Source organism: Liolophura sinensis, chromosome 12, assembly GCF_032854445.1.
Source record: "Liolophura sinensis isolate JHLJ2023 chromosome 12, CUHK_Ljap_v2, whole genome shotgun sequence".
Lineage (NCBI taxonomy): Eukaryota > Metazoa > Mollusca > Polyplacophora > Chitonida > Chitonidae > Liolophura > Liolophura sinensis.
In genome coordinates, this window is record NC_088306.1 from 24,864,518 (window position 1) to 24,915,406 (window position 50,889).

Below are 50,889 nucleotides of genomic sequence, written 5' to 3' on the forward strand. Positions count from 1 at the left end.
GATTTTGTGGCGAACTGTCGAGACGCATCCGATGAAGATCGCTGTGACTGGGGTGTGGACAGTTGCAAAGGTTTCGCATGCCCCGATGCGACGTGTTTGCCTCTAAGCAGAGTGACGGATTTAGTAGCAGACTGTCCGGACGGCAGCGAAGCCGACGAATACTCAGGTGACCATCTTCGCTTGACTTTTCCTGAACATAGCGAGGAAAGTGGGATTGACCATATAAACAATAAGGCATGGTGCCCCGGGACCATGCTGTACAGAAGATGCCACCGTGATCGCGTCACCTGCTTTCATCGAGCAAACGTCTGTGTGTATGACCAAAATGAACATGGGGACATATTACATTGCCGTGACGGAATTCACTTGGAAAACTGTGAAGACTACAAGTGTCCAAATCACTTCAAATGTCCTAAATCATACTGTATTCCTTGGCACAAAGTCTGCGATGGGCAAGTGGATTGTATCGATGGAGCAGACGAAAGCAAATGCCATCTCACCTCCTGCCCCGGTCGACTGCGATGCAAAGACTCGCATCAATGCATAACCAGGGAGCAAATGTGTGATGGTAGATTCCACTGTAGAGGATCATGGACCGATGAACGGTTCTGTGACCTGCTTCGGTGGACGTGTCCACAAGGATGTCGTTGCCAGGGATACGGAGTCGACTGTAACCAAGGTGGTGTCACGAGCATCCCTGACAATCTTCTCGCCAATACAAGAGTCCTGCAACTCGACAGAAATGACGTACAGTTGACGATTTCTTCCTTTAACAAGACGCCTTATCTTCTTGTTCTGCGTCTCGCGAGGAACAACATTTCTTACGTTCCGATGGGATCATTTTCCAGTCTTCTAAATTTGCGAATCCTGGATCTGAGATTCAATGTCATCAAGTCGTTGTACGCAGACATGTTTCATGGTCTTATCAGCTTGAGGTCTCTACTACTCCAGGGTAATCCGTTGCGTATTCTACCGCCTCGGTCTTTTGTGGGCCTGAACACAGTAAATTTGCTGAACCTCAGCGGGCTTGGTATTAACAGAATCGACAGAGGCGCATTCGTTGGCCTTCAAAGTTTAGAACACCTTGATATATCTAACAATGATTTAGCTGTTTTAGAACCTGGATTTGTTCCGCATTCTATAAACCTGATTTCAATAAGCTTAACAGGGAATGGTTTGGACGATACGCCTGCCGAAACGTTCGCCAAGATTGTAGCAAAGAAAGTGTGGACGGACTCCTTCAAGTTTTGTTGTCTTGTCAATCCGAACTCTGTCGATGAATGCGTCCCAAACGCTGACGTTGTTTCGTCCTGTAAAGACCTCCTCTCTACCGTAATACTCAGGAGTTTTGTTTGGTTCTTGGGCGTGGCATGCACAGTTGGCAACATTATTGTGTTTATTTGGCGAATCCGCTCTGGATGTGACAGCAGATCGTCCGTGTACGTCATACACCTTGCCACCTCTGACGCCTTAATGGGTCTGTATTTAATCATTTTGGCCTCCACTGACACTTTTTATAGAGGGAACTACATCTTGCACGACACAGAATGGCGCCGTGGAGCCGGCTGCCAATTTCTGGGCGTACTCACGACAGTTTCATGTCAAATGTCAATGTTCACTTTGTTTGCCTTGGCTTGGGATCGCTATTTCGCCGTAATGTCTCCACTTTCCTACCAGTTGCGTTCGACGCGTCACGTTTGGATGATATCCGGAGGACTTTGGTGTGTCTCTTTCCTCATAGCTCTCGTACCTGTCGTCGTACCAAGCCTCAAAGAATTCTATGGAAAGAATGCGTTGTGCATGCCTTTCATTTTCACGGATTCTAAAAGTGCAGGATGGGAATACGCGACAGCCATCTTTGTTGGATTAAACGGCCTTTGCATTGTTATTATGATAGCTCTTTACGGCGCCATATACTGCCGCGTCCGAGAGTCGCAAATGGACATGGGAAGAAATGACAGATCAGATCTCGTCGTTGCTAAGCGACTGTCTTTGGTCCTCCTTACAAATATCATCTCGTGGATCCCGCTCATCATGGCCAACGTCATCAGCCTAGCAACCGTTCCGCTCACGCGAGACATGGCAACCATGCTGACGGGGGTGTTACTCCCATTGAATCCTGCCATCAACCCGTACCTGTACACGTTCAGCTCTTGCGTAAGGCGGAACTCTGGGAATTTCAAAACAACTTAGAACACGAAAAAAAGCCGACTGAGGTGAATGTAGCCAAAATCGCCTGTCAGAAAAACAACAACATGAACGATAATTTCCACACCACAGGTGAAATAGTATTAAAACAGCGAAAAGTTTTAGCGCATGCCAATAATATACAACGGCAGACAATGGCATCCAGTGTCTGGGACGCGGGATATTTTAGGCCTTTGGTGAGTGTTTCCATACATATAACCCTATTCATGCTTGCTCATTCAATGTCCGATTGGCATCTGGTGCCTGGGATGTGGTGAAATTTACGTCGTACTCAGCTCCTTAGAAGGTCAATACAAAAGCGCAAAGGTCAAAGGTCAAAGAGAATGTTAACTTACATTGGGACGTATTAAGAGGGTTAATTTTATGTTTCGTGGAACTTACAAACATTTCTAATAATCTCTCAAAAAATATAATTTACATTTACAGATGTGTGAGCAAACACTCCAAAAGGCCATCAGTTATGCATTGACATAATATTGTATTTTTTGTTGACCCCATTGTATGTTGTGTTGGCCCTATTGTATGTGGCAGAATGGATTGCTATGAACTATTGTAGTCTATATAAACAGATTTTGTAACATAAACCTGTGTCGCAGTAAAGGAATCTATTAAAGCATAACTGATAAAACAGAATACTATCCACAAAGAACTTAATCAAGTAAGGCGGATACACCGCCATATTGACGTAAAACGCTTTAGGAGAGACCAAATCACTGTTCACTCCAAAAATATACTTGCAAAGCCACTGTTTCACATCAAAATCAATAAAAATGAAAGGCATGCACAACGCATTACACATTGCATGTGTATTATCACTAAAACACATGGGTTCCAATAATTCTGTCGTTTTGCATTAACCAAAGGATCACACACTTCACAACCAGTCACATTTTACATTCTTTTGAAACGGGTGAACATCAATGGCATGTGTGCAAAAATCGCCAGCGAATACCAGGGGGTGCTAAATTAACTTCTTTGTGTATATGTTAAATTTAACAAATAATTCGATGGTAGAGTTTTAACAATTAAAAGTTTTCGGTTTTAAAACAAATATGTTGCTGATTTTATTAAATTACTATTGTGTGCAATTTTACATGGCGTCATTTTTTGGCTTTATTCGCAAAGACACCGTGCTTTAACCTTTCTGCATTTGTCTTTTATATGTTTAACGCCCTACTTCTGATTGATTCACATACATGACAATTTGCGGTCAGCTTGGCGGCTTGAGAAAACCAGGAAATGCTTGAAGAAAATCTCCGCATCTAGCCAATTTTCATGTTTCCCGTTCGATCAGACTTGGGAGTTAAACCAAGAATCTAAAGGAAATGCTCAGCACCCACTTGAATATTTATTCATCTGATTAGAGCTTCATGCCGTGTTCAAGACATTTCACTTATCGACGGAGGCCAGCATTATGGTAGGAGGAAACCTGACCAAGGCAGAGTGAAACCCATGACTATCCGCATATGAAGAATTGTTTAAGGCCAGCTGGAATTTTGCGTACATGTACTAAACGTGTAAATATCGACCACCTCCTCCCATATGTATAACATTACATGAATGACTTTGATTGCTGTCTTCTTGACGTCTTACTCAAGAACATTTCACTTATACGATGATATGGGGGGGGGGGGGGGGGGCTCCGTGGCTCAGTTGGTTAGCGCGCTAGCATAGCGTAATGACCCAGGAGTCTCACAAATGCGGTCGCTGTGAGTTCAAGTCCAGCTCATGCTGGCTTCCTCTCCGGTCGTATGTGGGAAGGTCTGGCAGCAACCTGCGGATGGTCGTGGGTTTCCCCCGGGCTCTGCCCGGTTTCCACCCACAATAATGCTGGCCGCCGTCGTATAAGTGAAATATTTTTGAGTACGGCGTAAACACCAATCAAATAAATAAATAACTTATACGATGACGGCCAGTATTGTAATCTTCCTTGTGGAAAAAAAAACACATTGCAAAAATAGTTTTGTAATGCCGTTTCTTTTATGGGTAGACACACGTAGATAGACTTGCTTCGTGATAAATACCGAATCAGACTCCATTCCACACTCGCAAAGTAACAACTAAATTCTGCCACTCTTGGAAAGGTCGGTGATTTCCAATCCGATAAACTGATCTTTTAGGCGAAAAGTATTACACATTGTGTGATATACCTAACAAAAATATAATTCTGCCTTCAGTGTAATATGTATAATGACATAGCTTTTCTTGGTATCTTGGTATCACTTTCAGGTAAGAGTTCGGTACTCAAGACAGGTTACCAGAATAGATTTGTTTATTTATTTGATTGGTGTTTTATGCCGTGCTCATGAATATTTCATTTAAACGACGGCAGCCAGCATTATGGTGGGAAGAAACCGGACAGAGACTGGGGGAAACACACGACCATCCGCAGGTTGCCGACGACCTTCCCACAGTGAGGTAACCAGCGTGACCTGGACTTGAACTCACGGCGACCGCATTGGTGAGAGGCTCCGGGGTCATTACTATGCGCCCGCGAGCTAACCTAATGAGCCACGGAGGCCCCCAACGAGAATAGAACCCATGATAACATGTGCAAAGTTTTACTGTAGCAACGTTGTATAACGCGCTATTACCATGGTAACGCCTGTCTTCACTATATGCTGGCATGGACTTTTAAACGCCATGCTCATGTAACAAGCGCATGGTAAAAAAACGTTGTCCCCGATCTTCTGAGAATGGTCCTAAAACTTTTGTACTAAACGCCGGGTCAATGCAAACAGACTTGGATATCTACCTGGACTGCTATTGATTCCGAAGTCGTTTAGTTTTCCTCTGAGAATGACATTTAGGGGCCTCCGTGGCTCAGTCGGTTAGCGCGCTAGCGCAGCGTAATGACCCAGGAGTCTCGCACCAATGCGGTCGCTGTGAGTTCAAGTCCAGCTCATGCTGGCTTCCTATCCGGCCGTGCATGGGAAGGTATTCCAGCAACCTGCGGATGGTCGTGGGTTTCCCCAGGGCTCTGCCAGGTTTCCACCCACCAAAATGCTGGCCGTCGGCGTATAGGTGAAATATTTTTGAGTACGGCGTAAAACACCAATCAAATAAATAAAATCGGGTTGTCCCATATGTACCTCTCCTTCACATGCTTAACAAGATGACTTTGTGGTTTTTTAAATGCTGCATTATAAATATCACCACTAAAACAGCCTCATACTTCATTTACCGAGGTCCTCTGTGGAAATGTTCAAGTTTACCTAAGAGCTTTTTTAGCCAGTTTACTTTGATTTTTGTTATTTGAAATCATGCATATTATTTATCATTCCACAAAAAAATAGAACAAACAACATGATCTAAGATTTCTCTTTTATAAATTTAACAAAACATGAAAAAAAAATCATACATATGGAACCATTCAAACATAAACATGGCCTATCTGTACCAAACGTCAACAAACTGAAAGAATCCGTTAACACGTGCCAACCTTCCACTCCACCAGTGAAACCTTTGGCGGCTGACAAATTCTACATTTCCATTTACTCTTGTGTTTACTCTTCACAGAACACTTTTCACAAAACAATTAACAAAGCTAAGTGAATACACATTGCGTATAACAGAAGAGCTTTTCCTGGCCCATAAACAATGCTAAAGTGAATACAATTTAGTATCCCTGATACAAGAAAAAACAGTTTTTATTACCAAGTCCACAATGCTAAGTGAATACACTTTATCGACAATAAAACACTTTTTACAAGCCAGCCAACACTGATCTTTAAGCTCATGCATTATTACGAACCTTTCACTTATCCCTTTCACCGCATTCATTAACAAATCTGCCATCTCTCCATTCCAATGATCAGAGAATATAATTCCAGCTTCCATCAACCCACAAAAGCTTGCAATTCCACGTATCAATGCCGGACCTTTCACAATAGTATAAACACTATTAAAAATGAACCCAACGTTTTTTTTGATTATTATTTTCAATAATGTATATCAACAGCAATGATATAAAAATGTAAAACGATGCTTTAAAGCTGTAACCCGTTTATATAAAAATTTCAAACACAAAAAGGTTCAACAAAACCAGTATAAAATCATCTCGTTAAACCACTCAAAAAAGTTAGAGAACAAAACGAAAGACAAAAATCTTCACCCATGATGATTATTATAAATCTTTGAGAGCTTAAAAGACATCAAGGCACAAGTCTCCTTCAAAGGTTTCATAGCGAAAATACTAAACACATTAAAGTTACCATGAACACGTGAAACGTGGTTTTAAACCGTAACAGAAAACAGAAAAACGATACCTGACCTAAAATATCGTAAATAAAGATGTAGGAGGACATCCTACTTGCAAATCTTTAAAATACACATTTCTGGACTAATCTCTCATAGTAGATACAGAATATATTAAACTGTGTAAATGACTTGACGGGGACTATTCTTCATGATGAAGAGCACGTTACATGCTCTTGACTAGCTGCACATTTTTATCACACTAATAGCTTTATTCCTTCAGTTTGAAGAACTCTCTCAAGGGAGACAACATATGAGTTAACAACGGAACACTAGCAGCTTTTTCCAGCAAAGCAATTCTCTTGGACCGCGAGAGTTGTGGAACTTTGGTGTAGCCTTTTGGAAATCCCAGTTGTCTGCAAGGAGAAAAAAAAATAACTTACTAAAGTGTGCTTGAAGTTTGCCTTGGGGTTCAGTTTTGCTTCCAACATCTGGTTTGATTATATTGTTATGTCGAAGACACCAAACGCCACACTTTCTCAAGGCTATATTAAGTTTCAAACCAAAAATATACACCAACCGCAAGTGTCTCCCATACTGTAATTCTTCAACGTTTATGCATGTCTGCAAGCCGAGGTGTTTATTCAAGCCTATTCTGAAGGCATATCCTGTGTTGGCTGATAGAATTATATTTTTTGTGAAGCCCTGAAACTGGCCAATCCAACCAATGTAGTTTTGTCTCCAAAATTAAATTAAAAATGTGCATAAACTGCACTGAAAGTTGCTCTTTAACATACAAAAATGTTGAGGAATCAGGGTACACCATAACCTAGGTATTTCACGATTATCCTTTTACAGCTTTTCATGATACATGCAAATTACAAAATAAAACAAAAATATTCCAAAATAAAACACTAATCCGTCATTTACATTGGTTCACACTGTGAAAAAGGTTTGAAGAGGATGATGTTTAAATATAATGATAAGGGATCTATCGGGCATGAGAAGGTTCCCCAAAAATTTGGGTAATTTCAAGTTGTCATGCTCAAATCAATTATTGTATGCCTATTCGCCAGAAAAGTTTCAAAAGATTTCGCCGCAAACAGATTATTCATCGTTAAATGTGGTACAGCGATTTCTTTTTTCACCTGAAAACACCCTGGATACGCCAAGCACCCATTAATGCCTAAGTTATGCTATTCCCTCTTTACAGTATACTGTAATTCTTCAACTATTCACATGTTTGCAGGGTGTATATTGAAGCATATCCTGATGGCAATATTCTGTGTAGGCTCAAACTTTTTGTGAAGCTCTGGAATTGGCCAATCAAACCAATGTAGTTTTGTCTCCAAAATCAAATTACAAATGCGCACTAGTTGCACTGAAAGTCGCTCTTTCATTTCCAAAAAGGTTGAGGAATTGGGGTATCTGGTCAAGTGCCCCTGCCAGTAGTCCCATAGATGAGAAACCCACTTAGGCCCTATATTACAACCAAACAGCTAAGAATATCCCACCTTTCCAGATTCTCCACGTCGTCCACATATTTAACTGTCTGTCTTGTCACCCCATCAGGCCCAGAATCTCTGCTTGACAACTGCTGAACACGTGTCAATATTTTGTCAATTATTTGGATGGTTTCACCAATACACAAGAATATTTCACTGATCAATGTTCACATGGGCAGGAATACAGGCAAGGAAAACAGCAGACAAGGGGAGATGAAACAACACCCTGAGGGCACATACTGGGTACCTGACGGCACATATTGGGTACCTGATGGCACATATTGGGTACCTGACAGCACCTATTGGGTACCTGACGGAGGGTTGAAACTTGAGCCACCATAATCAAACTGACAGCTTTGATGTGTAAAGTTTATTATTTAACTAATAGCGGTCACTGATTACAAGTATTACAAATCATATCAGAAACCAGTCTTACCGTTTCCAGCAAACCCAAGGGGTGTCATACCAAAGACTTTAAAAATGGTACTTGCTGCTGCCTCGCTTTGTGCTAAGCAGTGAAAGGTTACAGCACACAAACAAGACTGGTTGGCCTAGTGCCAGTGCAATGTGACTGGGTGGGGTGTCATGTCTGGTGCCTTCAGCATGATGCTTCAGTGGCAGCATGATGCTTCAGTGGCAGCATGAGACTTCAGTGGTGGCATGAACTCGCCCTGCCACAAAAAGACACAGTATATGTACACACACCTAATCAATGACCCCTCATCGTCATATGACTGGAAAATTGTTAAGTATGACGTCCAACCACAAGCATGTATACAGACATGTACATACATACCATTTCAGGCAGGGTAAAGGAATCTGTCCGTGCAGCTCTCCAGGTACTGAACACTTTACTGGTGTTGGGACTGTGAAAAAAAAACAAAACAATTTATTGTTTATTTTATTGGTGTTTTACGCCGTATTCAAGAATATTTCATTTTTACTATGGCCGCCAGCATTACGAGAAAGTTCCTGGGGGAAACACACGACCATCTGCAGGATGCTGACAGACCTTCCCATGTATGGCCGGAGAGGAAGACACCCTGAGCTGGACATAAACTCACCTGAAAATGAATAAATTATTACGGCTTCAAGTCACTTTGGTAGTGTTTAAACCAGATCATCATGACATGCTCGTTGTAAAAACATGTAGTGGTAATACAAGTAAATGTAGTAGTTGTGCACGAATTCAGATCCAGTTCTCGACGGTGTAAGTAGCTTAAGGTAAGTAAGTTTCTGATAATAATTTGTATTTACTATAGTCTGCTTGTCAAGTATAGTCCATACAATACCAGAGTTTCCACTTCCTTTCTTGCTAAAGATAAAAATAGTCCAACTGTGTCATTAAAAATGTTCGGCAGGATCACATTTACTGTAACACAAGGTGTCTGAAAAAATGTTCACAAATAGTCATTTAGCATACACAAAAGATGGACAAAACCAAAGAGTTGAACGTTTGGGAACTTCAGAAGTTTCTGTAGGGCAGAGGCGTCGTTCGTGCCTCTGGAGCACGGCGAAACAAGTGATCGATAAATCAATGTCATCAAAGGTGGCCTAACATGTTTCATGAACTGGAACTCGAAACTCCCCTTAGCTTTCCTGATTACAACATGGAGGCATAATTTCAAAGCACATGCATATCTTGAACTTTGGAATCATGCAAACTGAAAGCATGTTACCCTTCTATCAGATAATTCACCACCATACACATGCAGAGTTACCTCCTCTTTTCAAACTCACCGGTTGCGGCCTGGAATGTTTCCCCAAAAGTACTTCACACGATCAGGATAAGAAAACCATGAAGCGTTCATCAGTGATGGCGACACCTGGTGAAATAATAATTATGGTCAGAATTGACCTGTTTCCTGCCACCATTAGGCTTCTTGCCGGTGTTTAAGTGAAGTAATTTCTTGAGTTTGGCCCAAATATCCAATCAGATAAATAAATGATTGACTGCTGGGTAATGCTGTACTGATGAATACATCAGCTGACCACTTCAATGGTACACTCGAGTGCCCCATTAAACCACCTACCACTGGCTAGTTTAACTTTAATGATAAGCAGCTCTCGGAAATCTCGGAAATTTCCCATCCCCACGTTAGGATTTCATGCAGCTTTCATGTCCAAGTGATTTCAAAACAAGCTTTAATAACCACTTGGCCACAAAACACCACGAGCAAGGTTATGTGAATAATTCATTTATTTGATTGGTGTTGAACATTTCACTTATATGACAGTTGCCATCATTATGGTGGAAGAAAATGGGGCAAAGCTTGTGGGAACTCTTGGCCATTCGCAGGTTGGTGGCGAATGCATGCATGACCTGACAGGAGGCCAGCATTCGTTGCACTTGATCTCACAGCAACCGCCTTGGTAAGAGGTGGCTGTGCTGGCATGCTAACCACCTCTGCTCTTTTATTTGAAGTTGGTCCATTTTATTCATTAGATACTTGTACGCACCAACAGAAACTTAGTGCTGTTGGTTCGTTACCTTATATATAATACAGATTTTGATAACAGAAATCCATCCACTAAACCCCCTTGTGGTGGAAAGGTTCTAATTTTCATTTGCCTTTAGCAGGAACTACATTCAGCCTACGTACCTCCAGGAAGGTAGAGATGTGTTCTCTGGCCATGTTGACCATGGATGCATCGCTCTCGCACAGCCAAAACACATGCGTGGGAAGATTCTGTGTCAGACTCAGGTAGATACGTGCAAACTCCATCACACCTTCACCATCCTCCGCTAAAAACATTCAACTTTAAGCTACTTCAGAAAACTTAAAACCTAAGCTTAATATGAAAAAAGATATTTTGTGGAGCAGGATAGTTTTCAAACTGGCCACATTAAATAAATACGACCCCAAAATCTGACAAATTTAAACCAGTTATATGACGGAAATTAAATATATTAACCAAGCCTAATTGAAGAAATTGTAGAATATTCAAAACTTAAGCACGGAAACAAAATTTCTTGAAGTTTTATCAAAATAGGGATATGTTTAGAGCAGTTATTACACTGAAACAAATGTTCAATGAGATATAACTGACAGAAAACATTCAATATGCACAGTTTTTGAACAATCCTAATCAATCTCATACAACATAAACCTCCTGACAAAATTTTATCCAAACCAGCATCCGTTAATAATCAACATTATATGTGTCAGGGTTATTTGAGTGCAATAGCCAACTATAAACACACACTACATATTTAAACTTGTGCTCACACGGGGTGAGTACACAAGTATGTGGGTTGGGTCATCATTACATTATGGGTCATCATTAAATTATAGGACATCATTAAATTATAGGACATCATTAAATTATGGGTCATGGGCATAACCATCTCTAAGGCCTCAAAAACAAAGGTAATTTGTTGATAATGTGACCGTAATTAAAACCGTTCTTCACCTGGCCAGCCACAAAAGAGAAACGTTGTCCCTTTAAATGTATTACAGAAATTTGCCGTCTCACCTTGTAATATATTTTTTGGACCCTTGTGGTACAACGCCATGCTAAACAAAACTATTTAAGTGATAGCCACCAATTTTATGAGAGGAAGCCATGCATGGCGCTGGAGATAACCACTGACTTTTGGTAAGTTACCTTCACTTCCCTCGTGCACAAGAATCAAGACTTCAGGACATAAACTCAAACAGAAATTTGTACATCTACTCACCATACCATGCCTCCGTGTTGGGTGCGTCTCCGCAGAAGCACTGTGAGGGGGGACAGCCCAGCACAAGATCTATACGCTTCAGGGAGCGCAGCTGTGAACGGAATACAAGGTCCATACACCTTTTTAAAAAATATTTTCAGGCCCAATTAAATTACACTTTTTCTGGGCATTTATTGGAATGAATAATATACAATTCAAAACTGACCATATACCATCTGAGCTTTCAAACACTGATTATGCACACACAAACTGTATCAATTTCAAACACACTGGAAACAAATTTTTGCAGAGCTGGTCAGTATACTATGTCCAGTAGCATTGTAGGCTGCTTCTGTGGTCTGTTTTAAAACCAACTCAATGTACATGCGCCAAGTTGGTTCTCGATTTCAAGAACTGTTTACATGTTCTAGGCCCAACGTCTAAAATCCCTTACATAACCTCAGGCTTTTTATGGCCTGGAACTGTTACTTTAAAGGATACATGAAAAAGGTAGAGTATAAAATGAATAGTGGGGTTTTAAGGAACATGAAGAAAAGTATGAAAAAAAAAAAGAGATTTTTTTTGGATGGTGGGCGGGGGTGGGTGGCGATGTTTGAGACATATTTTATATTTTCTAATTAACCCATCTAATGGCAGGGAATACTCCGAAATGACTTCATCCGTGAATAAACTGGGAATGCCAGACTAACTTAGTGCCCCCAATTCAGCCCCCCCCCCCCCGCCCCCGAAACAAAGTTGTTTTGGCAGTTAGCTGCACTGTTGACGTCAACATAGACTGCGTAATTCCAGTCTGACCGATACGGCTTTACAATTGCAAAAAAAAAAAAACAGGGGGGAACCCATGATTGAAGCCTGCTGACAGTCCTTCCCACCTACACAGAAGTCAAATCTACAAGTACTTAATGAATATACCTGCTAAAGCTAAAACCATATCAATAAACCATACAGTAAATTCTGTCAAAAGGCCTGACAAACCTACCTTGTCAGTATGCAAGTCTTGCATGTCACCAAGCTGGGTGAGGCTGTCGCCATAGTTCCTTGCTCCAATAGCCATGGACGCAGGATCAATCTCGCAGGCAAAATACTCCTCAACTTCAAATCCCAACTTGTCTAAGACCAGCATCCCTGAAATCATATGGTTATGAAATGGATCAGTTAAGGTCGGTGAAACACTATTTTTTTAGCAAACCACTGAAAATATTAACTCGTAGCTTTACTAGGTGTTGACAAAACCATTTATTATATTTATTTATTTGATTGGTGTTTATATGCTGTACTCAGGGAGGAAACCGGGCAGAGCCTCAGGGAAATCCACACCTATCCGCAGGTTGATGACAGACCTTCCAACTTACAATCTGAGAAGAAACCTGACATTAGCTGGGCTTGAATTCAAAGCCATTGCACTGGTGAAAGGCTCTCGGGTCATGGTGCGGGTAGAACTGTTCAGAGTAACACGCAAATTCAAGTTGTTCGGGTTCTCACGCGGGTAGACAGGTAAAATGCAGGACACCTCAGGACCCAAAAAACAATGTAACTTATTATTCCATTCCCACTATTCAGTGTACCTGGGCTGGACATTTTTATGACATAACAAAGCCATACGCAGCTTTGGTTCTGAGGGCATCAGTAAACGCAGCCACTGTGCCATCTCATACACCAGCCCTGCTTGAATAATTTTACTGGATTTTATAAAACTACAAGCTTTGTCTGTCCAATAGAAAAATTAGCAAATTTAACATTCTTTCCTTGGAATATTATGAGAGAATGAAATTCAACATTAATGTCTAACATACTTTGTTACAATTAAATGTAACAAATCCTTTCATAGACACATGAATACCCTAAATGACCTAAAAATTCAACCACAAAGGAGCATTTTTGGAGGCAAATAAATGTAATGAGATATTACTTCCAGGGGGCTAAAACATACATTTTCCCAGTACGATATCATCCTACCATTCAAATACTCTCAAAACACCTTTCTAAAATTAATAGAACTCCCAGAATCTGTAAAAATGAGCAACTTACTCATGAACATAATTTTAGGTCATTTACGGACTTGGCATGACATGTACATAATTTGTTTGACATATACGTACAGGAGGTGGCTTACCTGTTGCGATCCGGTCACACAATGATAACACCCGTAGGGGCTTCCTCATTACGTTCAATGGCTTCTATAAATATTAAAAACATCCAACACATAAAGCAATGAAATCTTGCAGTTTATGGATTTTTCAATTTAATATCCTCGTTTTCACCTTGTTCTCGCCACGATATGGCTGAAATATTGCCGATGTGGCGTTAAGCCATAATCATTCATTCATTCATTCATTCATTCATTCAATATCCAGTGGTGCACAATCTAACAGGTGGAGGTAACTCGAGTGTCCAGGGTAAATGACTGGCCTGGGACAGGCTGCTATTGAACTTCCCAGGGTTTCCGCGAGAAAATTAAGTTTGAGTCTGTTTGAGGCAGAGGGTTGGTGGTAGAGAAGTTATATGAGGGTGAAAAGGTGGTACACATGTACCCGCTTCAGTTTTGAGTTTTTTGATAATTATCGATATTCTTAGTAAAACTCCTCTGTTGTATCACTACCTTCCGATGAGCAAGTCACGAAATTAAACGAAAATAGTGCCAAGACTTGAGCGTGGTAGGCAAAAGCCAGGTGAATTACATTCGCTGATGGCTTTGTGGTCTTGTGGACAATTTATATCTTACTCCATGGCCTATACGAGGGGCAATTCCTAGCCAAGAAACCAGCTTTGAACTTTTAAAGATGGGTAAGGTCTACATCACAGCCGAGAAGTTATCCATAGTTAAAAATGTATATGGGAGCAGAGCCTTCCACCGACTTGCTCGGAGAACAAAAACACAAGAAAACACTAATGTGTCATCGGCAAAAGTCAATTGAATTACATTCTCCCACGGCTATACGTTGTCTTCTGGACATTTTTTATCCCATTGCGTGGCATATATGAGGGGTAATTCCATATTATATCTCTCTTTTCGAGTCTTTCTTACAAATCTTACGTCTTCATTCAACATGTGCAGCTACATGTATGTTTTCCCGCGGAGTGCATGCACATTTGTGGTTGACGTTTTGGTGTTAAAAACAAACTTGCAGTCATAGCGTCAATTTCTTGTCATTTTAAAAGAATCTGGCACTTCATACTTCCACTTCATTCTACAATGAGCTTTCAAAACAATGCCGTTGTCCATTTTTGTATGCTGAGCTGTTCAATAGATTGAAATACATAAATAACCTTGTGATATACCAGATGTCAAATTCTCAATACCAGACGTCAACGTGATTGACATACATATTTAGGTTGATCGGGCAAAAGACGTCACGCGTTGAGTAGATCAAAACAGACCCTATTTTCCAGTACAAATACAGATACAATGTCATGATTGGGCACACACGTCATCCAGGGTAAGGATGGCAGCTGTCTCAGTGTATCAGTAAATATACACTGTAAGACTGGATCCTTAGACTGGATTTCGGGCTAGGCCATTCCATGAATCTCGCATTGACATGTTACATGTGGAGCGATTGTTTTCGTGCTATTCATGCACACCCATTATTGACCTTTCTGACCTATCAGGACACATGATCTCACACATCGAACATTGATTTCTTGTCACTTTTAGAAGCATTTTCAAAATTATTGACGTATGAAGAAGTCAGTCAAATAGACCATCCATTGGCCATATTTTCAGGCTACTATAGGCCTATGCATTCTAGCTATTATGCTGGAGCACCATTAGTGCGGCATGCACTAGATCATAGGTCCTAGACACAACACCAAAAATAAACAATTTGACGAAATGCAGGAACGGGACTCGTCAATGATGTAGCAGACACACAAGAGTTTGGGGAGTGTGCAGACTGGTTTGTTTGGGGCTTTAACTATTTATTACCATCAACACAACTATACAAGGATTCAAATATTTAGCTGGTGATTGAGAAGGCTTTATTTCACTTTTTGTACGTCTGAGGAGGGTAGCTTTTCCAGGTAAATGGGTCCGTTTACAAGACGAAAAACAGACCTAGCTGTTTTCCCACAGCTTCCTGCTTCCCCACGTGACACACAGAATTTGCTACCATACTGGTGGAAGTATTCTACCGTACTGTAATTCTTCAACCATTTCACGTCTTTGCAAGGTATTTATTCAAGCATATTTTCAATGCATTATTCTGTGCTGACTGATAAAATTAAAGTTTTTGTATAGCCCTGAAACTGGCTAATTCAGCCAGGTTTTGTCTCCAAAATCAAATTAAAAATATCCATAAAGTGATGGTTGCTCTTCCACATGCAAAAAGCTTGAAGAATTAGGGTACAAGTAAATACCTAATAAACTATGCAAATGGCCACATGAGTGAAGTCAACTGATTATACTTAGCTATACACCAAGATCTCATGAAAACTGGGAATCTAGAGATAGCTTGTCCGAGGCTGGGATTGAACCGGTGGCAAGTTGTTTACGAGGGGCACGTTACAATTTATTTATTTACTTTATTGGTGTTTTACGCTGTACTCAAGAATAGTTCAGTTATATGACAGCGGCCAGCATTATGGTGGGCGGAACCCGGGGGAAACCCATGACCATCCGCATGTTCTCATGTTACAAGACCTTGCTCCCATTACATGTAGTTGGATCAACTACACATACGTAAACAATAAAACTTACTTGCCTTCTGCCCATATAATTAAATTCATTTATTTAACGGCGGCTAGAATTAAGATGAGAGAAAACAAGGGAGAGATCAACGTGAACACATAGAACACAAAGGGACCACCTGAAGGTTGCTGAAAGACCTTCTTAAAAACGACTGTAGTGGAAGCCAGCATGAGTTGGACTTGAACTTAAAACTATCCAAGAATTCATTGCAACAGAGCCTGAATGTGATACTCCTATCATTAGTTGATTTATCATTTGAGTATAAATCTTGTGCAGTTGTCTATCGAACCGTCGAACTCTACTGACTCAAATGAAAGCAGAGCATTTATATATTCATCCATATATCGTGAGCAAACTTTTATTGTCAGAATGCAGCTTACCCTGAAGAATTCATTTTATTTCACTTCTCAAAATTGACAATCAAGTCAATACACTCATACTCTTTCCACCACCATTTTTTCATTCAAAGCAAAGCATGCAAATTATACTTTCCAACCCTGTACATTCCCCACCACCATTTTCTATATCAAGCCCTACTGTAATTCTTCTACTTTCTCACGCGTTTGCAAGGTGTTTATTCAGGCATATTTTGAAGGCATTATTTTGTGTAGACTGATAAAATTGTACTTCCTGTGAAGCCCTGAAATTGGCTAATCCAACCAATGTGGTTTTACTCCACAATCAATATTATGAATGTAAATAAACTGCACTGAAAGTTGCTCTTTCATATGTGAAAAGGTTGAGGAAATAGGATGCACATATTTTACCTCCATATATATTCTCACATGGCCATTGTAAACAGGAGAACAAAGATGGTCGACATTCTCTTCCCAGTTTCTTTTCCCCTCCAGGAGCCCATGGGTGGATCGGGAGTATGGAGCGCACATGAAGCACAACCAATCATCATTGGCATGAATCTGAAAAGATATAAATAATACCAAAAAGAGAGATTAAGTTTTATTTTGGGGGGGGAGGGGAGAGGATAATACCAATACAAATATACACAAAAGCAGTCTCTTTCATGGGTGGAGGAAACCAGAATAACTATCAACCATTGGTAAATTCCAAGGAAGAGTCAAGTGGCCTGTAAACTTCATGTAAGACAACACCAGCATATGGATGAGTGCTTATTGTCACCAAGAACCATGGATGCAGGTAATCTTGAAAACTCCTTGCATGAGAATGGGTTTGAATCCACGTCATGATTGACCTAGTGCTTGTGTGGAAGGCATTGTGGTGCCATATCCCAGTCATGAAATAGGTAAAGGATATTGCACAGGGAAGGTTGAATGTCATGAATATTTTTAGAGTGAGAGGCGAAAATAATAACCCAAGAAACGTGAAGCTTCGAGTGGGTTATCATTTCCTTTCAAAAGAATTATACTGATGATATTTAACCTTCTATTTAGTATTTTTACTTTGACAATATTGTGATTTTGTGTATTTTAACAAGTTTCAGCAATGTTTTAGGCTGTCAACCTTCACAGACTTTTGTATATAAAGTGACGTCACACGCGACGTATTGTATGACATTGTGTCTTGTTGTGTGCCGTAAGAAATGTTAAAGTTGACTGAACTTGTGTTATGACATTATTCTGCTAAGCTCGTACTGGAACGTCATAAAACAAATGTTTCTTTGTGACCTCATGGTGTCAAAGTGTGTAATAACAAGTGAATATTAAGTGATATCTAACTCTAGCCAGTGAGATATCACTTTTATCAGTGAAAGAAATCCTGACATTTCACCTTTATACAATAAAATCTTTTCAGGCTAGACATTCTTGTATACATGTACATGACATTCATAAGGTCAAAAGGGTGCGTCACTTAGCCGTGGATGTTAATTCATCACCACTTTATCTCAACACTTGTCTCTAACCACTGTAATACTCTCTTCCTGTGACTGGTCAGAAAAATTATCTGTCCGATATTCCACTCACTTTTTGTAACATTCTCTCTCCAACCAGCGTCTTGATGCAAGGCTCACAGTACACCCTGAAATAACAAACACATACTTAGACCACAACATACTCATTCACCCTAAAGTTCATACTATAACTGTACTAAACCATATGAAAGTTTTCATGGCGATTCTGATATGCAGCACATGGACATGGAACACTAACCAATTAATAATTAACACCAGATATTATAAGCGTGTACAATGTGTAAATGTATATCCAAGGGGCTTAACCCATGATATCAAAGGGCAAAAAATTCCATGGGCGCCTGTACTGGACACACAGGTATTGTCCCAGGAGGATTGTAGGAGGGGACAATTCATAGTGAATGACGTAGCCACATGTCTTTGTCGTAAGTTGTATCTTGTCTTGAGTCACTCTTTAAGAGAATACAGAACTACGGAACCTTGAGCTTTGGAGTTCTTTTATGTTTTTAGCACAATGAACACAATGTATTAATGAATGTTCATTAAAATATGTAAGACTTTGTACTGGCAATTGGAAAGCATGCAGCTTGGCTGTTAAACTGCACCCCACACCCCTTTCTACCTAACAAAGAAGCACCCACCTTGCGCATGTTGGGCTACAACACACGATAACTTGCCCTCCATCACCACAAATGCTGCAATATACCTATTTTTCAGACAAAAAAAAAGACATGTAGATTACCCCATTTTTATTTAAGTTTCATGACTGTTTAAATTAATCCTTACTAAAGAATTTCCTCTTTATGCACAAATGTAAGCGACCACACATCAAAACTAGGCATTCAGAGAATCCCACCAGCTGGACTGCTATAGCAGTCCACTAGACAATGGAATCAGAATAAAGATAAAAGTTGTTAAGTGTTGTGGTGGGCAGTTTGTGCACAAAGTTGAGGCAGTTTTTTTTTGGTATGCAAATTGTGAACTGCATGCGGCAATCCGAGAACCATTCCAATGCTGCGAATGGCTGAGCAAATGTTGAGCTACGGTAGTAAAAAAACTTCATCGTGGGGTGTTCGAATGCCAACTCTGTGGAGTGGTCTTTGAAATGCAAAACGCTTCCCATGACTGGCTATAGGTGTACTATGGGTGGCCACTGCAACCCTGTGATTGGTTGAGCAAATACTCAGCTGACAACAGACACTGTCTGGGTGGATGGTTTAAAAATTCCGTCACAGTATAGGAAGGCACATGCATCAACTTGTGTCACAGGCTCCTAGTACTAATACAGATGTGGAAAACTTTCTACAAATACTGTGTATACAAGATACATGTAAACTGGTATACACCAAGCTAAATCTGACACTCTACAAATCTGGTAAAGTAGCTAGAGAAAAAAAAAGCTTATCTAGATAAGTGATCGCGTAAGACAATGTAGCCCTACAAAAAAGGCTTGTAGAAAATCACAGAATAGAAGTCAATCTGAATGTGTGTCCACAAGACAGGAAAATGGTGACAAATCTGTTAAAATCGCCAGAGGAACCCACTACCCTTCTTGTTCACGTATATGTTGGTTGGCTTATATGTCGGAACGGTGGATCAGACAAGGTGATGTGCCGATGTAGGATCTAATCTCTACGAATGGCCGGCCGGATATGTAGGCATAACTGGCATAGGTTGCTGGCAGACCTTCCCACGTATGGCCAAAGAGGAAGTCAGCATGAGCTGGACTTGAACTCACAGCGACTGCATTGGTGAGAGACTCCTGGGTCATTACGCTGCTCTAGCGCGCTAACCAACTGAGCCACGGAGGCCCCCGTGCAGCACTTTTTAAATGTATTACTGTACTGCTTTAAATGAGACGCTAACATATGCTGAGAGCTCACAGTCACGTGTCTGTAACTGAGTGAGTGAGTGAGTGAGTGCTTGGGGTTTAACGTCATGCTCAACAATCTTTCCGTCATGTGACGACGAAGGAATCCTTAGTGTGTATGTCATGTACTTCCTTGTTGCAGGACGGATTTCCACCGCTCTTGTATCCAGTGCTGCTTCACTGAGATGACTTACTAAAGGCAAGTAAGCCGCCTCGCCCAAACCATTATACTGATACTGAACGCCAAGCGAGAAAGTAACAACTTCCTCTTTTAAAGTCTTAGGTGTGACTCGACCCAGGATTGATCCTGGATCTACAGCTCCCAAAGCTGACACTCTGTCTGTAACTGACAGCATAAAGCATTCATTGTCACATTGACCACTTATATACCTATTTCCAGTGACCTGCCCCTGAAAAAGCACATCTCTTACTGTTTGGGCGGGAATAATGCTTGATTGGCAACTCAGTCAGAATATATCAGGAAATTTTCTCACATGTTGGCGTGTACTGGGTTTGGGGAGCCAATGTGAGCTATGCTGCAATGTTATCATGTATTCAGATACAACAGATATGAATAGATAGAGGTGAGCTGGATCCTTGGACAGAGTTTTGTTTGTTCACTTTGTGTGACAAAAACAGGGTGCACATGTAGGCCTATTCACTTGTGCACGTATGGAAAGAATCACCTTTTTGAGTCTCACTGTTAGCTACTGAAGAGGACCAGACTGGGCTGATGAGACAGAATGTCTGGCTTGCCCTAAATGAGGAGGGAGCAGTCCAGCTCATCAGATGTACAACACAGCTGTTCTAAAACCTACAGCTGTCCGTTCTGACTTTGAGCTCTTCCCTAGGCATGTGCATAAAAACTGTAGCCCTACATGAAACTTTTCTTCCTTAAAAAAATCGTAAATCTGGCAAAGTCCATAAATCTCAAAACCAATAATGTCAGAAACCCTGTATACAAGAAATTGTTGCCCTGCATGGAGGCTTAATTTCTAGAGAACATGTTTACTATAGAAAACAAACTGAGGTTTTATGTAACTGGTAAATTGAAAGTCTATCAATTAAAATCATTAAAAAATATTCACAAAGCCTATAAAACTAAAACCAAAAAATCAGTTCAACCTTCCACCTTCCAGTAGGCCCTTTGCAGATGTACACAGGCGAAAAGAGATTTACAAAAAAAAAAAAAAAAAACACAAACAAAACATAACTTTTGCTGTAAGTTGCAGGGTCCACATGTTATTGCCATTAAGCAGGAGTTACAAAAAAAATGTATGATAGCCCAGTACAAAGCAGTTAAAAAAAAAAAAAGCTTAACCTTCCATCCGAGCATGCGAATTTATAAACCATACCTTAGACTAGAGAGCTGAACAAAAAACCACATCAGTCAATGATTGAGAGCCCATTATACATATACAGGAGATAAAAGAAAAAGCTTAACCTTCACCCTGTCGTCGTACTATCTCCTTCATTCTGAACGCCATGTGAGGAACTAACAACTTTCTCTTTCATGGTCTTAGGTGTGAACCGATCCAGGATTGACCTTGGATCTACTGCCTCCCAAGGCGGACAATCTACCAACTGTGCTATCAGGGCCAGTCCCTATTTTTTGAGAAATGTGCCTTATTTTGCCTCACGGGCTTATGCAGCACAGACAGAAAGATAGAACACAATTCATAACTAAGGTAATACCCTTTAGCCAATGGTGTAAAGAAAATATTTTGGAAACCTTAAAACATGCGCCCTTTGGGATCCATTCTCTACAGGTCTGTCCATGTAGGTAAATATGTGTATTAAGTTTTCATGAAATGGTTTTCAGTGCTAAATCCACTTCTTGTCAAGTGTCCAGTAACTGGACGCTGCCCTTCCCCAAACTGCTCTGTGCACAAGGACAAACAAAACAAGAAGAATATATACATGTATATGATCCAGCCCAGTCAAAATGAATAATGAATGTGAATACCTCTGGATCCCGTCTACAAGTCATCATTTACACAGGTAATCACAGATCAGTTTTCTCTCACCTGAATACCATCCTCTCCTACAGAAAACAATGTCTCCACCAGCGCATCCTGGTAACAGAAGAAGAATTAAACATCTTACTTTAACAGAACAACTAAAGCATACCACAGATACCTACACAAATATACATGAGAGACATTTTAATACAATTTACAAGTAAACGCACATAAATAAGGCACTGGACGGCATGTATATTTACATGCTAAATTGTTCTCATATACATGGCATATAAGTATGTATCAAAGTAGACAGACTTCTATGTATTTGTCATCTGGCTTTTATCATATACTAGAAGTTTTCACTTATATATATATTTATATACATTAGTTAGGTCTAAGGTTGGATGAATCCATAATAAGAAACCCGGCGACACTTCGTCAAGACTTGAAGTCATATTTGGTCCTTGGCGACAGTCAGGTTTATGGGAAGTGCTAGAAAACATCAATATAAATTGGTATCACAGAACAAATTTCAGTACACTAATTCTTCAGCCTATTTGCATATGAAAGTGGAAGTTTCAGCGCAACTTATGCACACTTATAATTCGATTTTGAAGACAAAATTACATTGGTTGGATTGGCGATTTTCAGGGCCTCATACAAAGTAAAATGTTATCAACCCACACAGAATAATGCCTTCAGAAAATTCTTGCAAACACGTTAAAAAAGAATTACAGTATAACTACATTATTTATATTTGGGATTTTCACTTTCTGGGTAAAGCAGCAACTTTTTGCTGTTGACACCGCTGGAGGTTTTGAACCGACAACTTCAGCAAAGAACTACATTTCTCCCTCAATTTTTGAGAAATATAAAGATATGTTTTACAGATATAAAGAACCATGTGAAAAAAAGAAACTAAATATTCCTGCTACAATTTCATGTATATTGGTCAAAAAGAGCAGATCAGGTGTCCCAAAAATTGGAAGAATTAGGGTACGCCAACGTCTAGACCATTCGGCCAACAGGCCTCCACCTAAAACAGGAGGTTGTCGATGGGTAGAATAAAGAAAATACCAACTGGTATGCTAAATCTAAGCTTTCAATATGCTTCACCTTACAGTTCATGCATAGTCCACCTTTAAAAGCTGGGTGTTGAATGTCCACATCGGCCGTTTCATCAAAACACACCATACAAACATCTACAAAAAAATAATCATAAATGTATCAAATATAGCTGTCGGGGACTGCAATTCCAGGGATCTACTGTGTAAAGCTATAATGAGTACGAGAAAAAAAAAAAAAGTGTCCTGGATTTGAACTCAAGACTGCCAGTTGTGACTTACAATGGGACTAGTACTATAGACCAACATAGAGATTATGTGGCTTTGATCTTCTGCTCATTTATTTATTGATTTATTTGATTGGTGTTTTACGCTTTACTCAAGAATATTTCTATTTGGACAGGAATAATTCTTTGAAATTCATAATCCTGAAGTCAAGGTGATCTAAGAAATATTACTGTTCAATGAAACTGTGGTTACAAAATTATGGTTAAGAATTGATCGTGTAAAGTTTAAGGGGTTTATCCCCGCCCCCCCAGGAGGTCTGTTCAATCCCCTGCTGGAAGTCTGATCCCCTGGTGATCTGATCCACTAAAAACATTTATCTATTTGACTGAAATTTAATGCCCAAGAATGTTTTGTGATTAGTAATGTCAAGTTGAAAATCCATCTTCATCATTTGGTCCAATCTTGTTATGATTTTCCTGTACTTCAAAGCTTTCCAGTCATGTCAACATGACTTCAGCTGGAAAAATTGCTGGGGCTATTCACATTTTCCATACATAAGATGATTTATCAAGTTTTATTTAAGAGTAAACCACTCCGTCGTTGACAACTTTATTCTGCCCGTAAAACAACAATTTAAACTTGCGTGGCCTTACATGTAAGACAATTAATTGGACAACTGTATTAATTAGCTCGTAGAGTCTGCCTCCATAAATTCTGTTCACTACCACAATCATAATACACAATGATTTGTACAAGTTCAGAACCACAAAACCTTTTTCTGTTTTCTCACCTTCAAGGCGTACTGCTCCACTTCTAACCAATGCCAACTGATCTCCTGTGACAGAACAAATAATTAAAATATATGTGTTCCATTGGCGTTAAATCTCTTTGACTGTTGTTGTATGTGGAACTTCAGAATAGTTCACCTCTACGACGACGGACAACATTATGCTGGGAGGTTATGGGGCAGAGCCCGGGGTAAATCCACGACCATCCGCAGGTTGCTGGCAAACTCACTGGTGTCAAATGCCAAACTAGAGACTGTGTCAAGAATACGGAAACCCACGACCATCCGCAGGTTGCTGCCACACTCACCGGTGTTAAATGTCAAACTAGAGACTGTGTCAAGAATACGGAAACCCACGACCATCCGCAGGTTGCTGCCACACTCACCGGTGTTAAATGTCAAACTAGAGACTGTGTCAAGAATACGGAAACCCACGACCATCCGCAGGTTGTTGCCACACTCACCGGTGTTAAATGTCAAACTAGAGACTGTGTCAAGAATACGGAAACCCACGACCATCCACAGGTTGCTGCCACACTCACCGGTGTTAAATGTCAAACTAGAGACTGTGTCAAGAATACGAAAACCCACGACCATCCGCAGGTTGCTGCCACACTCACCGGTGTTAAATGTCAAACTAGAGACTGTGTCAAGAATACAAAAACCCACGACCATCCGCATGTTGTTGCCACACTCACCGGTGTTAAATGTCAAACTAGAGACTGTGTCAAGAATACGGAAACCCACGACCATCCGCAGGTTGCTGCCACACTCACTGGTGTTAAATGCCAAACTAGAGACTGTGTCATGAATATGATCGTCTGGGTTTATGGATGGAGGGAACTGGACAGCTGTCATTCTCTTTTAGAAATCTGATTATTTAACTACTGATATTAAAACTGCTTATACTGAGCACGGGACATGTTTATGAAAAAAGCACCTACATGTACTAGCAACCAAAATTCCAGTCGAAATTTGTTGGTCTTGTCCTTTTGGTTGGGTGCATATAAAAGCAATATTCAGTTATTTTTCTGACTAGTGTTGCATATACCCTGCTCAATACTAAACAATAACTTTAGCGAAAGTGGGGTTCGAACAAAGAGTTCTTAGAGCAATAAGTACATGAATATTGTCAAGAATCATCTACTTTTAATGATTTACCCGTCTCATTCTGGTTTGAGGTCTTTCCGTGATCTCCATGGTCCTCAATCCTCTTTGCCAGATACTTGAAAACGATCTGAGGAATGCTTCCAGCTTAAAATAATGAAGTTCATTTGCCGTATTTCATGTGAAGTTGGACAACTTTATAGTGGCACATTTTGCTTCACTCTTTTTGATTTATCCATGTTTAGACCAATTAAAAGGTTTTTTTTTTGTGAAGTTTCACAAATTTTGCATCAGATATACCCAAGTGCATTAATAGTATACTTCAAGGCCTCTATGTGCTACTGAATGTCCAGTTTTACATTCTGCATACCAAACTTTAGGTCAAACGCAGTAATTTAGAGAGAATATTTTCCCTGTATATATTTATTCATTATTTATTTGATTGGTGTCTTACTCAGGAATATTTTACTTATACGACGGCAGCAGGTATTATAGTGGGAGGAAACCGGGCACAGCCTAGGGGAAACCCATGACCATCCACAGGTTGCTGTCAGACCTTCCCATGTACGGCTGGAGAGGAAGCCAGCATGAGCTGGACTTGAACTCACAGTAATTGCATTGGTGAGAGGCTTCTGGATCATTACGCTGCACTAGCGCGCTAACCAACTGAGCCACCGAGGCCTCAAACAGTTCTAAAGGGCATATAAAAGGATAAGCAGCAATGGTTTAAATGATGTATTACTGTAAATGAGACGCTAACATTTCCCGAGAGCTCACAGTAACGTGTCTGTAACTGACATGCGTGCCAGTGTGCTAACCAACTGAGCCACAGAGGCCCCGCCCTGTATTCAGGAGACTATTATGGTGGTTTGTGGGAAATGCAGAGTGCCTGGACTAAACAATAGCCCTTTGGCCCGCTATATTGATATATTTTTCCATGCGGACCTACTAGAATTTAATTCCCTTGGTGTAGAATCCCCAACAAATCCTGACAAGGCCCAGTGTAAGAACTTGTTCCCCTCTCGCTGCTCAGGCAGATCCACATCACACCGATCAGTACAAATCTGAATATATATATATACAATATATATATGACAAAATCACTGACAATCCGCTGAATTTATTTATTTGATTGGTGTTTTACGCCGTACTCAAGAATATTTCAGTTATATGATGGCAGCCAGCATTATAGTGTGAGGAAAACGGGCAGAGCCTGAGGGGAAACCCACGACCATCCGCAGGTTGCTGAGGGACCTTCCCGCGTACAGCTGGAGAGGAAGACAGAATGAAACCTGACTTGACTTGAACTCACAGCGACTGCATTGGTAGGAGGCTCCTGGGTCATTATACTGTGCTAGTGTGCCAAACAACTGAGCCACGGAGGCCCCTCTCAGTGAATTAAGCAGGGCACTTTGACATGATGTGTCAATATCCATTGGGAACAGCTGTTCTGTGCAGCTGACTTCCGCTTATATAATCTACAAACTGTAAAAGTTTACAAAGTAACAGAAAAATGTGGTACAATAGTGATCATGTATTTACATGGATAATGAGTTTCACCTCAAAAATTTTTAATTTGATCATGGGCCAATACCCTTAAATCCAGAGCCTCAGTTCCAACTTACATGTTCTGTCGGTATGTATCATGCTGCCTCACTGAAACAGTCTCCCAAAGAGAATGGACAGGACACCCTTCCTAGTGCTCATTGTGTACACCGACACCAGAACATGAGTACATATCTCATACTGAATGCCAAGCCAGAGAAGCACAAGCAATGTCAATTTTTAAAGAGACTACACAGTAATATCACCTAAACTAACTTCGCTTGGATTCCAGGACTTACCTGATCATATAAGGGTATCAATTTAGTCATCCAGCCACTAACAAGACCCTTAACTAGTGTGTATTTTATACCTTAATAGCTTCCAAAACACCATTTTGGTACATTTTTCCTTCCCTCTTCTGTTGGTACCGCTTTAGAAAATTCTCAACAAATGGTGATGTTTGAGATGAAGCAATCTGTGCAAATAATATAAAAAAAATACATGCAGTGCATTTTTCTTCATTGATTAATTTGATTGGTGTTTTATAACACTCAAGACTTTTCACTTTAATATATGGAAAGAGGGGCAAAGTTTGTGAAAAGATAAGTGCCCTACTTAAAACTACAGCTGAAGTTGTAAGAGGTGCATTTAAAAAGGTAGCCTTTTTTTTTTCTTTGATTCGTATTTTTAGGTTTATACTGAAGTCCCATAATTTAAAAGAAATTGATCAGGTGAAGATTACTGGAACTCAATAATTGGACAAAACAAAATACCCTGCCTTTGTCAAGTAAACTACTGTATAGCTCGAAGGGTTTCCTTCCCTGCCTGTACTGGGATTTGAACTCAGATGACACATCCATGCTCAGCACTGACTACAAACTGAGTTAGTGAGAAATTTCCAGTAGCTACTGCTATCATAAGTGCTGGGCCATCTTTTAAAATTGTTTGTTAGGTGTAGCTTGACTGTGGTCATGGAGCCTTCATTTAACTCTGACCAAAAATATAGGAATTTCAAATTTAAACAAATTACCATAAGGAACAAGACAAAAAATCTCAGTACAGAAAAAGTTGGACTCTCTGTCACAGGGTCGCTCATTAAGGTTTACGCCCAACTTACAAAACATGTTGTAAATCACTGCCTGGAGGGCTGCCTTTATTCCGTAACAATCAGTCCTTTGTGTAACATGTATGGTCTCCATTCTACATATAATACTGTATTTCACCTAAAATTTGGCATTTTGCAAGCAAAACATTTTGATTGATTCTGATAAATTCATACACTTTATAGGCCACTGGATGAGTTTTCTTCCTGAAGTTTGATTAATGTACGCCTAAGCAATGGCAACAAAAGTGTCATTTTTGGGAATTTGTACAAGCTTCAGGTGAAATACACTGAACTGCATTTACAGGGTATTAAGGTACATGTACAAAGGCTTTTCTACCAATGCTAACTACCTTAGATATTTTATGGTCTCCGAACCAGAAAACCCAGCATTTCTCAGCAGCAGTAGGTTCTAATCCAAACTGAGTTCCATCAATCACGACCCCTGGCCAGACTGGACTATTGCGACTTAACCTACCCCAAACAAGACAGCCCAAGTCAACAGCAGTCTGAAAAAAAAACAACAAACAAACAAACATCGCATTTCAGACATTTATATTTACTGCTTTTTTTTGGTTAATCATATTATTTCTTTGATTAGCAAAAAAAAACATGCATTCCATTTCAGATAATTAAATGTAATTTTAGATGATAATTTTATTTCCTTGACTAGCATAAAAAACAAACATCGCATTTCAGACATTTATAACTACAGCATTTTTTAGTTAATCATTTTATTTCTTTGACTAGCGAAAAAACATGCATCCCTTTTCAGATATTTATAATTAAATGTATTTTTAGTTGATAATTTTATTTCTTTGACAAACATTCTGGAATCATGGCGACTATTCCAGCAGGAAACCACAATGACAGAGACTTTACAAGGAAACCAGGGTTGAATAATGAAGAGCAAACCAAGCAGGACAAGACCAGAGGAAACCTCACTGGCACAAGATGGAGGAAACCCTGCTGTTACAGACAGGGCCAAAACTTACAAGTGCTTTCAGGAAACACTTATATACCTATACAACGGTGGCCAGAATCACTGTGGGAGGAAAATGGGAAGAGCTTGACAGGGACACTCACGACCATCCACTGGTTGCTGAAAGACCTTCCCAAATACAACTGAAAAAAGAACACTTGGGAGAAAACTCTGCAGGTGAAGGTGTCACACACAGGAATAAACCTTGCAGGCATAATCTCAACGAAAATACCTATATAAAAAAAAAGAAACCCAAGAGAAACCAAAACTGGCATACAAAGGTGGAAACCATGTGAAAGTTGCGAAAGAGGGTATCTTCCAACAGTACCATCCTGTACATCTGATGGGCAGACATCTTGATGAGGTAATGCCTCTGGGATAAATCGCTGATGGAAAACACTGAGGTTCTGTGCTAGCTCTGGACATTTTTTTCTTTCCTTTTTCCCATGTGGCAAAAATGGCCAAAATTTTTTTAGCCATTTTGACAATAATACTGTCATAACAAAGTTCATGATTTGAAACTTAAAGCAAAGCAGTGAATCAACCAAAAAGTATGTGTGGTCGGTGTGAGTTCCTACACCTCAGACTGGCTTCCTCTGCGGAGGTTTGTCTGCAGATGGCCGCAGATTTCCCCCAGATTGAGTACAGCGTGAAAAATCAGTCAAATAAATAATAAAATGTGAAGTTACTGTTCACAGCCTGTCTTCCCTATCCTCTCAGAAGAGCTTTAAGGCTACATAAGCTTTTCCCGCTCGGCGACCATGCATGGTTTCACAGTTGTAAAGGGGAACAACTCAAGACACACGCATATACATGTACATGTATGCAAATCCACAAATAAAATCAGAGTCCTGACATACATGTAAGTTTGAATAAAAACGAAAATGTCTGAAACCAAACAAGATGATACTGCTTCGCCAAGGTGGTGGCGTTAACGAAACATAATTTCGCCAAACTGAAATAAAGTTCACAAAATACACAAAAGGAGATCGGTAGTGCTAGTACAGAGGTTGCAAGAATTCAGCTCTGTCTTTGTGGCTTCCTTCTGAGGGAAGCTACCTCAGGGAATGTCTGTGATTTCATTCTGTTCCCTCCAACCCATGAACTATTGTCAGAAAAGTTCTGGAGTTTAAATGCCCATCAAATGAAGGAATAAGATAATATGTCTGGCAAAGTATAATTCATTCTCACTTTTCTATAATTTGAATGTAATTAAAATTTTTACCTCTTGATTTTCCATAACTCCCTTCTTCTGTGATTTTGATATTTCCATTGCAGGTTGTAGTGACTCCATTGCATTTGACCTACTGGGTCTTTGGTCTATCCTATCATCCACTGATGGAATGCCAAACTGACCAGTTTTCTTCCGTCTTTGTTGCAAACGATCTTTGCAGCCATTACTTCCTCTCTGAAAGAAAGAGACACATATTAAATGTTACGTTATAAGTAAATGGTTAACACTTGGGTTTAACGTTGTACTGACAAATTTTCAGTCACTTGACAACAAGGAGTCATTAGACGTGTGTACATGTATACATTGTGTCTTCTTGTAGAGGGCGAGTCCATGCTGCCATCACTGCAGCATCGTGCCAAAGACACCAGACATGACACCCTACCCAGTCACATTATATCGACACCGGGTCAACCAGTCCTGTTTCCTCGCTGTAAGCTCTCAGTGCTGAGCGCCAAGCAAGGCAGCAGCAGCAAGCACCATTTTTATAGCCTTTGGTATGACCTGACCCAGATTTGATCCCGATGTCTCCCAACTTTCAGGCCAACACTCTAACCATTAGGCCACTTAAGCGGCACAAAGTTCACTGGTAGGTTAGTACCAACTTTTCTATTGTTTATTCCAATACCTGATTACCGCCTGCTGTGTCACACCTTACCTGACCATAAAACAAGAAGCATATCAACCATTGACGGGAAACAGGGTGTACTGGTGGTAGAAAAAGAGTACAGGAACATGTATCTACCATTTGCAATCAGAAAATGACGTATCCCCACAGACCTACCATAGTAAATAAGGTGCTATTCTGTTTTGAGGAATTTAGTCTGCCTACCAATCCATGAAACCACTTTTTTGCTAATGTTACATTCCATAATGTTTCACATTCTGTATTTCACCTGAAGTTTGGCCTCCAAAAAGCCACTTTCAGACGCAATAAAGGTTTATAGGGCCTTGCAAAAAATATTCTCAAGCTTACATTTAATTACAAATTTTTACCCCCTCATTTTTCATCGCCTTCCTTTTCTGTGACTTCTCTAGTCTTATTTCCGGTTGTAGGGACTGGATTGCATTTGAATGACAGGAACTTTGGTTTGTCCTGTTTTCTACCCTTGGAACACAAAACCGAACAGTCTTCTGAGGTCTTTGACGCAAACTGTATTCCCAGCCGTTACTTCCCCTCTGAAAGACAGACACATATGCTCAGGTGAGAAGATTAATTACAGGTATATGTACACACCCACAGTGAACAGGTACTAACATGATCGTTATTTTAATTCGACTGATTAATATCTATATGTAGAAAGGTAGACAGTCATGCACACTATTTGTGGAATTTGCCGCAATATTTTTGGAAAATGTTAGTGAGCATTTACAGTCTCAAAACTGAAGATTTTTCTGTAGATTTACATTTGTTTGAAAGGAGGCAGGGGCTCGTTGTTCAAAAAAGTATTAAGATTTATGCCAGGCTTAACTCTTAATACTGGTCTCAGACTAATACAAAACTAATGGCACTTCAGTCCAGACTAAGGATAATACCGGGGTTAATTGATAATACACTTTTGAACAACTGGACCCAGATGTTTATCCCCTTTGTATCCCTTCCAGCACAAACTCAGAGACCTGTTAACTGATCTGTACAGGTAGAGTTATGTAAGACAGGCGGAAAAACACATTAGCAAAAAAGTACACATTAACAATAGCTGCAACACTCCCAACACACAATTTCATGTCATCTTGCACACAGGCCCTGGGTAAAACCAATCCATGTAGGATGTCAAAAATTTGACCCACTAACAGTCTGAGCACCCAGCAGACAAGCACTGATCAAATAAATTAAAGGGGAGATTGTTTGGGCCTGAAATTTACTCACCATCTTTGTCACCTTGTCTGTAGAATCTAAGTGTGAATATGATCCTACCATACTTGACGAGGATTTTTCCTTTCCACTTTCCACAGAGGATTCCTCCCTTCCACACTCCAAAGAGGATTCCAGCAATCTGCAGTCCAAAGAGGGTTCCTCCCTTCCACACTCCAAAGAGGATTCCAGCAATCTGCAGTCCAAAGAGGGTTCCTCCCTTCCACACTCCAAAGAGGATTCCAGCAATCCACGTTCTAAAGAGGATTTCTGCAATCCACGTTCTAAAGAGGATTTCTGCAATCCACGTTCTAAGGAGGATTCCTCCCTTCCACACTCCAAAGAGGATTCCAGCAATCCACGTTCTAAAGAGGATTTCTCCCTTCCACACTCCAAAGAGGACTTCTGCAATCCACGTTCTAAAGAGGATTCCTCCCTTCCACACTCCAAAGAGGATTCCTGCAATCCATGCTCCAAAGAGGATTTCTCCCTTCCACACTCCAAAGAGGATTCCTGCAATCCACGCTTCAAAGAGCATTTCGCCCTTCCACACTCCAAAGAGGATTCCAGCAATTCACACTCCAGAGAGGATTCCTCCCTTCCAAACTCCGAAGAGGACTTCTCCATTTCATGTTCCAAAGAGGATTTCTCCACTCCATGCTCCAAAGAAGGTTCTGCTCTTCCACACTCCAAAAAGGATTCCTCTCTTCCTGAAGCGTCTAATTCCATAGCAACAGGAAAGGTGCTATATATGCTCAGCGAATCAACATCTGAGGGAGATTCTCCAGAGAGGTACACATCACTATTCCTGATGGAGTTTACAGAGTTACCTCCCTGAGAATGGAGATCTCCAGTTTGTTTCCACTCTTCAATTGTAATAGTCTGGTTTGGCAACCCATGATGTAATGATGACTTCGCACTTTGCAACTCACTGCTGGTAGCAATGGCTTTTTCATAGTCAACTTGGTCTCTGCAGTTAACTCCCTGAGAAAAGAGCTCTTCTGCTTCGGATGACTCAGCAGGTTCTTCAGGCAGCTCAGCAAGGTTTGAGTCCGATCCACTGCTTTGACCTTTATCAGTTTCTCGAAGAGGCTGAAACATGCTAAATTCAACAAATTCATCCCCACCTTTTGACTGGCCAGCAAGAGATCTGTCAACAATGGCGGATACCATTTCCTCTGTTGGCCTGCTTCCAGATTTGGATCTAAAGGATGGTCCTTCAGCATGGATACTCTGAAGCATGTCCCGGACATTTGCAATCTTCGAAGTCAAAGAATTAAATTCACTGATAACCCTTTTCTGGCAACTAGAATCTTTGAGAAACTCTTCATAGATATCTCTGCATACGTCCCTGCCAAAGTCAACCATTTTTGACACCGCAAGTAGCTTGATGGATGCCTTTGACTGAGCTTGAGTCTGCTCAAAACAAACATCTTTGTCAACAGCAGGAACCGTTGTGGTGCAGGGTACTGATTTTGTTGCTGTCTCACTCTGTCCATTTAGCCTGGCCATGTGCTTAGCTGTCTTTTTTGACTTAAAGTTTGCCATCCGTAAGTTTTTATCTCCTTCTGGAATAGTTGGTGAGAGAAAATTCACCTGATCTTCAAAACATTTGTTAATGGGGTGATCATCACCATTTGAAGGTGTCTGTTGCAACCTGCGCTTTCTGGAAAAGACTTCTACTACCTCATCTACTGCCTTATTCTGTGATCTTCTTGTCACTCTGGCCAATTCACCATGTTCTCCTTCCTCAAAATCTGGACTACTTTGACCTTCAAACTGCACTTCAAGGTCATTAGTTTCAAAATCTTCTTGCCAGTGTTCTGGGCAATTACACTTCTTTTTACTGAAACAAGGCAATAACTGAAGGCCTGGATTACAACCTTGAGAAAGTCCGCCTCCAGTGAACTTTGGATTCCCATCAAATTCGTTGTCATTCCGTGTCGTTTCATCTTCAAATAATGTGTCTCGACTGGTCTCATCACTTTCCGAAGCCAGACTGGTGCAAGGCGGACACGTCACAGGAGTACCATGGTAACAAGAAAATCTGTCTCTGGACCAGTTCAAACACAGTTTACAATGGCATTTGCTTTGCTTAAGCTCCTTGACCAACAGCAATCCTGGACTCTCAGCTGCTTCTGCTCTTCGTCTACAAAGCTTTTTCTGGTGTCTTCCGCTTGAAGAGGAACCAGTATTTTTCCTTGCACCAGACCCTGATTCTAAGGAGCAAAGATCTGCTACTTTTGACAAAACAAATCTTGAAGAACGAAATTCTGGGGATCCTTCCACAAGCACTGATGGTGATGTGCAATTGTCATCTGTTGGGCAATTTGAGGCAAACCCTGAGCTAGAAATTTCTGTCCGTGTGGGTGAAAGTAAGGCACAGTCAGTTAGATCGCTGGTTTCCCTAGATGGAGGAATTTCTGGGTTTGAAAATAGACCAGTTCCTCGTCTTGCCCTGAGGCCATATCTTGTAGGCAGATTAGTTGGATGTCGAGATGCACCCTGGAGCATTATTCTTGGCTTTGGCACCACTTCATTCCTTTGTCTTGTAAGCACGTAAGTAGAAAAGTTGTCATCTAAAATATCAACACATTGTCTGTCCTTTCTAATCCCAGATTCATGGCATGGGACTGCCAAAGTAGGTGAGCTTCCTGGTTCAAGCTCTTGTGCAAGAGGTCCTTCTTTATCAAACTTGGGCATTTCCTTTTCTTTCCAGCGGAAAGTCTTGCTGTTTCCATCCATAGCCCTTCCTGACACTCTTAAGCTGGAACTTCCTCTCTGTTTACTCAAGCGCCCATGTGTTTCATGATGCAGGCTCCCCTGCACAACTGCCCGACTAAAGTTTTTCAATTTGGATTTGGACATTTTTCCAATAACTTTACAAGAATCTGAAAATCAAATTTAGTACATTTGTTAACAAAAGTAATCAAATTCAGAGAATTTCTTGCCCACATCAAATATGCAAACTTAGGATGGATCAACTTGACCTGAACTTACATAAAATAAATCTCCTCACAAAATTTTTAATCAAATTGATTTAATATTTGAAGTGGTTATTGCATTCAAAGCAAAAACAAATCAGAATCAAAAATAAGCAAAATTTAAGCAAATATTGGTTTAAGTTATAAACTTGATCTGCGTTGTTTCCATAAATAGCCATTCTACATATGGAACTTTTTAAAATTCATTGTAACATTAAAACTGACTGATATGAGTTAATTACAAAAAAACCTGTTCACATCTCAACCAATTAAAATCAAGAAAACTATTAAATATGCACAGAGAAAGCCAATATACAAAATGCCTGGCAAGTTGTGGAGCAAATAAATGTTGAAATAACCCAGTCATATGACAACCAGATTTTCAGCCTCAGACCTAGATACTGTATCTGCATGTAGAGGCCAAAAGTCGCAGTAAGGTGATAAATAAGCCAACAAACTTCTTATTTATGTCATTAGTGTTTTACGCCGTTCTCAAAAATATTTCCTTAATACGACTGCAGCCAGCACTCAAAGTTCGTGCAACAGTGCCTAAAAGGCTATTACCAGTGCTATCTGCCACTTTGCCGATTACCTGTGTAAAGCTGCGTTCACATTATGTGATTTGTCGGACTGATTCCTCGTATTTGACAAGTCATATCAAAATCAGAACAAAACAGTATTTTATACCAGGTTGTGTGGCATTATACAGGCATTTTTACAGTTAACACTGAGAGGAATAATGACATTCTGTCCTACTTAAAAGTCCTTTTTTGGAGTTCCGCGCAAGTTAACCCTAACAAACATATTTTAATGATAGGCCCATTTGAAGAATTTGATAAATCACACTGTATGAACACAGCATATAAAATGCAGCTTGTTCTATTTTCATTTGTCAGATCAACTTTACACCAAGCGAAAGCAGCAGAAGGCTGGGATTGAACTAACACCTCATGTGACCTACAGTACAGTCCAGAGATAACCTTATGAAAAAAAAAAAAAACACCGGTTAATCATGATAAAAACACAAGTGTTTTTGCTTTCATGTTCCCAGAACATCCATATTTCCAGAAAATATGCAATGTGATAAAGAAAAAATAAAGCATTTTTGAGTGGCATCTGACACCTGATCAGATCTTTGACGAAGTACAATGAGAGGCAATGAATGCCGGTCGTTAGTGAAGGTTAGACTCTGCAAACAGTCAAATGTCAATGCCTCATTAAAGTGAAGGACAGCACCTGACTAATGTTTACGTCCACTGAAAAACTAACAAAGTATCTTAAACCGGCAGTAAGTGTTCTTTTAGATTATTTCAACCCTGAAAAAGTTCAGTGAAACTTGTCTTGACACGGCTTCAGCAAGTGTACATTATCGAGAACAAAGTGACGCCACATTTGCTCTGGCTTTCTAAGGTGTTTCGCGCATAACAGTCTAAGCAGATAAAAGTTGTGGACTTCAGTGATGAAGGCCCAAGCGATAACCACCGTTTTCTTGGAAATACTAGACAAATATTTTTTCCGTTGTTTGAAACGTTGATATACCGAGCCCACTATATCATCTACAATTTTGATTTGATGTGACTGATGTTTTACGCCATACTCAAGAATATTTCACTTACATAACGGCGGCCATCATTATGGTGGGAGGAAACCGGGCAGAGCCAAGGGGTAACACACGACCATCCACAGATTTTGACCCCTATTAAGTGCTTACAAAATTACAACAGGATTGTTGTACAACTAGATTCATGTTCTGCTCTGAAACAAATGGAAATAAATCTAAGCACAACTGAGGATGATCTAGGCATTCAACTGTCCCTGAATTTTATGCTCCAGTTTTGTAGCGGTGACTTCTAAGATGAAAGCAGCGATGACCTAGTTATCACGGATGTCAGAGAAAGTACCTCGGCTTGAACATGGCGCTGCAATAATTTTACTGTATTTTATAGAAGAAAACAGAAAAAAAAGTCTCTTGTATGCCATTATATGACATTATAAGATTTAATTAATTTTAAGAAGGCGTTGTCTGGTGAGATTGTCATCTCTTTCCCATAAACCTTCGGCATCCCTAATGAATTTTGCACTGACTGACATCTGTTAATTAGAAAATGGTCATTAATCGCTATAATGAATGATAAAAACGTATTTGGGAAGATGAATGTAGTTAGTGCCGTGACAGTATGCTACTGTCTGACAAAAATTGTGCTGCGATGGTTGAATATTACATGAGTTGTAAATCAACTGATTTTAGGTCTGTGGTGGTCTGTAAATGATACAAACCTGCCTCACAACACTGTGTGAAATGGCCCTTAATTCAGCTACACATGACCAATTCGTTGTAAACGATCTCGCAATGATTTCTCATGAAGTAGTTCTGTGTTGTCGCTTTATTGAGTGAAGGGATAAGGGTACATCACAGCTTAGGCCATGCAACCTGATAGCAATGTGTTTGATTAGATAAAATTCTCAAGATGGCTGCCTCGGCTCACAACAGCCATTTGTGCAATATTATCATTTTGCTCTACATGTTATTCGGTGAAATCTCATTAAAATAATAAAGTTATGATACTTTTTAGAAAGCTTGAGAATCCTGCTTTCGATTGAAGTATGTTTTACCCAGGTGCTGTCTTGCCCTTTAAACAAAGGTCCCACAAGCAGTGAGAGCGGGGTTAATCTTCAAATTCCCTATGAATTCTTTAACAATTTAACTTGGTACATGTGTATGTACTAAAACAACTGTTATCAAACAGAAACCTACCTCTGACACTGTAACATTTCCCTCTCTCCTCCTCTTTCTTACTTTGCATTTTAGTATTTCGCCGTGTTAGCCTCATGATGTCAGATCTGAAAGAGAAAATTCAATTTGGATAAATTCTATTTGGGCTTGAAAGGATTAAAAACTATCACAAGAAAGACAACACTAAAGCATACATGTAACTGCGTGATTGGGCTTGATTTTTTTGCTTGCCCTTGGCAATGGGCAGTGTTAACAACTGTGGAGCATTTGTAAAACACTTGTTTTACCAAGTGCATTGTGAAATTCAGGTCAAGTGCACTGTAGTGTGCTCTGAGCTTAAAAGCAAAAACAATATAAGACCTGGCAACAGGATCACAAGGCAATCTTAGGAGCTAAGTCAAAATTTTAAAATGTTTTAAAATTGTTATTTCTGATGCAACTATTATTGCTACAATTTTAATAGTGGCATGCTGCGTAAGCCAGATATTGCACTTTAAAACAAGCAAAATTGCACAGTGAAAATAGATTGATAATGCTGGCATGTTATCAAGTTTGGCCAATCAGACGAGCACCATTTCTATAACCTGAAAATGCAGCTCTTTCTACTGATATTATTAGAGCCCTGTTTTTCCTTTTAATTTAAGTTTTTATTCTCAATTAAGAATTAAAAAATTTCTCTACCACCCTACACTACTTTTTTAGACAGGGTCGGGTTACCCCAGAAGATATTTTGAGGTTAACCTAGCCTTTAACTTCCCATGACCTTTGTGTTCTCACTGTGACCTCTGAACAATTTTCATACCATTGTCACATAAACAGTTAGTGTCCACGTTGCTAATTACTCAGTCTGAGGTTAAGCAAGTTTGTGAGATGCTTTAGTTCTACAGGGAAACTTAAGAGATAATGTGCAATGGTTACAATCTTCATTGACATGGAGCTGTTGCTGCCACTGAAGCATCATACCTAAGACACCAGACATGACACTCCACCCAGTCACATTATACTGACACTGTGTCAACCAGTCCCATTTCCTAGCTCTCAGCTCTCTGTGCTTGAGCGCCAAGCCAGGCAGCAGCAAGCACCCTTTTTTAAAGCCTTTGGTATGACCTGACCTGGGCATGATCCCAGGGTCTCCAGACTTCGAGGCAGACACTGTAACAAGTAGGCTACCAAAGTAGTATAACAGTGGATTTAGGGTGCTGTACTTCACCTAATGTTTAACATTTTTCAAGTGACACATTTTACTTGATTCTGATCAATTCATCAACAGCATAGGGCCATTTACAGGGATGTCAAATTGATTCTGATTGGCTGGTGTGAAAGATACAGCTGTAGGCAAGTCATATTTGTAATAATGTAAGTTATCAATGCTCCAATGCTACATGATCATAAAGTGGAAGTGTTGTATTGACCAAGACACAGGATAAACTAGACAGTCACACTCCTGTGATAACCAATTTACTTTAACGAGAAATTGAAAAAATTACTGGATTTTTGGCTTTAACATGACTGCAGTGTCGGCAATGCACGTGTCACTAAAATGTAACACATAAGATCTTGATTTCAGAAGAAAATGGTTTAAATTTTTGTAATAGTGCAGCTATTACCATGAAACAAAACGGTATTTGATATATTTCAGAATGTTTAAGCATAAATTGATTTCTAAACAGTACTCTTTGGCCCTTTAATATAGTGATACCAATAGGCCTTTAATACCCTTAGGCCTTCAGTACCGTGCCGTGTAAATGGCGGCCATTTCGTAAATGAGAGTGAACAGGTTGAAATTTAATAAATATGGAAGGATATTTACCCTTACGGCTGATTGACATCTTAGGATTTTAAGTCTGGTGCCTAAGGACCCTAAGCACTGTAAAGGAGTAACTTAGTAATCGACTGTTTTCAGAAATTTTACAATTCTTCCCACCGAGGCGAAGGGGACCCAGACATGACTATGCGAGCGTCAGTACAATATAAAAGAGCGTGGCGTAAGTCATCCAGGGAGAAGCAAGAGAGTTTCCCAGTTCAACAGCCATGGAAATCAATGTATGTCAAGTGTTTCTTTAGTTTTTACTGCATGAGCTTTTTAGTTTATGGACTATACGCTGACCACACTGCATTTCCCGATCGAAGGAAGAAACGGTAGAAATTTTAATATATCCCCGAGAGGGGGATTTAAATATTTTGCTGCAATGCCTACTAATAAAGTGATATGTCAGAGGTGTCAACGGCGCTCGTCATGTGTGGGGCAGAAAAATAAACGTTTCTTCCGATGTCATTAATGTTAGTTATACAATAACTTCTATACCTACTTAGCAGGCTGAAATAATCGCCCAGCTAAATGGCACTTACGCCAGCTAAACCACCAGTTTTACCCTCCTGACTTCTTCTTCGATCCTCCTCGCCATGCGGTGATTTCCCGCCATGTGCCCTATGGCGACCTCTATTCATAAATGATCAAAACGAAGGGAACATAACTGAGAATATTTCTTAGTTCGCGCAAAGCTAACGAAGGGACATAACTCCGATGAAGCAATCTTAATTAATCTGCACAGCACACGAGTCTATATGTGAAACGTGAACTCTCAGCTGCCCATACAACCACACCTCGCTTTTTGAGTGATCAAGTAGCGCCCCATAACTTTATTTACATTACGCCCAAACCGTAAACTCGTGTTTTCATGTACAATTCAATTTATGGACACATGGGTTATGCTTGGACTGGAGTCTAGTGCTTTCCTTCGTGTTTTTTAATGCGTTTATTTCAAGCATTCACTGCGCATTATATACATATATCCGAACTAATACAGAACGGTTGTTGATATACGTGTGCGTGTACATCTTGGGACGTACACAGCACAGTTATAGATACATCAGTTATATTTGTCCCAGATCTAAATGTACCCCTCGTTTATATATGTACCGTACAGGAAACAGCTGGCTTAATACTTTCATACCTGTCTGAATCCCAGCTTTATACTGACGCGTTAAGTGTTTACGTCCTTACAATCGGAAATAACTGTATGAGATCCCGAATGATCAAAGTTCATGCAAGTGGTACACCTCAGACCAGAAAAAAATTATTTATTTATTTATTTATTTGGAGTTTTATCACATATTCAAGAATGTTTCACATGATAGCAAATAGCAGTATGATAGAACGAAACAGGGCAGAGCCTGGGAGAAACCCACGGCCAACTGCAGGTTTCCGACAGACCTTCCCACTGAGGACCGGAGAGAAAGTCAGCTTGAGCTGGTCTTGAACTCACAGCAGTGGCATTAATTGTGAGAGGCTCCTAGGTCATTGTGCTGCGCTAGCACGCTAAAAACTAAGGCGCGGATACCCAAGAGAAAAAAACCCGTTTTACACGAATATACCAGTAAATTTAGCTATGCCGTCTTTCTTGATCTGTGCAAATTTGGTTGTCACACATAGGGCCTATGAGACGCGTGTTTAGTACTATTTCTCGGAGAGGGAATTGTCAATACGCTTCTACTTCCATCTTTCTCCCGACATTGGTAGCAATAATTAAGCGGTCGATTAAGCGTGCGGATAACCAGCGTGCCATGGATAAATCTTAATCGTTGACCTGTGGCACGAGCGACGCATGCGCATGTATGCACGTGGCCATACTGATGGAAGAGAATTGGTCTTCAACAAAACTTATAGGCTGCGCAAACGGCCAAATGCATGTACGTTGTCGACCGTTTATTACATTATCAAGGTGACAAGGTGACAGAATCTACAAATTCCCTGTCCAAGCCAGGGATTGAACACGTCTCCCGTCTGTCCCACATAGCAGTTCAAATGCAAATGTCTTTAATACATGTAGCTGACCAGAGTCCGCTCATTATACCTTTTTTCCTTTAATATACCCTCTGTAAAAGCTATAACACACGATGTAACTTTTCTCAAAGAAATCTCCATTGATATAATATATTAACATTGAAAGAAATTAAACCTACATCGGCTGTTTAATAAAGCAACGCGTGGTAAAATAATATTTCTTGTGAAAAATACGACTGCCTTATAGTTATATAATAGGCCATTTGTATGGGTAATTCCAAGATGTATGATTGTCAAGAAAAAAGTATACAAGTGATGCTGAAAGATTTGTTTTCACACGATGGATCTACTGAAATTTTGACTAGTACCACACAAATGGAGTTTTGATACATAAACTGATTGACGTTACGTGTCAATTTTGAACCAAGTGACTATTTGACATCCGTTACCCCGGGTAGTGGGTTGACATTCCAATCATAATGTGGGATTTTACAACCGTACGTACTCGGAAGGCCAAATTCCAAAACCATGCTTAGCACAAACCAACAAAGAACTCAAAAAAAGAATATAAAGCATGGAATTAGGGCGGAATCATTCAAAGAGAAACAGTCAAGAGTTTTCAATGATGTTGGAAAGACGCAAGGAATGGTCCGGGCGAATGAGTGAAATCAGTATTCAAATCGTACTGAATCTGACTTAAGTCATTGGCAGTTTCGTGATCCTCATGGGGACAGACATATGTATATACACGTCCATGGTATAGTGGCAGGGCGCCATACAAAACTAAATGCTTATCCAAGCTGTTTGCTCAATAGAGAAAAGCAAAATCTACAAAATCATGGTGGACGCGGTCTTTGGGAGAAAAGCAAGATTTAAATGTTTGACATAATCGACTTCAATGGATTTTGCATCTGTGATGCCATTGTTAGTTTTTGTCAAATCATCCACAGATACGCCTGTACGTGGGAGAATATAACATATATATATACATACAGATGTAGATATATATCCTGAGAATTGACCATGTGTATGTACCATGAGATATCACGGATCTAAGTCACGTGGCGTAATATCTGAACCTTTACCTCAGCAATATTATGGACTTGTATAAGCTTGTATACGTCTGATATTGGTCAAGGCGTCAAAATGGCGGTGCCTTCACAGCTATATTTTGCCTTATGGGTACTGTTCCATACATTTGTAATGTGCTCAGCATATGATAACGGTAAGTGATCAGTATGTTACTGGTATAAGCTTCAAATAGATAATTTTAAAGAGACTGTACAGTTAGATTTACGATAGCATAGACGTGTATGTACATCATCTTCTTGGCTCGTTCATAGTGGTGAATACATTATACATGTTATTGATGTGATGTGTCTAATGGCCAAGAAAAAAAAACACTTATTTAATCTTTTTAATCTTTTGGGCGTAAAACTTTATTATTCCACACACATTTAATTAATGAATTAGAAACCGTGTCAAGAATAATTCCAGAATTATGTCTAAAACAATATTAAAACAGCAAAACATTGAGAAGTGGATGGTTGAAATGTACAATGTCATGTTTAAATCTTTAAAACGTAAGACTTTAACAACACGCTTAGTTAATGAATTAGAAACTTGTCAAGAAAATATCAGCCTTATGGCTAATATAGTATAAAAACGACAAAACGTTGAAAAACAGAATGCTTGAATGCACAATGTCAAGACTGCCCTCTAATTCTGGTATACGGTATTCTCGTGTATGACCGACCTTGCACCCTTCCAGGTCAAAAACACTGATTTATAATACCATGCATTTTACCGATGATGTGGAGAATTTCATCAACATTTTCGGCATTATTTTCTGACATCATTTAAAATGGACCATTGCTTCTGGTAAATTTGACGTTTCTTGTATATATCACAAAATGTAATTATCAACTACGTCATCAATTGTTTTTTTAATCGCTTATATCGCCATTGAGATTTTCTTTTCACCTCAAGACTGTACGGATCTATTAGACAACTGCGAAATGTTCACAAAGTACGCCTGTGAAGGTCCTTATAAGCCGTGGGCCAGCGTCCGATGTCGAGCCTACTGCGGTTTTTGTCAGCGTAAGTTCTTTGCAGTTATTTCAACACCATTAATGAATAGTAATTATTAATCTAAATCAGGTTTTCAAAATGCTGTTTGCCATTTAAGCGTTATATTTTGCCGTATTACATTATTCATCGTAAAATAGCAATCAAATAATTAAACGAATAAATATTACCAAGCATATTACAAATTTGCGTGCAGCATTTAGGATAAGTTAAACAATCATGCAAGATAAGAAAGAATTTTTCTGAAAGCATATATACAAACTTGACATGTGCAGATCAATTAATTAAATAAGGTATTTGTGCGGTCGCTGTGAGTTCCAGTCCAGCTCATGCTGGGTTCCTCTCCGGCCGTACGTGGGAAGGTCTTCCAGCAACCTGCGGATGGTCTTTGGTTTTCCCCGGGTTCTGCCCGGTTTCCTCCAACCATAATGCTGGTCGCCGTCGTATAAGTGAAATATTCTTGTACCGCGTAAAACACCAATCAAATAAATAAATAGATAATAAATTATTTGGGAAAAAATCTAACCCAAGTACAGGATTATCTCCCAGTTCTCCATCATGGAGGTGTAAATATAAGACTCGCCCTGCCACATGAAAACACAGTATATCTACGTCTAATGACTCCTCGTCGTCATATAAAAAACTGTTTAGCACAACGTTAAACCTCGAGCATGCATACATACTTACAAACAGATGTTGAAAATACAAAAGCATTAAGACAGTACAAAGGGGTTAGGTCAAGGCCGACCAGATACTGGTTCATCTTCAGCGCTGTTTCTTAACATCTTCAAATCCACTGCCGACCTTTTCACAGATGCAAATGACAGAGTCAGTGAGTGCTTAGGGTTTAAAGTCCTGCTTAAGAATTTTCAGCCATTTGACTTCGAAGCAGTCCTCCCAGTGCGCCTCTCTTTTATCTAGTGCTGCTTCACTGAGATGACAGAACTTGGACAAGTAAGCCGTCCCACCGGAACTATTTTACTGATACCGGTCAACCAGTCGTTGCACTATCTCTGAACGCTGAACGCCAAGCGAGAAGCCACAACTTCTTTATTTATTTATTTATGTATTTATTTATTTTATTGGTGTTTTACGCCGTGCTCAAGAATATTTCACTTATGCGATGGCGGCCAGCATTGTGGTGGGAGGAAACCGGGCAAAGCCCGGGGGAAACCCACGACCATCCACAGGTTGCTGGCAGACCGTCCCACGTACGGCCGTAGAGGTAGCCAGCATGAGCTGGACTTGAACTCACAGCGACCGCATTGGTGAGAGGCTCATAGGTCATTACACTGCGCTAGCGCGCTAACCAACTGAGCCACGGAGGCCCCCACACAACTTCTTTAAGATGTTAGGTGTGACCCGACCCAGGACTGACCCTGGATCTACCGCCAGCGAAGCGGACGCTCTCCCAACCGAGCCCTCGGGACGGGTCAAATGACCCAGCTTCATGTTCCATAATGCACTGCGCCAAGCATAGGGTCCATTACAGAACAGAGTTCCCTGATGCAGTCAGTAAAGATGATGTCTGCGGGAATAAACAAGCTTGCTAGTCATCTGAAGGGCAGAATACACCACTCCATCAAAGATAAACAATCCAAAAAAAAAAATAATAATCTCTTAATATTAACAGAAATTCTGTTCTCTGAGTGATGCTAGAATGTGTTCTGATAATGCAGCAGCTTATTCTGTTAAATATAACAAACACATTCTATTAAATATAAAACACAAATTTTACTAAATCAAAAATAAAGTTTCTTTTAGAATGAGTGAGTGCTTGGGGTTTAACGCAATACTTAACAATTTTCAGTCATATGATGATGAAGGAATCCTTAGAGTGCTTGTAATGTGCCTCCTTGTTGCAGGACGGATTTCCACCGCTCTTTTATATCTAGAGCTGCTTCACTGAGACACTTTACTGAAGGCAAGTAAATCGCCTCGCCCGAGCCATTATACTGACACGGGTCAAGCAGTCGTTGTACTATCCCCTCCATGCTGAACGCTTAGCGAGGAAGTTACAGCTTCCTCTTTTAAGGTCTTAGGCGTGACTCGACCCAGGAATGACCCTGGATCTGCCGCTTCCGAAGCGGACGCTCGGCCAACTGTACTATCGGGGCCGGTAGTTTCTATTAGACCAACAGAATGTTGGGTTGAATATGGCAGAGTAGGCCTATTGTGTTATAACAACAGAATATATTCTAGCATCATTGAGACAACAGACTTTCTACTAATAGATCAATTTTTTTGAGTGTAGACTCAAACATTCCATCCCACCCTTATTTCCTTGATGTGAGGTATACTCTGTCCATTGTGCTTGAGCAGGTCTTCGCTCTAATGTATAATATTTTTACACTTTCACATTGTCATATGTTTTAACATCGCAAAGAAAAACAATTTTTCCGCCGTTTCAGATTTTTGCATGTTCATACCCTTTTTCCTTTCTGGTTCACACGTACAGCCCCGCCCACTTCTCCTCCACCGTGTCGTGACGTCATTCCTAATTGTGACATTTACCAGAGCGACACATGTACTAACCCAGACTACCACATGTGGGCCAGATACAACTGTTTCAAGTTCTGCAAGTTTTGTCAACCAGGTGCGTCTGCAGATCATTTAGACTTGTCAACCAGGTGCGTGGGCAGATCATTTAGAGTTGTCACCCAGGTGCGTGGGCAGATCATTTAGACTTGTCAACCAGGTGCGCCTGCAGATCATGTAGACTTGTCAATCAGCTACGTGGGCAGATCATTTAGACTTGTCAACCAGGTGCGCCTGCAGATCATTTAGACTTGTCATCCAGGTGCGTGGGCAGATCATTTAGACTTGTCAACCAGGTGCGCCTGCAGATCATTTAGACTTGCCAATCAGCTACGTGGGTAGATCATTTAGAGCTGTCAACCAGGTGCCCCTGCAGATCATTTAGACTTGTCAACCAGGTGCGTGGGCAGATCATTTAGACTTGTCAATCAGCTACGTGGGCAGATCATTTATACTTGTCAATCAGCTACGTGGGCAGATCATTTAGACTTGTCGACCAGGTGCGTGGGCAGATCATTTAGACTTGTCAACCAGGTGCGTGGGCAGATCATTTAGACTTGTCAACCAGGTGCGTGGGCAGATCATTTAGACTTGTCAACCAGGTCCGTGTGCAGATCTATTTGACTTATGAACTAATCATGCTCAGCTATGTCATTATAAACTCTCACGCTTTTGTGCGACTACCTCACGCCCCCACAACCTCAACTTTTTCATGCAATGGAGACTAAAAGAAAATGTTAGACAGAGAGAATGAGGAGGGAATGGGGGTGGGTGTGTGGTGGTTTAAGTCGGGGGAGGGTGGAGGCTGCGATATCTTTCTCTGGAACAACGGTAAACACTTAGTTTAATGTGGCATGCAGACATTTGTTTGTTTTTGGTAGGATTTTTACAAACAGCCATAAATTTACCGCAGTCAGTACAATGAACTTAACTTTCTCTGTAACACTACAGATTGTTTCAACACTTGCAAAAAAATTTCACAATACTAAGCGCTGGAGATTTGTGATGTCCACATCTACCTATAATACAGGTTACCGTTATTGATTTTCTGGCCACGCTGAGTTTAAAGCCGTTTGGTGATCCCAGAGCTTCCATAGGACGACAGTAATAGCGCAGTATATTTGGTTTTCTCGTGGAAAACTTCTTTGCACTATGCATATACGCTGGATGTCTGCATACGTACACCACTCGGTGTTAGCAACAACAACTGTTGGTAAAATTTAGAATACCAGGAAAACTAACCTCACGTCCTATGTTTTACCAAACCCTTTGCAGACAACGTTGCGTAGATTTGATCTACAGAACTTTCTGAAAATACATGTACGTGGGCCATGATAAGTATTTTTCTGTCTTAAATATCATCTCTTTTAGAGCCTGAACCTTCCACCAGGACACCGATGCCAACTCCTCCGTCCACCGTTAACAAAACTCCACCACCTGTGATCTTCACCACCAAGATGCGTGTACCACCGAAGATCTCTCACCGCACCACCCCTCATCCACCCATGCTCATCCCGCCCAGGATCCGGACTCCACCCCCACCCGTTGGTCGTCGGTGATTACACAGATTATATTCCTTGTCTGTAAAAAAAAAAAAAAAAAAAAAGCCCGCGACCTTTGGCAAATCACTTTCGAACTTTCACACATGCTGTTCAATGTCTGTATCAGAAGTATACGCGTGTTTAAAGAGCTCTTGTATATTGATGCATTTTTCTTAATTATTTGATTGGGGATTTGGGCCATACTCAAGAATATATTTCGCTTTAAAGACGGCGAATATATTGCTACAATATTGCTGTATATTCTGTACTTACAATTAAATATCCGCTCTCATCCTTTATTTTTTTTTTCATATATTTTCATTTTTTTTTATTTCTTTTAGATCCCTTAAACTCCGGTGATATTTTTGTGTTCTGTGGTGACCGCATAGCCATTGAATAACCAATGAAGCTGGTTTACGTATATCACTAATCGTGACGAATTACGCTGTCGAGATTGAATATTGTTAATAAAATTGTTAGAATTATACAGTCATGGTCATATAATGATCGGATCCACAAAATATCAAATTTGATCATATAACATCGATTCGAATAAAATAGTACCAATCTTTTGATGGCACCTGTGTTGTGGAGTTGCAAAAAAGACTGCTCTCCTGTAGTCATGGCAACCGGATCAGCTTATATTTTCATACAGGGGGTAATATGTTATTACATGTATGAACATATCAACACGTAGCCTGTGACATGCAGTTTACACACATAAGCGCATATTCAAGTATATAGTTCTGCGGGCGGGCCCCATTGATCTACTTGTCAAAACTGATTGCAACAGGTGTGTTTTGTTTACATAAAAGTCAGCAAATAAAGTGTTCAGGTATTACGTAACAGCTTACTGTATAATACCAAAGCTTATATTGACCACATGTACGTCCATATCTCCCTTAATTTAAACGTTAACTTTATATGTAATATACAGGTAAGAAAGGTAAAGACAATTCTAAAATTAGGGATAAGGGTCAATACTATAGAGTGAGTGAGTGAGTGCTTGGGGTTTAACGTCGTACTCAACAATTTTTCAGTCATATGACGACGAAGGAATCCTTAGGGTGCATGTACGTGTAATGTGCCTCCTTGTTGCAGGACGGATTTCCACCGCTCTTTTATTTAGTGCTGCTTCACTGAGACGACTTACCGTAGGCAAGTAAGCCGCCCCGCCGGAGCCATTATACTGATGCGGGTCAAGCAGTCGTTGCACAATCCCCTTCATGCTGAACGCCAAGCGAGGAAGTTACAACTTCCTCTTTTGAAGTCTTAGGTGTGACTCGATCAAGGATTGATCATGGATCTACCGCTCCCGAAGCGGACGCTCTATCAACTGTGCTAACCGGGCCGGTGTAAATACTATAGAAGACGAACAGCATAGAATAAAAGACCAGAGCAAGGAGGACAGTGTGACAGATGGTAAATTGTCACACGTAACCTGTGAAACACGGCCTCTTGTCAATTTACTTCACTTGGTGTTTTATTCTAACTGTTCATGAAACATGTAAATGACCATCTTGAAAATCAATTAGAAAAGAACTTTAGCAATTTTAGACACACATTTGTCTGCTTATGCCTGAGCACGGCTAGATTTATGGAAGCCTCTTTCAACATTCAAATAAAGAAATTAATATATCTATATGGAGTGGATACTGTTTCTGCGTTGGAAGACAACGCAGCGACGACAGAGGGAAGTTTAATAAAATATCAACTCATAATAACATATCTGTCATTTACAGTATACACTCTCAGAAATCTCGGTTCTTCATAGTCCTTCAGAGAACCGCGTGGTTCTTTTTCCTCATAAATGGTTCTCTATGGAATCTGTTGGTATGTAATATAATCCAAAACATTTAATTGCTACTGGATCAACATTGTCTCTGGAAAGTGTAACCGTTAACTAGAGTTGGCTATAAAGCTGGTACTCTCGGGGTGGTTAGGTAGTGTTAGTTCAACCTTAACAGCCTTCTGGTGATGCCGGGCGAGAAGAAAGAACAGTGCAGTGAAGGGAAGGTTTACATTTAGTTCTCCTTTTGGTTCTAACTTTAGTTCCGCCTGTGAAACATGTCAATCGACCAAGCCGGGTGTCTTGAAGAGCCAACCTTTCTTTGAGTGTACCAGATATATTTTGGAATTGTCAAAAGAAAACCCTATGTCATGTACTGTTTGTACGCACAATCGTATATATGTACTTTCTCATAAAATACGTAGTAAGTGGTTTCAGAAGTTACATTCACCACGCCATGTAGTACGTCTAGATATATGTAGAGACAGCCTATGTGGTCACCTTCGTCAACCAATAAGAACCCTTTTACACACGTGTAACCATTTAAGGTCTGCAACCTCTAAGAATGGACATGTTCCTAAAACTAGAAAAGTATTTTACAAAATGGCCATGATATAATCAATATGTCGTGTATTTAAAATGATCCACGGTTGTCCACTGAGCCGATTTATTTTTCAGTATTCAAAAGTGTAGAAGAGTTTGAGCTTTTAAAGAATATAATTGTTTGTGCCATCCACCATATCCACATATACAAGTATTTTCTTCCAGTGACCGCTTCGATGGCCTAATGATTAGAGCGTCCGCCTCAAAGTCGGGAGACCCGAGATGAAACCCGGGAGCAAATCCGGGTCATACCAAAGTCATACCAAAGACTTTTAAAATGGCACTTGTTGCTGCTTCGTGTAGAGATTAGAGCAATGAGACATGATTGGTCGGCCCAATGTCAGTATTATGTGATGAGTGTAATAATGGTTGTCATGGTTGGTGTCTTCGGCATGCATGATACTTCAATGGCGCAGCACTTTGGCGGTACGGACTCACCCTGCCACAAGAGGACACAGTGTTTGTACACACGTCATCGTCGTCATATGACTGAAAAATTGTTAAACCCCAAACGCTCATTCATTTATTTTTGAGGCAGCCAAGCAAATTCTGAACACCCGGCCCTACCGTATATACAAAAGGCCAAAGTGTTGACCTTCACAGAAAATATAATAGCATAAAAATATTATATTTACCTTAATGAACATATACATATACACAGAATTACCTAATCATGATAAATTCTTGTATAGAAGACTTAAAGTCAGTTCAAGAGCAATTAACTCCCTCAACATCAAAACATTCACAGTCTGAAGGAACTATTTAGAAACTAGCAACTCTTTGTGAAAGAAAGATTGTCGCGTTCCATTTAATTGCATAATTTATTCTCTCCATGATCATGCACGGAGCTCATTAAATCTCCACGACTTATCCTTATTACGTAGTAAATAACATCAACTTGTGTTACATTTTCATTTTTAATCCCC

The 50,889-nt window shown here is 40.2% G+C and overlaps 3 protein-coding genes across 3 annotated transcripts; 2 read left to right on the forward strand and 1 right to left on the reverse strand.

Annotated features, from left to right (window-relative positions):
- The first annotated feature begins 1,440 nt into the window (after window positions 1–1,440).
- Window positions 1,441–2,193, forward strand: LOC135479817 (G-protein coupled receptor GRL101-like). The gene has a single exon (XM_064759721.1). It carries the CDS (start codon window positions 1,474–1,476, stop codon window positions 2,191–2,193), a length of 720 nt encoding a protein of 239 aa, XP_064615791.1. The 5' UTR covers window positions 1,441–1,473.
- A 3,408-nt stretch (window positions 2,194–5,601) lies between these two features.
- Window positions 5,602–25,345, reverse strand: LOC135479818 (DNA (cytosine-5)-methyltransferase 3A-like). Its single transcript, XM_064759722.1, has 16 exons — window positions 25,242–25,345; window positions 24,084–24,128; window positions 23,118–23,203; window positions 22,065–22,112; window positions 18,809–18,873; window positions 18,220–18,274; window positions 17,047–17,196; window positions 13,706–13,769; window positions 13,195–13,299; window positions 12,572–12,717; window positions 11,593–11,683; window positions 10,514–10,656; window positions 9,651–9,736; window positions 8,707–8,776; window positions 7,920–7,999; window positions 5,602–6,821 (listed from the first exon to the last, which is right to left on the reverse strand). Exons 3-16 carry the CDS (start codon window positions 23,193–23,195, stop codon window positions 6,677–6,679), a joined length of 1,326 nt encoding a protein of 441 aa, XP_064615792.1. The 5' UTR covers window positions 23,196–23,203; window positions 24,084–24,128; window positions 25,242–25,345; the 3' UTR covers window positions 5,602–6,676.
- Window positions 25,346–42,507: 17,162 nt separating this feature from the next.
- LOC135479819 (uncharacterized) lies at window positions 42,508–47,589 on the forward strand. Its single transcript, XM_064759724.1, has 4 exons — window positions 42,508–42,629; window positions 43,394–43,504; window positions 45,951–46,088; window positions 47,402–47,589. The coding sequence occupies exons 1-4, from the start codon at window positions 42,551–42,553 to the stop codon at window positions 47,587–47,589; spliced, it is 516 nt and encodes a 171-aa protein (XP_064615794.1). The 5' UTR covers window positions 42,508–42,550.
- The last annotated feature ends 3,300 nt before the right edge of the window (window positions 47,590–50,889 follow it).

What these genes read in the sequence shown, in the direction of transcription:
- LOC135479817 (XM_064759721.1), top strand. Translation starts at nt 1,474, where the DNA reads ATGGGTCTGTATTTAATCATTTTGGCCTCCACTGACACTTTTTATAGA.
- LOC135479819 (XM_064759724.1), top strand. Translation starts at nt 42,551, where the DNA reads ATGGCGGTGCCTTCACAGCTATATTTTGCCTTATGGGTACTGTTCCAT. An exon ending in GTGCTCAGCATATGATAACG is followed by an intron (nt 42,630 to 43,393) that starts GTAAGTGATCAG and finishes TTTCACCTCAAG; the next exon opens with ACTGTACGGATCTATTAGAC. An exon ending in CTACTGCGGTTTTTGTCAGC is followed by an intron (nt 43,505 to 45,950) that starts GTAAGTTCTTTG and finishes TCACACGTACAG; the next exon opens with CCCCGCCCACTTCTCCTCCA.
- LOC135479818 (XM_064759722.1), bottom strand. Translation starts at nt 23,195, where the DNA reads ATGGTGTGTTTTGATGAAACGGCCGATGTGGACATTCAACACCCAGCT. An exon ending in GAGAGAGAATGTTACAAAAA is followed by an intron (nt 17,197 to 18,219) that starts GTGAGTGGAATA and finishes ATATCTTTTCAG; the next exon opens with ATTCATGCCAATGATGATTG. An exon ending in CAACACGGAGGCATGGTATG is followed by an intron (nt 10,657 to 11,592) that starts GTGAGTAGATGT and finishes GAATGTTTTTAG; the next exon opens with CGGAGGATGGTGAAGGTGTG.